This window comes from Coptis chinensis, chromosome 7 (genome assembly GCF_015680905.1).
Source record: "Coptis chinensis isolate HL-2020 chromosome 7, ASM1568090v1, whole genome shotgun sequence".
NCBI classification, from domain to species: domain Eukaryota; kingdom Viridiplantae; phylum Streptophyta; class Magnoliopsida; order Ranunculales; family Ranunculaceae; genus Coptis; species Coptis chinensis.
Window position 1 is genome coordinate 7,547,873 of NC_141462.1, and position 60,719 is coordinate 7,608,591.

Consider the following 60,719-nt stretch of genomic DNA (forward strand, 5'->3'; position numbering starts at 1 on the left):
GAGTTTTAATTTGAGCTCGAGCTCGGCTCATATAGTTAAACAAGTGAGCTCGAGCCGAGCTTAAACGAGCCAAGCCCAAGCCGAGCTCTGAGCCCTCGGCTCAAATTCCACCCTTACTTAAAAGTATCAACAATAATTTGGAGAATTGGAGTCCTGGTTTATTAGGTCCTCTCAAATTGTTTTAGTAATTCGAAGTTCAATCACAATGTCTTCCCATTAACAGATTAGAGGTAATATAGGCCAAGACCATGACCATCGTGTTCGCAATCATGGTGTATGGACTAGATCCGAGATCATCTGGACCAAGGTCAAACGTTCATAAATAGCACATTTTTTTTTGGTAATGTCATGCAAAAATGTGCTTCATGCTTGAGCATCTGGCTCAATTCATCGTGTAGCAAAGGCTTATGCAGCTATTCTTGAGTCAGAAAATCATAATGTAAGAATTTACTGCTTGGATATCAAATTTACCCTTAGAAAAGCATCGCCAGCAAACATTTCTTTGTTTTCTTGTTCTTTTCATTTCTCAAAAATATTTTAAAGCCACTATTTGTTTGCTAATGGTGTCGACCAAAAATATTTGAATTGTAAATGCTATATGTTAGAGTGTGTGGACCGAAAAAAGAAATAGTCCCACATTGAACAAGAAAGGAGTTCATCATGGGTTGATAAAGTGGGAAGCTCACTAACTAGTACCGAGGCCTTTTAAGATAAAACCCCACACCCATGGCCAAGATGTGGCCCAAGCCCAATGGGTGGTTAAGTGGGGGACAATATCGGTACTAGTTATCCCACGGGCGGAGGCTCGAGCTGGCGCGGTGTGCCTTGTGTCCTAACAATGGTATCGAGCCGATGGTTGGCGGGGATAGAGCACGATCATGCGAATCGAGACAAAAATCATTCAAGCCGGGAGCGCCGGAAGGCAACTTCAGTGGAGTTGCTTAACGGCAGTGCGCTTACAATCGAAGATTGGTGCCCCGGATGTTGTAGATTCGGAGAGGTGTAACTTCGAGTTGGATCTAATAACATGGAATGATGTTCGAGGTGGAGTAGGCTTTGGGGTTGAAAAAGCCCCCTCCCCGAGGCCCGCATTACACCGCAGCTTTGGCATTGGATGGGTGCTTGACAATGATGGAGATACTCCGCGGAGTTCGTCCAAGGTGGAGATTGTTAGAAATGCGTGTGTGGGACCGAAAAAGAAATAGTCCCACATTGAACAAGAAAGGAGTTCATCATGGGTTGATAAAGTGGGAAGCTCACTAACTAGTACCGAGACCTTTTAAGATAAAACCCCACACCATGGCCAAGATGTGGCCCAAGCCCAATGGGTGGTTAAGTGGGGGACAATATCGGTACTAGTTATCCCATGGGTGTGGGGTTTTATCTTAAAAGGCCTCGATACTAGTTAGTGAACTTCCCACTTTATCAACCAATGATGAACTCCTTTCTTGTTCAATGTGGGACTATTTCTTTTTTCGGTCCACACACTCTAACAATCTCCACCTTGAACCAACTCCGCGGACTCCATTCGCTCATCGCCGAAAGCACGATCCAATGCCAGAGCTCTGGTGTGTCTGGGCCTCTGAGGGAGGTGGCTTTTTCTCAACCCCAGAGCCTACTCCACCTCGAACATCATTCCATGTTGTTAGATCCAACTCGAGTTACACCCTCTCGAATCTCTACAACATCCAAGCGGGCACCAATCTTCGGTGTAATCGCACACTTCGCTAAGCAACTTCACTGAAGTCATGGGTTCACCGGCGCCTCCCAGCTTGAATGATTTTTGTCTCGATTCTCGCATGATCGCTGCCTTTGTCCCTACCGAACCATCGGCCTCGATACCAGCCATTTAGACCTGGCACACCCAGCCCGGCCTCCGCCCATACGGGATAACTAGTACCGATATTGTCCCCACTTAACCACCCATTGGGCTTTGGGCCACATTTTGCTATGGGTGTGGGGTTTTATCTTAAAAGGCCTCCGGTGCATTCAGTTAGTGAACTTCCCACTTTATCAACCAATGATGAACTCCTTTCTTGTTCAATGTGGGACTATTTCTCTTTCGGTCCCACACACTCTAACACTATGGACATAACACTTATTATTACTAGTATTACTACAATGAATTTCATTAAATAGAATAGAATCACAAACAAACCAATTACCATTTTGTTTTATTGACGTAAACAATACGTAAGAATATATATCCAATTATTCACCTTAGACCAACTTTTGAGCCACTCCAATCATTACTACTAGAATATTGGCATATCATTTAGCTACGGGAAGCCGACAAAGAAGGCTAGAAGCATCTGGAAGAAGGAAGGACATAGAGAAGATGAAATTTGAATGGGAAAGATGAAATTGGAGTTGGTAAAATGAAGATTTTAGCTGAGAAGAGGAAGATTTGAATTTATTTCAGTGGAAAACCAAGTTAGAATTTTTTTCCCCCACCCTAAGAGACCTCCGGACGTTCGGATAAATTATCCAAAATAAAGAAGATTATAATTATTCCACCAAGTGACCAAGACATCATCATCTTCTTTTCATTAAGTTGCTCTGTAAATTCTTTGCCACTTGGCCATAGGCAGAACACGGCCAGGACAATATTTCAAGTTTGAGTTTGGCAAACATTTCCCCTACTAGTCAAAGTATAAGTTTAGAAAAAGTAAATCAAACTTGCATGAAGTGTTAGAATATTTGTTACTATATTTAGTATTTAGAAGTATCTTGTGTATTTAGTAAGAGTATTATCTTCTCCTAGATATGTGGATCTAGGAGATCTATGTATTCATGTATATATACTATTAGAAACATCAATAAATATTATCAGAAACATTAAGTAAAATATCTTTGACATGGTATCAGAGCCAACTCCGATTTCCTTTCCATTACCCCATTACTATATGAATAAGAGTATCTAGTTAGACTTACCCCCCCCATTGCAAGATCCAACGGTTACGAGATGATTTTTTTTTTCAGATGAAGAAATCGGAATCGCTAGATCACTCAAATCAGTAACACTAATTGCAACTAGTAATGAGGGGGGTAAGTCTAACTAACCATTTTTGGTGTTTTGATTTTTTTTCTAGTCATATGATACAATCTGTTACACTATATCAGATTGTATTTATTACCCTCTTTGTTCTTGTCTATTGATCTAGTTCATTGTTTGTGTTCTATATCATAATGACAGACTTACCTATCAATATTGATTCCGTTTCCAATAACGATTCCACTGTCATGTTTTCTAACTCGAAGAGTCACTTAGTCACTGCTGCGGGATTTGTTGCCCAGTCAGGTATATCTAACTCTGCTCTTATTGCTTTTACTGGAAATAATGATTGGATAATTGACATGGGTGTTACTGATCATATGACTTGCGATCGCTATAAATTTAGCCATTTCTCCTCTAGTTGCTCCAAATCAGTCATTACTAATGCTAATGGTGTATCATTTCCAGTTGTTGGTATTGGCACTGTACCTCTGTCCCCTTCTTTATCTATCCACGATGTTTTATTTGTTCCATCAATAAATTGTAATCTTCTCTCTGTTAGCAAATTAACCAAATCTCATAATTGTGTTGTCTTGTTCTTTCCTACTCACTGTATTTTTCAAAACACCCTTACCAAGGAGAGGATTGGCAGTGGTAAACAAAGTAGAGGATTGTACTATCTGGAGGATGGTTTTCAACGGTCCAATCAAGGAGTCCACGCTCATGTTATGAGTGACGCTAAGGTTAATAAAAATAAATGTGAGATTTGGCTTTGGCATAGACGACTAGGACATCCCTCATTTGGTTATCTTAGGAGATTATTTCCATATTTATTTAATGGTTGTAGTCTTTCTGATTTTGCTTGTGAAACCTGTGTAATGGCGAAAAGTCATCGTACTGTTTTCTCTTCGAGTGATAATAGAGCTGATGCTTCTTTTTCTTTAGTTCATTCAGATGTTGGGGGTCCTACCCCACGTCCTACACATAACGGGATAAAATGGTTTATTACTTTTGTAGATGATTGCTCTCGAATGACCTGGGTATATTTTTTAAAACATAAAAGTGATGTCTGTACCGTTTTTCCCCTTTTCCATCAGATGGTGCTCACACAGTTTGGCATCTCTGTAAAGGTTGTTCGCTCTGATAATGGGGGTGATCGAGTATTTCAAAAAGGAATTGACTGGCTTTATGCATTCGGCTGGTATTCTACATCAAACCTCTTGCTCTTATTCCCCTCAGCAAAATAGGGTTGCAAAACGAAAAAACAGACATCTTTTGGAGATCACTCGGTCTTTATTAATTGGTAGTCATGTCCCATCTCACTTATGGGGCAAGGCTTTGACCTCTGCTGTTTACTTAATGAATCATACACCTTCTAGTGTTGTCTAATTTCGGAGACCCTTAAATGTGCTTTCGATCAATCATGCGCTTCCATTGTTCATTTAGCACCCTATATCTTCGGGTGTGTGGTGTATGTTCACTTACATACACAACAATGTACCAAACTTGATCCACGTGCGCTGAAGTGTGTCTTTGTTGGGTATAGATCAACTCAGAAAGGTTATAAGTGTTATCATCCATCGTCTAAAAAAATTATCTCAATGAATGTCATTTTCCATGAACACAACCTTTTTTATCTGAGAGATCATTGATTCTTTACTTTGGGGAGAATAGAAATGAAATGCGAGAATCATGATGATATAATGGTCTTTGATTTATCGGGACCACAATCACCTAGTGATAAAACTTCAATAGAAGAAGTCGATGCAACCTCCACTGAGTGCTCAAATGAAGAATGTGAAGATCAAATCCATGATAGTACATTACCTCATACAACGGATCCACTAATCCAATCTTCTCCATAGCAATCTTCTCCAGAAAACCCATTAGAGGTATCGTCTGACTCTATTATTGTTGATTCTAATATTCATGATGTTAACCTACCTAGCTAGTCTTATTGTTGATTATAATATTCATGATGTTAACCTACCTAGTCTTAATTCTGAACGAGTTCAATATCATCTTCCACCTCGATCTAACCGTGGCCAACCATCAATTAAATATGAACCTGATCCTAAAGCTAAAGTGAAATATCCCATAAACAATCATGTGTCATCCCACAAGTTGTCCAAGTCATATGCATCTTATGTACTCCAGTCATCATCTGTTTCTATTCCTAGTAAAATGCAGGAGGCTTTAGCAGATTCTAGATGGACCAAAGCTATGGCAGAAGAAATGGCAGCACTAAATGAGAATGCCACTTAGGAACTTGTAATCTTACCAAAGGGAAAGAAGACAGTGGGGGTGCAGATGGATATTTACAGTCAAGCTCAAAGCAGATGGGGCTATTGAGAGATACAAAGCTTCTACTGTTCATGAAAAGGGTATACACAATCTTATGGTGTAGATTATCAAGAAACTTTTGCACCGGTTGCTAAACTCAATACTGTGAGAGTACTTTTGTCATTAGCAGCTAACAAAGATTGGCCTTTTTTTCAGTTTGATGTAAAAAATGCTTTCTTACATGGAGATCTTACTGAAGAAATATATATGGATCCTCCCCCAGGTATACCAGAATACTCAGATACAACAATGGTCTGTGAGAAGGCATTGTATGGGTTAAAACAGTTTCCAAGAGCTTGGTCCGGCAGGTTCACCAAGTCTATGAAGAAGTTCGGCTACAAACAAAACAACTCGGATCACACTTCATTTTTAAAACACAGAAGAGGTAAAATTACTGCTTTGATTGTCTATGTTGACGATATGGTGGTGACTGGTGATGATCATGAGGAGATTTCTAGTTTATAATAGTATCTGGCTTCTGAGTTTGAAATGAAATAGCTCGGAGACCTTAAATATTTTCTTGGGATTGGTAGTAGCGATAAAAAAATGGTATTTTCTTATCCCAAATAAAAATATATTCTTGATTTATTATCCGAGACCGAATGCTTTCGGATGTAAGCCGATTGATACTCCCATTGAGCATAACCACAAGCTGTTTCTGTGTTTGAATGCAACTCTTACTGATAAGGGTAGATATCAGAAACTTGTAGGAAAACTGATCTATTTATCACATACCAGGCCAGATATTGCGTATGCGGTTAGTGTCGAGAGTCAATTCATGCATGATCTACGTAAACCTCATATAGATGTTGTAGAGCGCATATTGAGATATTTAAAATCTGCTCCGGGTAAAGGCTTATTGTTCTCGAAACATGATCACCTAAAAGTAGAAGGCTACACTGATGTAGATTGGGCAGGTTCAGCAGACAACAGAAGGTCTACTTCAGGATACTTCACTTTTGTAGGTGGAAACCTTGTGACTTGGAAGAGTAAAAAACAGCCAGTAGTATCGAGATCAAGTGCTGAAGCTAAATATAGAGGTATGGCATATGGGATATTTGAGTTACTGTGGTTGAAAAACTTGTTGACGGACTTGGGTGTTAAACCAAAAATGGAAATGAACTTGTATTGTGACAATACGTCAGCTATAGGGATAACTCATAATCCTGTTCAACATGATTGGACGAAGCATGTGGAGATTGATAGACATTTTATCAAAGAGAAACTTGAAGCTGAAATTATTACTTTTCCATTTGTAAAGTCTGAAGACCAACTAACAGATGTCCTTACTAAAACAGTGATTAGCAAGGTGTTTAATGATTCTCTTATCAAGTTGGGTATGTGCGATATCTACACACCAACTTGAGGGGTGCTGAAATAAGATAGGGCGCAGGGCGCGCCTTTGGCCAGGCAAAGTCGAGAGCGTGGCGCGCTTACTCTCCTGGAGGTTCGTCAAGACAAGAGTGCAGGGCGCGCCCTTGTCCAGGCATATCCAAGCGCGGGGCGCGCTTACTCTTTTTAAGTTGGGCATGTGCATATCCACACACCAGCTTGAGGAGGGGTGTTGGAATATTTGTTACTATATTTAGTATTTAGAAGTATCTTGTGTATTTAGTAAAAGTATTATCTTCTCCTAGATATGTGGATCTAGGGTATCTCTGTATTCATGTATATATACTATTAGAAACATCAATAAACATTATCAGAAACATTAAGTAAAACATCTTTGACATGAAGCAGATGATTAAATTTCTTGAGGTCAGGTGGAATCTTCATCTGCTGCTTCATCGGAATCATAACCTTATATAAAATTGTGTATGAGCTGAAAAGAAGAATATTTTGTGTATGAGCCGCAATAACTCACCATCAAAGCTCATTCAATTCCCCCGTGAGAGAGAACTGGCCTGACGACGCAGGAGAAAAAGGAAAGAGGAAAACTTCAACTATAAAAGAGGAAGAGGAACTATATCTAACTTGATTGAAGTTACACCCAAGAAGTTGATACTTAGGTAGTTCTTGCAAACTTCTTTACTTCTTTACCAAGACATCTGTATGAGTTGAAAAGAAGAATATTTTGTGTCAAAACTAAAATTAAGGTGGATGAAACATAAATAAAGAAAACAAGGTTTAGCACTTCACCTCCAAAAGGGTTTGCAATTTGGCCTGGATTCTTTGGTCGTACCACTCCAGCTTATCGAACCACTCCTGATCCGAAATAGCAAAATTTTCAAGTTTGGGTACACTGTGAGTACCCAGGGGTAGTCTCTTCAAATTCGGGCATTCATTCACTTGTAGAGATTTTGCAGAGGGCCAATCAACAACAAGTGAGTCGCTTCCACTGAAACTTGACAGTTCTGGTAAATGGAAAAGACTGAAATCCTTCATATGAGGGTGACTGGCCTTGTCTTTCTCTACATCTCCGCTCTCTATATCACTGTCGTCTGGAAACAGTATCTCCAAAGTTGAGCACCGCATCACACACATCTTTTCCAACTTGGAAAGACGTTGAAATACTCTCAATGGGAAGAGGTGCTTCAACTTATCGCAATTACTAATAGACAGATCTGTTAAATTATGGAAAATTGAAGGTGGCAAGTAGCAGAGTCGGGTCGAAGGTATAAGAGTGACTAATTTGCCGCACATCTCTACTACTAATTCCCTTAAATTAGGGAATGACACCTCAATTTTATAAAGTTGTAGCACATTTTCAATCCTCTTGCATTTTAAATACAAGAACATTGTTTCCGGTAACAACACTTGGATCAAATGTGAAACTGAAATTGATGAGAGTGTAAGGAACAAACTTCTCTGGAATTCCATCTCTTCCAGGTACCTGAGGCTTAAAATATGGTCTTCTCCCAGCGAAATTCTAAATCTTGTCATCTTTTTCCATGGACTAGCATCGTTTTCTGAAGAGAATTCAAGATTTTCTATATAATTTCCAGAAAAATCTTTTAACCGAGACAACCTTGCTATAACCTTCGGTGAGATGGTTATATAAGGCGGGTATGTTCTTAAAAAGTTCAACGACTTTAGACTAGTTAGGCTACCCATCTCTTCTGGAAATTTTTTAATTCCAGATTCATTAAGACAAAGTATTTCAAGGCTGTTAAGTTTTTCAACTGGTGAGATATTTGTCAGGTTATCACACTTATTCACGTGAAGCGTACGGAGGTTTGTAAGGCTTGAGAGTGATGCTGGAAGTGATCTAATATTGGTGTTACTTAGATCTAGAGTCAAAAGGTTTGTCATTTCTTGAAAAAAATTGGAAGGAATTTCATTTAAATCATTGAAGCTATTCAAAGATAAGGTTAAGAGGTTTGGAGCTTTAATCTGAGAGGGGAGAGGATGATACCTGATTTTTGTATCCATCAATGACAATCGCTTGCATTTTTCCAACTCCATATCTGGCCACTCGTCGAAACTCATTTTAGCTTTAACAATGAATTCATTTCTTTCTTCACATGCAATTGATACTGCCACATCGCGGACGGCATCATGCATCATAATGCGTCCATCGCCCTTTTTCAACAACAAACCTGCAGATGTAAGCTCCTCAACTCTAACCTGCAATCTATTCCTTGCTTCCTCGAAAGTGTCTACATCTCTAATAAGCTTTTCTCCCATCATGTAACCAAACAGCACATCAGTTGGGATCTGAAAGTCTTCTGGAAACATACAACAAAATAAGAAGCACATTTTGGCTGTCTCATCTTGCAGAAAGTCATAGCTCAATCTTATGGAAGCATTGACAGGCTTCATCTTTTCAGAGATTGACTTCTGTAGTCGTGCTAGTGTATCTTCCCAAACAGCAATAACGTCCTTGTTTCTCAAAGCCAAACCCAAGGTAACGATTGCCAAGGGCAAACCTTTACATTCCTTCACAATGTTTCCAGCAACCGTTTTGAAAAGATCGACAACACCATCAGCTTTACTTCGAAATAGATTCCATGAGTCTTCTTCCGATAAGACTTTAACTTCAATCTTTTCGTCCCTTTCCATACTTTCACACACGCCTTGGATCCTTGTTGTGAAAATGACCTTGCAGCGATTTCCCACATTTTTGTAAGGAATGCCTACATCATCTAACTCCATGCACTTCCATACATCATCTAAGCACAAAAGAGTTGTTTTTCTTTCTTGATTAAGTCTCTGCCGCAGTTGTGCTGCTCTTGTAGACCTGAGATTTCCTGTAAATTTCAGGTCCAATTTCTCTGCAATAGCATCTTGGATCTTTTCCAAGTCGGGCTTCTGAGACACGACAACCATCACAACCTCATCAAAGACTTTCTCCTTTTTCAGTTGGGCCATGACTGCTTTCATCAACATGGTCTTGCCAACTCCCGGCATCCCATATATCCCGACTAAGCTGTTTTTATCAGCTCTCAATGCCGCAATGACTTCGGATTTAGTCGCCTCCCTTGATGAAAAAGTTTTAAAATCACCAACAGGCTCGGGTTCATAGCTTTGAACAGGCATAGGGTCGGACACATTATTTTCGCCGAACTTAGACCCCTCTCCCAAGTGTTTCTGGATATCAACATTTTTCTTTGCTGCTTTTTTACCAAGACTGAAACGAGAGCCACTAACCCACCCTTTCCTCCTGCTATTAATATCTCCTGCTTCACTTTTTAGCTGTGTTGCTTCTTTAAATAAACGATCTGCCTGTTCCAGCCATGTGTCCACAGTCTTCCTTATCGAATGGTTATTATTCCGGGCTGCATCGACCAAGGACCGAACATCTCTTCTATTTGCTTCTAGTGCATTAATATTGTCACCAAGGTTTTTGATATTTCTTCTGAAATGGATAATATAACTAAGCTCACGTTCACCATGAGCTAATACAGGCGCGGTTACTCCAGCAATGCCACTGACGGGGTCCATTGTAGTTATATGGTGTGATTAAGAACTACAAAATGATAAAATCAAACACGATAACTGTTGAAGTGATGATGCTTTTGGCTTTTTATTTTTTTGCTGGTTTAATAGTGTTGGAATGATTGGAATTATTATGGTGTATTTAATAGTAATGGACGGTTGTGATTTGGATGGATTTAAGGATCGAAGGCTGTGATGAACTTGATTTTCTTTGTATTATTGAGAGAAAGAGTAGCCACTTGCCCACTTGTATGGAATGAAAATGAGGTGGTGAATTGAAAAGTTCATGGAAATAATGCTAAGGGTGAGTCCAATGGCTCTCTATCCCTTTAAAAGTAGAGCTAAAGTCAACATATTTTACTCTCTATCATTATTTTTCTATGTATATATACAAAGAATTCTACTTTCTATCTTTATTTGACCTTTTATTTTACTCTCTATACTCTCTATATATAGAGTAAAATAAAAATAGAGAGTAGAATCCTTTGTATATATAAAGGAAAAATTAATGATAGAAAAAAAAATCTGGCTGACTTTTGGGCTTTGTTGATTTTAAATTCAACTTTTAAAGGGATAGGGAGCCATTGGACTCAGCCTAAGTCCACCAATTGAAAAGTTCAAGAGAAATAAAATTCTATGTAGATATCTGAAATATTCATGGGAGACTCTATAATTGTGAATTAAGGCTAAGTCCACCAATTGAAAAGTTCAAGAGAAATAAAATTCTATGCAGATATCTGAAATATTCATTGCAGACTCTATAATTGTGAATTAATGCTAAGTCCACCAATTGAAAAGTTCAAGAGAAATAAAATTCTATGTAGATATCTGAAATATTCATGGCAGACTTTATAATTGTGAATTAAAGCTAAGTCCACCAATTGAAAAGTTTAAGAGAAATAAAATTCTATGCAGATATCTGGAATATTCATTGCAGATATCCAAGTCCAATGGTTTGATGTGCCATCGCACCAAACCACAATACAATAGTGTATACGGTTAGTGGGTTAGTGTTTGAAGACCCAATGGTTTTCTCCAATTACATAAGAAAAAAATAATAAAAAAAAAACACAATCACACACCCTAGCCGCCATTGGCAATGGTGTACAAAAAATAATAATAATAATAAATAAATAAATAAATAAAAAATCACACCTCCCTAGCCGCCACCCCCAAAGGTGTATGAAAAATCATTTTTTCTTCCCTTCCCATGAAGATACAAATGTAATTCACCAAAATAAAAATAAATTAAAATAAATTTGGTCAAATAAATTTTCTAGCCGCCGTTCCTACTTGCGTGCAGACAATACGTTATATCGTTAAAACTAGCAGTATATATAGATAAACTTATACCGATAGCGTTGGCGGGTTAGTGTTTTGATGCACCATTGGATCACAATTTCCGTTATATTTGGTGTTTTGCCGCATTGGACTTAGCCTAATAATTGTACTAGGCATAGTACAAAATATCGAAATATATCGTGATATATCACGAGAAATCATATATGGACATATAAATATCACGGTATTCATTTGGATAAATACCAATATAAATATCTGCGATACTTGTGGATATATCGTGATATTTTGACGATATAACAAGTTTTGTTTTAATCCACGATATTTTCAGATATAATTGGTGGTGCTAGTGGCGATTGGGATTGGAAAGAAAGTGGAGAGTTGATTGCAAACTGACGAACGCATTTTGAAGGCTAGAAAAAAAGGTGTTCTCTTACTCTACCGTCTCCCGCACCAGCTGTCACACCCCAAATTTCTAGAAAATTAAAATAGGAAATTATTCACCGTATTCCATCTTCTGAAAACCCAAGATGAAACGAAACCCTAATAACCTATTACTAAACACGATATAGAAAAAAAAACTAAAATCAAATGAAAACAAAAGAAACAACTCTTCATTCCAAAATAAAAACATTACAATCTTTTCAACTTGGAAGACAAGTTAGTTCTGTTTTCTCAAAACGGCATGTAGTTTCTTCTCAAGTAAGATTTCAATCCCAATATAACAGTACTCATCATTCCCATTTTCCAAATTAACTCACAATATAAATACCACTTACCTTCCACTTATTAAATACACATATGATAACTTATTTAAATATGATTTTTATACATTTTACCTTTACATGCCAGCACGTCGTCTTAGAGTAGGATATTTACGTCCCTGCATACAAGATTAACGGATCCTACCCACTTGCAAAAACAGAGTTAGACATCACAATAAAAGATTTATCTCAACCAAATAATTTTCATTCATAATCAAAACCTCATTTAAGATATTATATTTAAGTCTAATTGATACCACATGGTTCGGCATGTATATTAGAAAATACCACTTATCATTACACTAACAGGTTATTCATGACACATTCAATGAATACCTTGGGTTATTCCCGCCACATTCAAGGAATACCCGTCATAACACCAACATGTCATTCATGACACATTCAATGAATACCTTGGGTTATTCCCGCCACATTCAAGGAATACCCGTTGTAACACCAACATGGCATTCATGGCACATTTAATGGATACTTTAGGTCATTCCCGCCACATTCAAGGAATACCCGTCATAACACCAATATGTCATTCATAGCACATTCAATGAATACCTTGAGTCATTTCCGCTACATTCAAGGAATACCTGTCATAACACCAACATGTCATTCATGGCACATTCAATGAATACCTTTGGTCATTCTCGCCACATTCAAGGAATACCCGTCATAACACCAACAGGTCATTCATGACACATTCAATAAATACCTTGAGTCATTCCCGCCACATTCAAGGAATACTCGTCATAACACCAATAGGTTATTCATGACACATTTAATGAATACCTTCGGTCATTCCCGCCACAGTTAAGAAATACCTGTCATAACACCAACAGGTCATTCATGGTACATTCAATGAAAACCATTTTAAACAACCACTATTGGGTTATTGGGGGTATGATATGGTAAATATGGATGAATGATAAATAAAGAAATTAACAGTAAAAGAGGGTAAAGAAAATGAACATTATCTCGGTGTAGTAGTAATACAGTATATACAGTGTAAATGTTAAATACACCTACTAGACTTTCCCGTAGAAGGTCTTAAATTATTGAAAGTACACAATGAGCATGCTCTAAAAACAACAATCTAATCGCCGGCCATTGAAAAATATGAATAACACAAACAAGATAGGGCCCCACACAACTACAGTTAAGTCTCTCAACTTGAATATGGTGAATATAGATGAATGATAAATAAAGAAATTAACAGTAAAAGAGGGTAAAGAAAATGAACATTATCTCGGTGTAGTAGTAATACAGTATACACAACGTAAATGTTAAATACACCTAGTAGACTTTCCCGTAGAAGGTCTTAAATTATTGAAAGTACACAATGAGCATGCTCTAAAAACAACATATCTAATCGCCGGCCAGTGAAAAATATGAATAACACAAACAAGATAGGGGCCCACACAGCTACAGTTAAGTCTCTCAACTTGAATATGCCATTACTCCCTCTTAAAATAATATAAAATGAAACTCAAGATAAACTCCATATTCTTAGCAGGCCCGTAAACAACGGTAACCAACTTAGAGTTGGTTTCCCACACAACATTACAAACATCGACACTGAATACAAACAATTCTTTAAAAAAAAAAAAAAAAATAGTTAGGCATGGAATGGTGAATTAATTACAAAACTTGCAAAGATACAAGTGAACATTGGACTCTCGCAGCCAACAAAAGGCAAGAACCTAAGTCTCTATCTAGCAATGAAAAAGTTGGGCTATTTATTCACCAAATATTAGAATCACGAAGCAAATACTAATTTTTCCCCATAGTTCAACCTGATTGTGTCCTAGACTGCAGAGTGTGTTACCAGAAAAGTATTATTACCACAAGTAAAACTTTGAGTGTGAAGGTTGTTGCACACACCTAAAAGTTTGTTAATGTTAATTAACAACCCCCCTCATTGGACCATGTACTACACTCAGCCATGTTAGGTTGAACCACAAGAAAAAGTTCGGTAATTCCCGTCACATTCAAGGACCCTTAATCAACTTAACACCAACGCCAGGGTTAAATATGATTTAATTGTAATTGCCACACAATTATCAGTCAAATACAAACACAAGGGACCCCCAAAAGGACCCAAAGTCAACTTACGGACTTGGAACAGGGTTAGGCTTGGCTCAACTATAACTACCACGCAAATGCTAGTTATCACTCAATCGGAGTTCCCCAAAAATGAACCTAACCCAATCAAACACACACAAGGAGACCTAGGTGATAGCTACGCCATCTAATCAGTCGTCGGAACCAAACAATCACGACCTTCTTCAACATCGACGATCTACCATAGTTCAACAGTCGTCAAGATCGCTACTATGCAAAAGACGGTCATCATACAACAAATCAAAAAGCAATAAAAATAATCACATTCATGCAACGTTCAAAGACAATATCAAAGCAGAATAAGTAAGTAATTTAAATATTTTACTTCTTACAAAAATTTGGTTAGATACTAGAGGCCCCCAGATTATCTTGAGAAAACGACCTCAGTACCGCCATCATAAAAAATATCAGTTATCAGATCAAACAAGAGAAATATTTAAACACTGTTCAAAGAAGCTTCAACCAAACCTCAAAACAATGAAGAACAAGATCAATTGACATAAAGGAGATTCTCCACATTCAAGGGATCCAGTTGGCAGCCCTCTTCACCAACAGAGATACTGGTCGGATCACCACTTGCATCAAATACTTCAGGAGCAACATCTTCATTGGGGTCGAAGCGGCCGAAAGACGACCCCAGTCGGTTTTGTAGATCAGGTTGTCTACTAGCATCTACAACAACACTATCCACAGCTACTGTTGCAGCCCTACTTTCGACCGACCTCTTGAGGGTTCTGTATTTACGTTCTAGTTCCATGAAGTCATCCACTAGAACATAAACATCCCACTCTCTACCAAATCGACCAGGTTGTTGTATTCTTTTTTAGCTCTTTCAGCAACGTTCTGCGCTCGCTTGGTCTCATTAACCCAATGCTGAACCTCCACCCTAGAAGCATCAAGTGTTGGTTGCAGCAAGACCACCTTCCCAGCCGGCGCCAGATCCCCGACCTGCGACCTCAACCCTATCACTTAAGCCCTCTCCACCTCTTGCACAGCCACCAACTTGTCATAAGCCTCCTTGACCGCATCCAGCTTGATAAGTGTCCAAATATGCCTATTTTTATATATTAATTTGGGGCCTTATAAATACTCTTTTATACATAAATTCTCAATTTCACATAAAATCATGCAATTTTATTATTACATTGTGAAGTGTGCGTTTTTACGAGTCCAACGATGTATTTGCATGTTTTATATGCACTCTAGAAGTGTGCCAATGCAAAATGATATTGATTTACTTTTATTTGGTTACTTTGCTCGATTGCAGGAAATTGAGCCATGTTTTCCAGCTCCAAAAATCTAAAGTATTCCGATCCTTATTGGCAGAATCAAGAATTTAGTTAAGCCCAAATTATTTAAGTGGCTAAGGTGCACTAAAGGATGGGTCGGGTCGGGTCGGTCATTCATACTAGCTTGGTGCTGATTAGCTTAGATGTGGGTCGGTTATTTCAAGTTGGAATTTGGGCAGCACGTGAACAACAAGGAGTAGTTCATAATGATTTTTGATCTTTGAGGTTTGCACCCACATGCAATCTTGCCCTTTATATCTCACCTCATCTTTCCTTTTTAACATTGCCACCCATATCATATCTTGCTACCACTTAGTTAATATATACTCTTGTTAGCAAACAGCACACCTTACCATCTTTGCACCCAACGTCCAACCCACTTTCCATATATATTATCACCATACCATATATTTTCCAGCAAAGTCAAACCATGATATCTCCTCATGCATGCCCAGTTGCCCACTCACTCTCTTTAGCCAACCTAACACATATATTTCTTTCTATATTTTCTCACCAAATATTGCCCACTCTATATAAATACAAACACTACATTGGAAAGAAGATGCATGGAAGGAAATGATACTATTAGAAAATCAAGGACAGGCCAAAATTGGAAAGTGAATACAAGAATTTGTGCAAGAAAATATTTTGCTACCATTTCTTATTATTTTGAGAGGGAAAGTTTTTTATTGTAATCACATTGTAAGCCTATAAATAAAGGCCTTTGGAGAGGATTCAAGACATTCACCATTCTCCATTCTCTCCACTTTTCATTCACTCCTTAGTTCAATTCATTTTTAGATTTATTAGTAGAGATAGAAGTTTGAGAAGAATTCATTGTAGAAGCCGAAGTTTATGCAAGTTATTTCATTATGAATAAAATTTATGTAACCTTCTTATTTTACATGTCTCTAGCTTAATTTATTTTATAGGATTTCAAGATATAGTTAATATAATGGAGGATTGCTAGCGTCCTGACCCATTATGGGGGTAGGACCATCCTAGCTCTATACAGACAAAAGAAGTGACCAGTTCACCTATTCTAAATGTTCCAATTTATTAGTAACATAGATTAGAAAAGCAAAATTCAATGAGTCAACTCATTTCCTTATGGGCTCTGAACAAAGGTGTCATTCTCCTCCAAAACAGCTACCGGCATACCCACCAACCACCGTCGAACGGAATCCGACCATCTTTTTTTATTTACTTTTTTAGTTTATTGACTGAAAAAAAATAATCCCCATTTCCATTCCACTAAGGCCAAGTCCAATGGTACAGCAAAACACTAAATATCACGTAAATTGTGATCCAATGGTACGTGAAATCGCTAACCCGCTAACGCTATCGGTATAAGTTTCGCTATGTATACAGTCAATTTTAACGATATATAGCGTATGCTCTGCACGCCAAAACAAGTGGCGCCAACGAACAAAGAGCCACACGCCCGATTAATGGATGGCGGTTACAAAAGTTTGTTTTTTCTCTCTCCAAGCCACACGCCATTGTGAATGGTGGTTAAAAAAAAAAATTCTCTCCAAGCCCCACGCCATTGTGAATGGCGGTTACAAAAAAAAAAAATCTCTCTCCAGAAAAAAAAATTCTCTACACGCCAGTGTAAATGGCAGTTACAAAAATTGTCTTTTCTCTCTCCAAGCCACACGCCAGTGTGAACGGCGGTTACAATTTTTTTTTTTCTCTCTCTCCAGCAGTTACAAAAAAAAAAATTCTCTCCTACACGCCAGTGTGAGTGGCGGCTACAAAAGAAAACCCATTGGGTGGAACAACGCTATCCCACTAACCGCATATACTGTGCTATTGTGGTTTAGTGTTTTAGAGGTTCAAACCATTGGACTCAGCCTAAACAACTAACAAGTTCGAGTTTATAACAGCATAGCAACAAAAAAATTAGAAACTATAACCATTTCAACTGATATAGATGTAAATCAAGAACACATATTTGACCCCAAAAACAAAATGAAAGAGTTAAATCTCTCCAATTTCACTACTATTATGGGTATTTTTGGGAGAGTTTTCAATCCCATTATCCCAACAATAAACCATGGCAAGTTCATAAATAAATCATAAGTCCATAACTAACAAATTAAAACTGACAAAGCGACTCCAACGGTGCCCAAGAATCAATTATGTGATGAGTAGTTGTGATGTGGAGAAGAAGGGGAAGAAATTGAGTGAAGAAAAACTAAAAGAAAATGAAAGGAGGAGAGGAAAAAAGAGAGAAGTGGGAGTAGCGACGACATTGCTTAACGGTGACAGGTGGTGGTGGAGAGGATGGAAGATGGGGGTGAATGGTGATGAACTTGCCAATGACTCGGAGTCATTTGGGTTAAGCAGCAGGAGGGATGATATTGGTAGTTTGCAAGTAAGTGGGTCACTTTTTTTTGTCTCTATAGAGGTAGGATGGTCCTACCCCCATAAAGGGTCAGAACGCTAGCATTTCTCAATATAATGATTGTACAATTTTTCTTAACTTTATTCATTATTGTTTTGCATGTCTAATAATTTTAGTTCCAAGTACGAGAGTACACCTTTAGTTTTAAATGTTTAATTAATATCTTTAATTATGTGTACTTAATTTGACACATTATATTTAGGTTGAGTCCTTTGATAGTGTGTACTTATTTGCCATGCAATAGTTAGATTTAATTTATTGAAGGTTCAAAATGTGAGGAATTAAAATTTATATATATTACGTTAATACTGATGTCTAAAGATAGATTCTCTGAATTAAATGTATCTAGCACTACTAAAAAATAGACATATTATGATGTTTGTTTTTTATCTATCTTGACGACTTTGTTAAAAACCATCAAGATAGGTATCTTGGTTATATTTTTATGACAGCTATTGCAAAATCATGTCGTGTATGACACAGGCGTCAAGAAAATATTATGAATTTATGACGGTTATTGCAACATTATGTCGTATATGAGACACGCCTCAAGAAAATATTATGATTTAATGACGGATTTACAAAAGCAGTCAAGTTAGCAATGTAATAAACCATCAACACCTTCCACAATTTTTTGGGTTATCAATTGAACTGTCGAGAACTAAAAACAAAAAAACAAAATCAGTAAACTGTCAATATAAGACGCTGGTTTTGTATATCAGTATATGGTTTGTGTAGAGTTAACCGTCAAGACTCCAAAGAGTTTTAGCAAATAAATATAATCACGAAAACAATAATTCTAGATCAACTAAACTTCCAACGCACTGAAAACTGCAAACAAACCCCTAGGCCCCTCCAGCCCGACTCCATCTCCCGCATTTCTCAAACCATTTTGTCGTTCCAACACACAGCAGAAAACCCTCGGCATGTATATTCTTGAAACCATGAACTCTTCCATCGTCAACTCTCAAACCTTATCTGTTAGAGGAGTCCGATTTTTGCTAAAAAGGATTCCGATTTTCACTCAACGATTTGCGCAAGTAATATTCTTTTCCATATCTCGTTCTTCCCAATCGTGTTTGATGTTTTTAATAAATAAAAGTTGATAATTCTCCTTTAGCCATATGTATGATATGGTCATTTTTTTCTAATGGGGTCATACAAACAATATTTGAAAACTTCAAGGGTATAAGTGGAGCTACTTTTCTAATCGGTTTCACTCGGAGGCACTTATTTAGAACTTTGACATCTGTTGTATACGGATTGGATTTCTACACAAGCTTCTATTTTGTGCACAATATGTCTGATAAAATGCTCAGATGGGGTTTTTTATAAGCATTTTGTTTCATTCAGTCATAGCGCAGTCTAGCTAGCTAATTATTCTATATTCCACACTACTATGAAAGGAAATTGATTATTGATCAGTTCAATCAAATTGATAAAATATTTGTGTATTTACTTCTTTTGGTTCGTATGCACTTTTTACCGGGTAAAAAAATAAAAAAAATATATATCAAAACTATAACTCCTACAAGTTTTTATTGCTTTTAGATACTTACTTCTACAAATCTTTGCTCAACATGATAACAAGGTATATTCTCAACTCTTGCAGGGATGAACGAAACGCCAGAATTTGCCGATGAGCTTCTAGGAGCATTGAAAAGAAAAAGAGAACAACATTGTGAAATCACAAAAACAGAACTTCACGACTACTGGTGTCGTATCACGGATACCAACTTCCATTCAATAACACAAATATTCTTTGACTTGTAAGTTTTTACCTTTTTCCCTGTTACAAGAAGTCCTGGTAAGTGCCAACTCTTGAATTGGAGGATATTCTTTATCCAGTAAAACTTTTTTCCCCTATAACATAGCCAGTCAAATTAGTGCAGGAAAGATATCGCTGAAATAGTTTGGCACTTTCATTTATTTATTCAACTAATTGTTTTTTTTTTTATTTTTTTATTTCAGGTGTGATAGACATATGGCTGGGAAAATTACTGAGAAGGAAATCAAGCAGGTTTCTTCTTCTGTTTATTTTATTTATTTTGTTTTCTTTTGCTTCTACTGAAGACCTGAAGTTAACGTACGCCAAGTTGGAAGATTAGTTTTGATATATCACCATTCACCAGTTGTGGTAAACTGGTAATTAGATACTTGTTTCATGCTATATTCTGATTCTTTGCAGGTTATACTATTGAGCGCATCAACGAATAAGTTGTGCATAACACTGGAGCCTGGAGGAAGCACAAGAACATGCAGCCTTAATCATGGAAGAGCTAGATGATGAAAACCGTGGCTATATTGAAGTAATTAATTCAAGTCTCAAAAACTAACTTGAACAAGTAAATGTGACCTAGTATTTGACCTGCCTCTAGAGTCTAGACACGCTGGCTAGTAGACGTTAATTCTTGGCTGAAACCAAATTTTCAAGGACGACCTGACCCTTCAAAATATAATTGTCCCTGGCCTGGTAGAACCAAATTAGGACATGGATCAAGGGAAGTGAATTAAGTACACCATTGATACCATAGCAAAATGGTATTGCATCAAGTGTAGGACACTTTATATCTATTAAGGGGCAATTAGCCCTTTTCCATTTTTTGTTTTTTTGTTTGTTTTTTTCAATTAGCCCTTTTTAAGGATCTTGGAATCTGTCCTTTAATATGTTACTACTCAAAAATATGGCTTACAGAATAAATTTGGGGACAAGCAACTGTTTGCTGTCGACAAGACTTCAGTTTCTTATTGGTGGAGCTACTGCCCAAAAAAACTGTTAACCAATAGAATTTTACTGTTTGTGGACAAGTCTGTCCACAAATTTGGACTCTATGGCTTAACATCAACTGCACTTTTGTCTTATATTCAAGCTGTTAATGACTACACTAACGTACTTCTCTCCAACTTGCAGCTATCTCAATTGGAGACCCTTTTCAAGGAAAGCTCAACAAGCTCTTTTTCAATAGAAAGAATTCCATTAACATCCAAGGAAAACTCAGATGACTCCCTTAGTTGGGAAACAATGCCATTAACAGAGTTCTTATTCCGAACTTATTGGAGACGTGCATGGATAATCATATGTTGGTTATTTGTGTGTTTTTCACTTTTTGCATGGAAATTCACACAAGATGCAAATGAAAAAGCATTTGAGGTCATGGGATACCGCAGCGGTGCCGCAGAGACCACGGTTCAACATGGCACTGATTCTGCTCCCTGTTTGCCAGAACACTATTACGTGGCTTAGGAAGAACCGTTCATTAAACTCGAACATCCCATTTAACGACAACATGAACTTCCACAAGGTATGTTCAATTGTGTTCCTACTAGACCTGCCATACGATGTAATAGTTCGATAACTTATGTGGGTTTTCTAGAATAAATTTGATGTATCTTTCCAAGATTGGAGCCTCAGGGCTCATGGAGATGGACAAAACACATTTATTTTGAGTAAATAGAAAAAGAGAAAATCATGTTGCCAATTACAATATGTCCTAGATCAATGACTATGTTCTGAATGTTTTGAAATTTGTTCTAACTTCTGAGAGTGTTTCACATTATTTTTAGTGTAGCTAATTGCAGCGTGCATAGTGATTGGTGTAATTCTCCATGGTGGCACGCATCTTGCCTGTGATTTTCCAAGAATTGCTGGTTGTAGTCATTCAATCTTTCGCACTACAATAGGTGCTGATTTTCAAAACCACCAGCCATCATACATTGAGATATTGGCAACAAGAGAAGATGCAACTGGAATCACAATGGTTCTACTAATGGGTACGTCGCTTGTGTATGTGAGTGTAGTTAATTTGTGATCTCATTAAACCAATTAGTTTTTGTTGTTTGTAATAATATTTCCTGATATAATTTTGGTATGCTTTTTAAATTTTCTAGCAAATCATATCCCTTGAATGGATTTTGTTTTTTAGAAAAACAATATTAGTGTCCTGGCCATTGGTACTTATGATGGATGTTTTCTTCTTCATATATAAGTTGGTACTTAGTTTGTAGTGTGCTTGTCATTAATTGGTTTGTGTTCTCATTTTTATGTAAGTGGTCTATCAATTGGATTTTCCATTTACTTCAAAAATCTTCATTCTCATTTTGTTTCTTGTAGCTTGGGTTGGTGATGGATGACGTTCAGAAAGGAACGATTATGGGGAGATAGATAACGTTCATAAAGCTAGCTTAAGTTGATTGTTTGAGATGGATCGGTACATTGGTTGGATAAGATACATAAATTGGATTATGAGAGTGACTTGATTTTGTTGAATCAAGTTGTATTTGTTGATTATTTTTCTTGGTAATAGAATAAATCATGTAACAAGAAAAAGTTGTTCGAATAATTTATATATGTTGGTAATAAAAGTATGATTTTGGTTAATTTGTTAATCTGTATGGATTTACATTTGTTAGTATGTATGGGCTTACAAGTTATATTGAGATATGCAGGAAAATTTGTGTAACTTGGGGTGCCCAAAAAAAAAAAGATATTTGTGACGGCTTTGAAGGAACTGTCGTTACCCATACAATCTCTTGACAGTTTTAGTGTTCATCTTTTGACACTTTTTATACTAAAAGTTGTCGGCTATAGATAAACCGTCATAAACATGGCTTATTTCTTGACTTTTTTTCTATTAAATTATGATGGATATGTTAAATACGTCATGCAAACAGTCCCAATTATGACATTTTGAAATGCATTTATATCATATAAGTTCGAGTACTTATGTTAGTTTCTTGAGAACCGTCATCAGAATAATGACGGTTTATATAAACTTTTATGACGGGCTCTATAATGACGGTTGTTTTTTTTATTGAAAAAATGTCATTAAACTTGTTTAATGACAGTTTTTAGCTGTCATTACAAGTCATTTTTTTAGTAGCCACGGTTTAATTTGAGTTATATAAAACTAGTAAATGGGCACGTGCTAGGAAAGAAAATAAGAGTGTAGAAAATTAAAGGAATGAATTCATGTAAATTAGAACGTGTACCATAGTGGATGTCCCTAGAATTCAGTGCTCTTCCTTCTTTCCTTGCCATGTGTTCAGAAAGCTAAGGCAGACCTTTCCGCAATCATATAAGTTTGGATTTAATCGAAGGCAACCTGAATAGTAGAATACTTGCTAGAAGCAAATATTGCTTTATTTTAATAAACATGCACAGATGTGAAATTTTAAGAATGTGAAAATCAAAATTCATTCTAAGCATACCTTTTAGAGTGGCCCCTAATCCCAATCAACAGATATATACCCTACCAAAAGAAATAAAGTTTTGGATCAACCCCAAGAAAATAGAATACCATAAAAAAGAAGTCCTCAAGATACTAAGTGAAATAATATCCAAAGAAGTTTTAGAGCAATCTAATCATACTAATGTAGTGGTGTTCAAACGACTACTGAAGTAACATGTGAAAAAAAAATGTGCTCAAGGACAAACATCTCCATTAAGTAGTACGACTTAAGTAGCTGATGCAATGTGAAGTTTAATTAAGGAATTCAAGGGATGTGTTTAAGCCAGCCCAAATGAAGCCTAAAACACAACTTTCCTAACACCACTTTCAATATATATCGAATGCAACTCAATATATATACCATGAAAAACAAATTGTTCAACTCATCAACGAAAGACTCTCAAAATGTGACATTTTATATAACTGTGTACACCATCTCTACCAAGAATTTACCAATAGTAAACTTACCTCTACCAGTAATGGCGAAATAATGCGTTGTTCGACAGCAAGCACAACAACTTCTTTCGTTTTCAAACCAATTACACAAAAGACGCATAAAAATCAAAGTTTGACACAACCCTAAACAATGAAAATAAAGTACGTTACCTTGATTGATTGCGCTCCATCCATTGATCAGTAAAATGTAATAAATTTTTTAACCTTTTTCAATCTTTTGAATGTTAGTAATCTATTAAGGTTAGTAATAATAAATAGGTGGATTAAACAAAATCGAAGTGGAAGAAGATGGGTGTAAAACCCAGAAAGGAGTGGAAGTAGCGGTGGGGGGAAAAAAAAGACGTAGGATTTAATACCTATAAAATTAGATCGAACCCAAAGCAAGATAGATAAGAAATTTTCATGCTAATTGCTTGCTTATTCGTTGTTGAGAAATGAGAATTGAGGGGTGGGGGAGACCGGGAGAGAGAATGAATGGGTCTTCACAATTATGACTCCCAATTAAACTGAGAGGTGGAGGGAGAGAGAACCAAGAGGTTTTCACTATTAAGTTTCAAGCATACCACATTTGCCGCTAACTCATTGGTGGAATGGGTCGCTGAAGGGACCTAGTTGGTTTATCTGAGTGTATCTCTTGATCGCGACTTCGTTTCCAGATTTGAGGGGCCCCTCATATACAACGCCAGACACTTCTTCACCGATAATTCTTTTTTGGTGGAGTCCTCCTGCGGCATCTTTTATCTCAGTAAGTGAGAGTCTTGATGGTAAAGTTCTGACAATTTATCGAGTTCTATTGCGTCCTTCAATGCTCCTATGCCACCTGATATTCACTTATCTTTCATTAGATGATAAATAGAATTTGACAAATAAAATTTTCAAATATTATAAATAGAATTCCAACAGAAACTACCTGAACCAAAATCCTACGACAACAATGGAGACCAAGAGAAATGATGCAGCTCCTCCCCCCAAACCAAGACCAAAGTCTCCTGCCTTACTTGTTTTTCTTTTTTGTTGGACATGAAAACCTGTATGTATGAGATCAATATCTACTAAGCAAGTCAAGCATTCATCGTCTTCTTCTTCCCATCTATCATAGTTAAATGGAGAAGAATGAAACCCGTACGTCTTGAATTGCCAACTTTGTAGAAGATGACATGCATAACCCAATTGTTGATTCGAATTGAAGCAGAGAAACCAATGTGCATAAATTCGATCACTACAGGCTCCGAAAGATCAATATAAACAGAAAAAATTGGATCAGAAGGGTTGAATGGTGAGTAATTAACCCGCACACTCATCATCTTTTTCTTATCTTCATATTCGATCCAAGATATAATGTACTTCCCACTTTTAAGATCAATCCTCACTGAATTCATTGAATTTGCTTAAACAGACATGGTGTATTTGCTTCAGCTTTTATATATATAAATGATGACTATTTCCAATAGTCAGAAAACACTCACACACATATGTCAGACAACAATATCTCAACTCAACCTAGAAATGGAAATGATCAAACCTCAAATAGTCTTGACCCATTTGCATTTTATCTTCTATTAATATTATCGGCAATACTCAAATGCTTAATGCGCCTAACAAAATATTCATCTGTCAGTAAATAGTAAAATTTACATCCACAACAATATCTCTGACAATATTTCTACTCAACTTAGAAATGAAAATCATACAACCACAAATTGTCTTCTAAATTCGACACAACTTAAAGTGTATTTATAACAGACAACACAAAATAATCATTGATATTCCCAATACTCAATGAAAAGAGATTGGTTGCATCAGGTACACAACTGGGTAACCTTTAGGAGTTTTAAAGAAGTAAAAGATAAAGGCATTTTACAAACCTTGTAAGAGACCATATATAGGATAGTTTCTCATTGGGAATAGATACCTATTGCTTCATAACATCTGTTGGCTACAGAACAGCTTAAGACATGGTATCACTTTGTGTGTGCTTACAATGATGGTGTATGTGGTAGATGACAATATGCATAGTACATAAAAGAAACGAATACCTAATTGAGTATTGCAAACAGCTTATTGAGTTGAAAGGGCAACAATGTAGATAGTTCACAGAAGAGGTTTCCATTTGTGCATGCCACTCACCTTAGATTAAGTGAGCAGAGTTCCGAATATTAACAATTAGACATGTCAAGTACTCTCTGATTACGGTGAAATTGTAATGGTTACCTGTGACAAATTAGAGAAGGGGGGGGGGGGAGTCAATACAAAATAGCATAGATAGTTAAGAGCATGTCTTTCAACCGTGTCTTCTTTTTCTCAAAGACTCTACAATGATTTTTTTTTTCCCCGAATCAATGGCAAATGGTAAAAAAAAGCCTATTTTTCAGGCACTGCATAATATCCACAAACATGTGTAAAGCTTTACATTAGTAACAAAGTTTTACATTAAAAAGATTGAAATCCAGATATGGACATACGGTTAATGCAATATGAGAAGAAGTCCCAAAAAAGGTTTGCGGGCGGAAACTACTATGCAGTTAATGGAGAAACAAAGATAGAAAGATTGGAAATTTGCTTAACAAACAAAAATGGTTTAGAAACTACAAATTTCTAATAGCAAAACAAAGACAAATAAGATTAGAAACCGCTAAAAAAAGGTATGGTTCGATGATCGAAAACCGCAGTGATTTTTTGTTGCGAAAAAAAGATTGAAATAGTTGAACATAAAGGAACTGAATAAGTGGAATCTGTCATTGCACCTCCAATGTAGTTGGTCGATAGTTGGCCGGGGCTTAACAATTGATAGCTCAATGCGGTTTATATATATGTTGGACCATCATCAACAACAATACAGATCGACGTTTAACGTCATTCTCAAAATATTTTTAGTAGAGTTGAACTAAGGTCTCATGAAACAGGCCAAAGGACAAAGAGGTGCTCCTGCAGCTATCATTTATGCATGTGTGAAATCATTTTGCACTGCAGTCACTTCCTGCGATTTCGTTTAAAAGATAATGTACACAGTGCAGAGAAGCTTAAGCAGAATATTAGGGCAACTATAAAAATAAGAAACACGTCTAACACGATTGAAAAGGAAATCAGTTTGAAAAGGAAAAATATCATAATAAATGTTAACGTTCTCCAAACCTGAGGTACTTTCACCACCTTGTGAATATCCACCGACACCATTGGCTTCGTTGTTTCCAAAAGTGCTAGCATGCATGTGGACCGCGTGTTGTCTATCATTGTGATTTATCTCCATGTTAAAATCTAGACACGAATAACTGTTTAATGTAGTTATGGTCGTCGTAGATGTACCATCCTTATAAACAACGGTATGAGAATGTACATAAATTGCAAGTGCCGAGTTATTAGAACTTGACAAACTTGTTGTGGTCCTTTTTCCTCAAAAACTGATCGCACACACAATTACTCTGCCTTTTGTTGAGTCTCAGCCCAAGGATATTTTTTCAAAGGAAACTTGACTTCCTGGCCTCCTCCCTTGTAACATAGACCATTGTTGCTTGAAGCAATCTGGATCCAGAACAAATATTGAAACAGAAATATCGAATGATAAGATTGACAATGTTGAACAAAAAAGAATGAACACAAATTCTATGATAAGAAGTCAGAGTATAGACAAAAGCAAATAATTTGTAGTCTGAGTATAGCATGAGAAAATAATTAGAAAATAAATAGAAAAGGCGGGAGGGGGCATTTACTGTTCTTCTGCTAAGAAATCTAACGATGGGAAAAGGCCAATGAGTACACAGTATTTGCAGAGAATGGAACACAAAATGATTTAAAAATACTGATTAGCATTTCACCGAACAGAGAGAATGCGAAACTATAATCTAAGAAAAAATAATAATAAATTAAAATGTAATAGAGTGAGAGGGGAGGATGATATAGACATTTTAATTTATACCGTTCTCTGAGGAAAAGAGTGCGGGAATGTTGAACTGATGGTGAATATAGAATTTTGAAGAGGGAGTGATAAAGGTTAGGAGCGATTGAAAATAGTAGACAAATGACAAAAGGAGGTAAAACTGGAAAGGCACGAATGAAATAACTGCAAAGTGGAAGAAGGGATCGACGTTTCGAGAGACGAACACATTTTACATTTTCTTAACAACGTCGTACTATAGCCAATGTTTCAGTTTTCCCGATTAATATGAATGGAGAAGACGACCGAACGGTTTACTTTTTTTTTTAATTGGGAAACTGAAACGATGTCTCTGTTTTGTGAAGACCCGTTGAGTTTTATAGTCAGGGAAAATGTTTTACATTACCAATTTACCCTTTCAATGAAGAACAAAAATTAAGTGGCTGTCTAACTTTCCGGTACCCTTCCCATTTAAAACTTTAGCATAAAACCGGGAATACGGGAACTAATTGGGAAATTTGGTATCCGCTTTATATATACCTAGGGTGTGTTTGTTAAATTTTAACTTATGGAAAGAAAAGGAAAGGAAATGGATGGTCCACTATGGAATGGAATAGAAAGGAAATAATTTTAAATGGTATGTGTTTGGTAAACCGGGGAAAGGAAAGTAAAAACTGGGAAAAGGAATAATCATGTTTGTTTGCAAAACCTATGGAAATGAATAATTGTATTGTTGGGTCATGGGTGTATTAGTAGTAAGTCCCTATCTATCTATTTCCATCCTTTCCTTTCCACAAAAATTTCAGGGGTTAGCTAAGGACACAAAACCTTTTCCATTTGTTTCCATATGGAAAAACCCATTTCCTTTCCATGGGTAAACAAACGCCTTAAAAACTATGGAAAAAGTGGACCACTCTTATTTTCCTTTCATTTCCTTTCCTTTCCATAGTGTTTCCATCATAACAAACACACCTAGCATTTACCCTTTCAATGAAGAACAAAAATTAAGTGGCTGTCTAACTTTCCGGTACCCTTCCAATTTAAAACTTTAGTATAAAACCGGGAATACGGGAACTAATTAGGAAATCTGGTATCCGCTTTATATATACTAGCATCATGCACCTGCGCTGCACGAAGTTGTATTCCAAGCTTGAGGCTTATACTAACGGAAGGTATTTCTATAGTTCAAATGCAAACCTTGATTTGCCTAAATCTAGTGAGTTTCATCATAATTAAACATTTGAGTCTAAAAAATAGATAGATTGGGATAGTATACATATGATAACATAATCAAGTTATATGCAACAATTTAAAAGCAACAAAGGGAATTGAAATCTAATAGCGATTTCACCCATAGTCCACCAAATGAAGAGATTGGGGTAGTATAATTAAATGAAGAGTATTTTGTCTCTTCATTTACATATGTTTCAAAGCATATCAAATAATTTACATATGTGATATATCACTGTTCATCAAGGATCTGCGAAATTACCATGGAAAATTCGGAAAGCAAGTTACACATACGATAGCCAATTATTTTTTTAAGTTATGCAATCCGGCAGTATCATATGATCGAATGCACGTCCCTTAGGCCAACATTGCACCGCAGATCGTTTAAAGTATACATTGTAGCATAATTGGCTAGTGTTCTTGTAAGTGGGGAATTTGTGATAGACGATATATGAAGTATATTAAGTGATCCAGAATTTCAAATGTCTCCATAGAAATTAACCCACTAATATAATTTAGAATAGTTTTTTTTTTTTTTTTTTTTTTTTTTTGGTAAGCCTGTTTTAAATGAGATCAAGAATCCTTTAATCTTTGCTTTGGCGGGTTCGAGCCCTGCACCTCCTCGTATCATCACCCAAAAGTTTTACCGACTTTGCTAGTCGGCACCTGCTAATTTAGAATAGTTACTGTATTAATTAATGCAATAGTCTAATAACACCATGTAAACTGAAAGTTATAAAATTAAATGTCCAAGATTATTTTCTCCGGCATTACGATGGTGTACATGAAAAAGGGAATGAAGTATTAAAATTAGATCAGTTGCATCTTTTTCAATGAGTGATCCGGTATCGAGATTCGAATGTGTGGGGAACTCAAAATTAAGGTTGCTTCAGTTCATCTACTCTCAATCAACATGCGGGCCTGCAATAGGAAAGTATATGTATATGTTAGACATCAGATTATAGTTAATAAGTAAATTCCTGAAGTGTGTATAATGCTGCTAAAACTTTACAGCTTCAACAGTTTAGCCTAAGTTCAACGTAGTATCGAAAAACCAGTGCAACCTGATTACTAACCCATCAAATGCATGAGAGGTGAACAAATGATTTACAATTCATATCTAGTTAATTCCGAATTTTAATATTTAGTATGCTCAGCTCTGCAATAGCATTGAACTTGTAGTTGATTGGCTAGCCATTTTCTCTAGCATGGACACGTCAGGTAACCCATTTTTTATAAAGCCCAAAGCAAACATTGAGTCCGAAAATGTTATGTCGCAACATCTGATGGCCTAAGACTTCCAAGAATCATTTTCCTACGGATGCTTGGATCATAAGTTTTGGCCTTGACATGAGCTTTTATCAAGATATTAAACAAAAAGGTATGAGTACTCAAAAGGTATACCTGGGATATCTTGCTCCCTACAACTCAATAAAAATAAACATACTTCACATTCTCCATATCACCCCTACCTGCAAACAGTTCAACTACTACGAAAGCAGTTACTAAACATTATGTAAATCTTTTAACAATGGTTGTTGTTGTCAGATCAATCCCAACTGCAGCCTCCAATGTCATCAAGAGCATAAAATTAAATTGAGAATAAATATTAAGAACATATTCATGAAGTAAGAACCCCAAGTAAGCAACCTGCAAATATTTAACTATGGGAAAGGGTCCTCATTTCTCTTAAAACCTATTGATTAAAACAACGATGAGGTCTTGTACAACAATAAGAAAATGGAAAAGAAACTAATAAGAAAACAAAGTGTAAATTATACGGTTTGATTTTGTTAACCATCTAAAAACTGAACAAGTAAAGAAACGTAAACAGTCAACCAACGTAATAAGGTTCCAGTTTGAGTTGAAGCAGCCCAACATCAACCAGTGTCAAAAGTTAGTTTAGGTTCAACTACAAACCATGGTGCATATTTAAAAAACCTACAATCATGTCTCTGCGAGGGATGACTTTGTTCTAACAACTTGGACCATTTCTAACAGACCAAGAACTGCACCGACCATCAAGCAATAGCAATGTACCTCGATTCCACCTAAACCTAACATAAGTAAACTCAACACCGATGGTACAACTTTCAGCAATCCAGATCCAACAGGTATCAAATTTCCTTTCCCAAATACATATTTCATCCTCAAATGTCCACGAAAACTTATGTCCGCATGCCATTAAATATAGGTTGTGACAATCCATCCATTAGCCACATCAGACCATCAATTGCATGACGCAGAAGGCCACTCCATGGACCATGTTGATTTCACCTCTAATAGCTTACCTCTAAGTTAAAGAGAAAATACAAACTCATCCATATTACTGAACTCAAAGGAACGAACTGTTTACAGATCACAACTCTGAGGGTATTGGTAGCATGAGAATCACATGGTTATTTCCACTATTGTGATTGAATACCCCTGCTATTACAACTTTATCTAATTCACAGTTTATATAGATCTAACAAAGAATTTATTTTGCTGTTGCAAACACAATTAGTATATATATATAAAGAATGTGCCAATGATTTGTGATTGAATAGCCTGACTCTTTTCTAATGGATGCATCATGGATTTGTGACCCTAAATGCCAGGAGCTGGCAGGTGCCGACTAGCAAAGTCGGTAAAACCTTTGGGTGATGATACCAGAGGTCTGAGGCTCGAATCCCGCCAGCATCAAAGAGTTACTGATCTCATTTAAAACAGGCTTATCAAAAAAAAAGTAGGTGCCGACTAGCAAAGTCGGTAAAACCTTTGGGTGATGATACCAGAGGTCTGGGGCTCGAATCCCTTGACATCAAAGAGTTCTTGATCTCATTTAAAAACAAAGGGCTTATCAAACAAAAAAAAAAAAAAAAACCGAGTTGAGACAAATTTCACATTGCACATTGATATGATCAATAACATAGCAAAGGCCAAGTGTTATATATCCTCTGATATTGGCAAGGCAAGAAATGGCTTTTAGGTAAATAGTTCTAGTGAGTTTATAACCTCCTTGAGCTCAAACCACCATCATCAATCAAAATTTTCGATTACCAATATTCAAGTACACTGTTATAGCAAACATCATGCTCCAAATATATTTTCCAAGGCAAATCCCCCATAAACTTTTCAAGGTGACTATGACAATGGTATCGTTATTTCAAAGTCACTACAATGTCACCTCAAGACACTGGTTTCTCAAGATTATATATCTGATTTTTTAAATGAGATTCGTGTTCATGTAACCGGTTCAATTCATAACAAACAAATAATTAATCACAAAGCTAGAAGATACATAAGAATAAATGGGCTATAGGAAGTACTTGCCTTAGCAACAACGATTTCTTGAGTTTAAGGCCTAACCATCCTATTGAAAGCAAGGTACCCCACATCGCTGAAAATCTACACAAAAGCAAACACAATTAACACAAAGAGGTTATCAATCAAAAGATTAAAAAAATCCAAAAACCACCGTAGCATATCGAACTCAAATAAGCAAATGACATGAAACAAAATCAATTCAAGACTAACTTGAAAAGGGTATTGAGCAATTTTGAGGGCCCTCCAGAGTTAACTTGCTCTTGGTCCTAATAGTCAAGAAGGGACTAATCATCCTATTTGATGCAAGATACCACCACGGAACATTGATGAAGGCTTACAAACAAACATCGTTAGATAGTTATTTCAGCTAAATTGAGTCCATGTTTGATAAAAGAAGAAGAAAAAGGTTGTTAGGCATCAACAATTAACACACCTGTTGCACAGTTTTGGTTTTGAAGTTGAAGACGATCGAGAGCTCTTTTGGTTGCTAAGGAGTGCAATTTCCGATCAACAGAACCTTCTCATGCTTAATTCTACTAACCCGCGTTCACATGAAGTTAAACCAGCCAACCCAACTACACCTTCATTTTCTTGGATTCCAACCTAGCTTGACAATGATTTTCTCTTTCCATCAATAATAAGTAATAATCGATTTTCTTACTTTTGGACTAAAGCAAGCATGACAGTGATATTAATTGTCATTTGGGGATTCTTAAATCCCCCAAATATGCACTTAATGTACTTGTCCATGACCGAAGATGCGCTTACTGAAACTGGTTGTGCAAAAGTTCTAGTAACTATTAGACATAACCCGAAAACTATCATTGCATATAAAATTTATTAGAGGGGAAAAAATTCATATCGCACATTAAATATTTTCCAATCTTGGTGGCTGGGGGAGCATACAATTTTCAGATCGTATATTTAATATGATATTGAGTTATTCTACTTAGAGACTTCATGTGCACAATTTCAGGCATGCAATTGCAAATTAAAACTAATCAAATAACATGTGAGTAGAAAAGATGACTTACTGCATATAATGCTTCCAATTTGGAGTTGCTGTGAAGAATATCGAGAACTATTATGTAAGATTCCAGTTTTAACTTCAGCTTACTCTGTGGGAAGGTGAATAACTTCCTCTAAAGAAGTAACGGTACTGAAAATACATTACCTTCTGAAAACCCACCCCTCTTTGAGACCGCAAGATCAACAACTGAATAAAATCCAAAACTACTAATAGAGCAATATCTGCACAATGGATGAACTTGTCATAGTTATAACCAAAAAGAAAGAATCTGGTCATGCCTAAGAGAATCAATCTGAGACCTATATAGAGCTCCTTCTATAGATCACCTTTGTTTGAGCAAAATAAAATAAAATAAGAGAACATGATAATTATGATGTAACTAAGAGCACACACCTGAGGAAGTAAATTGGAATTCCACCACGAAATAGCTTTTAGGGACCTGAAATTAGCCTAGACATAGCAACATAGCATTCACTAAAATTTTCAAAAGTAAAGACAAATTAGAAAACTACAAGAGCAATTAGACGTACTAACCAGTGACAACCAAGGTGAATAACAATATGAAACTTCCCAAAAGTTTGTTGACTGCTAAACTGGCCTCTGGCCTTGACCTAGATACAATGTAATGTTCGTCCCATTTATCTAATTTCTGCAAGTAAAAAAAAAAGACTAATGAAGATCTTATTAGAACAAATCTACAATCTACATAATGCTACAATCATAGAAGGGTCTAAAGTAAAAAGCTAACTGTCAAACAACCATGATCAGATATTCGCATCCTCCAATCAATGTTAACTGAACATGGAAATTGACTAAAAAAAAATACAATAACTACAAAGCAAATCTTCCTCAACGAAAAAAAATAGAATATACAATCTCTCGCATTAAAAGAATTCGAAATAGGTAAAATGTCACTTAAAAAAAATACCTGCTACAGACAGTGCTGGAATTGAGAGCAAGAAGAGTGTCCTGATTTGAATTGTCAACAACTTTAGAGCTTTGATAGAACTTTGAATAATGGTATTGCAAGCAACTTGAATGAACCAAAATCCCTGTTAATAACTCCGAAGATAGATTCAAGTCCTCAAATTTCTTCGCAGATGAATGCCACGTATTTCCCGAGGTAATTTGTACACTATTCATTAAGAAACTAAAAACTTGATCATTGGAATTAACTAATTAAACTTAACACTGGAAACAATAAAAGGAAAAAAAAAGAAAAGTGGAAGGGAATTACTGCTTCAACATTCATAAATTCTGGGTTGTTTTTTCTATCTTGAATTGGATTGTTAAGGAATAAAAATTTAGCATATTAGTTACTGATGAGACCGACTCTTTTGATTCACGTTTGTCTCCTTCATCACCATTAATGATTCTACATTCACTACTATCAGCATAGAATAAACGTTAAAACAAAATATCTTACCTTTTGAAATAGAGAGATTTTTGTTTCTTTACTTCTAATAACAATCGGTAGTAGAGAGAATTAGGGATCTCTTATTCTTTTTCTTTTTTTTCTTTTTTCTGGCTTGTACTTTTGGGAGAGACAAATGAGGGGAGAGTTAAGAGAGAGAAAGGATATTGGGAGTCAGGTAACAGCCACATCCAAGAAATGATAATTTCTCCTCAAGCTCGGGAGATGAAGTGCTCCACCCCCATTGAGCTATACGTAGACAAAACCCTAAGAATCGTAGACCATCCTTCCTTTGTATGTGGACACAACCAAAACACACAATCAAAACTATTGTCTGTGACCCCCATTTTTCGAATGTTTTTCTCTTCCTTTATTTCTCCAGTTAAAAGCTTTCAATGATTTGTTACAGGTAATTCCGACAAATCCCAACACTTAGATGGCATAAAAAACGAAGAGTAAACTTGACGAGGAAAAAATAGACAAACCTGAGCAATGTGCATCTGAACCTATCATGGCAGTAGGTTCAACTTCCTCAAGCAGTTTTCATATCCTTCAATTCGTTAATACATTCTTCACCAATACTCACCATATTTTGCTAGATATGAACCTTTGGCTTAACCTTCTTTAGTATTGGGACCTGTTTTTTAAGAAGACATTGAGGTTAAAATAGACATACATAACGGGCAGTGGTATATCCAATTAATCCCCTTATCCTAATTCAAATATCCTATCTTGCAGCAAGAACTATGAAGACACTATTGACGTACAAAGAGAAGGCCACATAGACAATCCAAAAAGTAAAAACAAAAAAATGTTTCAAGTAGTAATATACAGATGCAGTTCACAACCTGAAAGTAAGTGCCCAAAGTGTATCCACCAATCTACCATACCAAACCTATCACCAAACTTTGCCAAGTTAGTGAAATTTGAAGGCTCCATATCAGCGACAACTTTGCAAGTCACTCACCAAACAAATTGAAGACAAACAAATGTTATATTATATTAGAGTATACATATCTTACTCTGGTGGGTGTAAGTTGTCAATTTTTCGATTGTGTGTTCATCAGTTCAACTTCAACCGAATTGTTTATTAGCTGAAGAAATAACCAACTATCAGTTTGCACCACGATTTTCTGAATGAGTCTCAATGCATTATATTTTTTTAAACCAACACACTTGATTCTATAAAAGTTATGTTTCATTCTGACTCAATTGTATTCATAAACTTGAAAAAATAGTAATTTGGGCGCGTGTAATTTAGAGCTTAGTGCTTTATACCAATCACAAGGACATACTATTCACTGTGCTCATTATATTAGAACAACTTATTGACCCGGAAAAATAGACCAAAACAAAGGCATAAGCTAGAAGCACTGGGATTGCAGGGGACCATTTCTCTTGTTTAAGGAATGGATTGTATATCACATGCTCAATCAATGGTTTAAATCCCAAAGGCCGAAATCAGCAGGTAATATATAGAGACGCAGTTTATTGAAACATTATAAGCAAATATGATAATGCAAAAACAGTGAAGTATTCAGAGCTTTGGGGAAGAAGAAACTCACTTCATGAGCATGTCATATTACTCAAGATCCATAGAAGAGATCAACCCATCAACATCATTAATCTCATTATCGCCAGTTGCACCAGTATGACAATCTATTTCAGAACAAAACACAAACCTCAATTTTGTTTACGACACCCCTCAAATTTATTTTAGGTATTAACCATGTCCTTAAGCCAATTTTATACCTTAAAACACAAATCAACGTTATAATAAGACTTAGGTGTATTTTCTAGACTTGGATCATACAAATACAATTTTATACCTGATTAATCAGTTGTTTATTCATACCTTTAAGCCAATTTTATTTCAAATATATAGAGTACTGTGGGTTTTTTTTGTCTGATTTCCCACATCCGATATCTCATTTCCTCTCCTTAAAATAGTTATAACTAATCCAATAGAAGTAGAAACAGTCAAAACTAATTAAACAAACCATAGTATCAAAACTCAATACAACCTAATTAAAAATTCACAAGCAAAACCACACCCGACAAAAAAAAAAATCAAAACCCACACACTATATAAAAACTCAATACAAACTCTATTTTACCTGGGTTGAGAACTTTTTGATCCCCAGTAGAAGAAAATGAGAGCGTGGTGAGTAAATTCATTAAACACATCATCCAATAGAAAAAGCGTTCAAAGCTCACAAAGTTTTCTCTTCAATTTGTGAAGAGGAACTTTCACAGTCCAACAAAAGTAATGCCATAAATACTGAAAATCTTAGCGAGATTTCTCTCCACCTAAATGAAAAACCACGAGGTACTAACTGCTAAGTAGCTACACCCAAAATTACAAAACCAATCACTACTCCCTCATGCGTGGGTTTTCTATAAGCTGGTGTATAATATCACCGAATATCAGCACTATTTTCGATATACGCCCAAAAACCAAACTTTGCATGGCCGTTAATATTGTTGATATATAGCCAAACAATACACAATGTAAATTGGCATAATTGTCAGAATCATGGTCGCAGGCATGTCATCAATTATTTCATGGGCACGTCGATATATCATGTGATGAACTAATAAGTTATATCGATCATAGAAGAAAAACTTGTTTCGTAAAAAGCATAGACATGGCTAAATACATACCTTTTCAAGGGACAGGTAACAGCCACATTCAAGAAACTGGTTTTGAGTAGTGGGGGATGTAAGAAGTATATTCCCAAAAAAGATTACCCATTTAAAGTTTCAAACCCATTATGTGCGCAGCATGATGTACGTATAAGCCATGTGACCAAACTTCAAAGACCAAAAATAAGAATACAATACATGAATATTAATGCTAGACGTACATGTAGCATACAACAGGTCAGAGCACACCGACATGTTCCAATTTCTTCGCACAAGCGAAATGGAGGGGTATAGGCATTTGGTGTATATTTATTGTGGAGACTGCCAATGGGCACAGACTATTTCCATTACTGAATATGACAGGAAGCAAAGTCTGTTTACACACCTGTCTGACCATATGCAAAGCATGTTGCTTTCGTTCACTGAAAAATGGCAGGAATAATTGGCTCTACATAAAGACAATGTTTTGGGGGGGGGGGGAGTGGCGAATGTATAATCAAGACGATAATTTTGTAGTCAGTAGATACAATCATACAAGTTCGAAACAACACTGTGGTTGAAAAACAACTAATGGGTTATTTTATCTCGAAAAAAAAATACAGAGAAAAACTAAACAACATTCTGCATAATGAACCTCAGAAAACTCTGAAAAATGAAACATGGTACCTCATCATTGGAAACTTGTTCATCCAAAACAGCATCAAAACAAAACTCATGCTTCTCCACATATGCAGTCAAGTCCACCTTTCACATAAGAACATAATTTAGTTACTCAATCTGACAAAATCAACTTATAGGACTTTGATTGTCATCTAGCATATATCCCAATTCACATCCTGGATTAATTGAAGAAATATGAATAATCACTTTTTTGTAGCAGCAGGGAGAATACAAAATTAAGGTAGCCATTTATGTTCGAAATAATAATCGGCAGTAGGGAGGGGTTCTATGTTTTTTTTTTAGCTTTTAGCTTTTTTAAGAGAGAGGGAATGAGGGGAGATTTCTTTTTGGTAACTGAATCAGGGGAGATTTGAGAGAGATAAAACTTATAAAAGAGAAAAGAGAAAGACATCTAGGATATATGTTTTTGTTTTTGTTTTTTTTGGCTTTTAGATTTTAAGAGAGAGAGATTGAGAGAAATGGGCGCATAAGAAGAAGAAGAGAAGATGAATAGAGTGAGACGGCTGGTTTCCTTCATTTAAATTCGGTATAAATCGTAATAATTTGACAATTAATGTGAATGCTAAGTCGCGCACAATTGAACAGTGGCGTATACTTGATTTCCGACTTAAATTTACACCTATGTCCTTAAAATACTATGTAAATTTAAGGGTATAAATGGTAGTAAATTTTGAAATGACAAAGTAGTCCTTCTTAAAGGCATTGAATAATTTGTTTAAATATTTTATCAAGGGTATTTAGTGGTAGAAAAAAGGCTGGTCCAATTTAAATGTCCATGTTAATTATAGTGTACTCCACTAATTGATAGTGTACTCTACTAATTGAGATAAGACTAGCCAATTAGTTCGCCTGCGGCCGGACCTGCTACATTGATAGTTCACGATTAACTATTTTTACTTTTATCAAACTATTAACAACTACAATACAACATTACCTACCGTTACCTGCCATTAGTTGCATTACCTACCATTGACAGAGTATTGACTGACCTTCCTCCTCGTAAGCCAATGTAAATGAATCCTTAGCTTTTCAATAGATTAGCTGATAAATTAAATATCGGAGAGTGAGAGCGATTAAGGTTTTAATGGAGACAACAAAGGGTTTACAAATGCTAGTATAAACCATGACCACCGACCAATAGTAAAAAACGATCATTTCACATGATTTTCGACGTCAGTGTGTATAATTAGTTTCAAATAATGAAAAATAGCATTTGAGATCATTCGGGTCATAGATAAATGCATTTTAAGATTTTAATTCAATGCAACGAAATACAGATATATAAACCGTGAGAGTCAAATATAGAGTGGGGTGAGTGTTGTTCACTCCTTTGCACGTGAAAGCATGTGGAAATCTTAGTGAATAGTTGATGTATAGCTGTACAATAGTTGATGTATAGTTGTACAATAGTTGATGTATATTACAGGTTCGTCTATGTTCATTATATATTAAACAGTAAAGCTAAAAAAAAATTCATGTACAAAGCTATTGAGACAGAGTGCAGAGACAGAAGGCACAAAAGAACGCCTAAGAAAAGACTAATATCATTTACATATACAGAGTAAGTAAAGTTTATGCCACTGAAGTTCTTTCTGTCTGGCAAGTTCTTTGTTGTAGATAGTGACAAAATGTCACAGTTGTCAGAGCAAGAGCAAGAAGAGATTTGTATGAATGATTACATTAAAGATAATTGAAGAAGTTCCTTGTACCAGACATTATAAAATCTAAAGTTTGTCTGGGGTTTAACTTGTAACCTTATGGTTCGACAAAGACCATGCTGCGCAACTTCATATGTGTATTGTAGAAGTTGAGTCATTACTTGATTTAGAAGTGTTTTGTAAGTAGCGGTAACACAGACTGGGCGATGGCTTGTGGCATATGCTCATTAATGTAATAATTATGTGATATTGGTTGAGACTTGAGAGTCTAGCTTAATTCCCATAATTAAATGCAGATTCTGTTTTTTTTTGCTTGGGTTTTGAGCAGCCAACATGACACCTTTGTCTCTTTATTCAGTCTTTTGTCACACTTCATGTACTAAATCATGTTGCTTTGAATTTTGAGGCACTTATACCAGACGTAACTTGTTGCAGACATCTAGGCCAGAATACAATCAGATCCTTGTGAAAAAGCCTGGTGGTGATGCCTTCTGGCCTTAACAGAGCATCCGGAACCATATTTTGAGGATCAAGGGATTGGATTCTGACGCTACATTAATCGTGGATGATCTTATGATTAAGTACATTGCATAATACATGCCATCATTATTTTTTATTTTTTTATTATTTTTTTAATTTTTAATTTTTAATTTTTTAATTTATTTTTTCGGTAATCTATATGGTATCACTTTAAGCCTTCAAAAACAACAAAAGGACCAAGTTTCAAAAGTTGCTCCTAATATAATTCTATCGGTTAATGCGACATCTTTGCCTCATTCGCTTTTACTACCAAACCTGTCAAATCTAGCATCAATATTTACTTTAGCCCATGGTGAGATAAGAGGTGACCAAGTATCTAAAAGAATGCATAGCTGGCTAGGTTTATAAATCTGAGCTTCCATTTTCTGATCCTTACTAAAAACATTAGAACATTTAGCTCTATTAAAATCAGTGATCTGCAAAATGGCTTTTGGAGATATATCTTTGTTCTCCATTCTAGTTTGTTCCTGTAGTCCCAGAGCTCACAGAGAAGAAAAATGGAAAAATAGCCTTTTCTTTTCAGATCCTCATCTTTCGGCAACTTTGTTCAACTCGATATTGAGGCTTAGACTGAATCCCCATGCATATACATGTGAGGAGATGGGCAGAAATTCAGAAGAACGGCCTTTGATCATTTACTTGAGAGTGAAAAAAATGGACTAAAGTCTATGGCTTGTATGGTACTATATATGGTTGAGAAACTTTGTCACAACCATCAGGTCGCCGTGAAGGCGTGAACTCAAGTCCAACTTGATTTTTATTCTAATACACACCCCCAATCCCAGCATATTAGGAGCAGTCTCTGCCCCTAATTAACATGTTCATATACTTCTACGCAAGTTTATGAAGAAAAGTATAACTTGCTTAAATTGGGGAGATTTCATTATTAAATTATTTTGTATGCTTAGTTAGGTACTATTCATCGACTACTAATTCTTTTTAGGGACTACAGTAGATGCACTTATATTGTGTTCTCTCCTATAGGTGCTTCCGATATTGGAGTATGCTACGAAATGTTTGACGACAACGAAATGGATCCTAAACACTTGCCTTCGCCTACTGAAGTTGTGTCCTTGTACCAATCTAATCACATTGGACGAATGAGACTATACGAACCACTCTTCCATGTTTGAAGCTCTTCGTAGGTCAAGAATCCAAATATTATTAGGAGTCAATGATGCAAATATAGAACAACTTGCACAATCTTACACCGCAGCAAATGATTGGGTTGAAAAGAACATTCGTAGCTACTGGCATGATGTCCATTTTCGTTATATTGATGTGGGAAATGAAGCAATTCCTAGTAGTTATGCTTCATTTGTTCTACAAGCAATAGAAAACCTTCATAGTGCTCTAAGTTATGGGGAGCTTTGGCAAAGAATTAAGGTCACTGCAATAATTTCTCCATCAGTCTTTGATGAGTGTTTCCCACCATCTGCTGAATTTTTTTAAAATCGTTAACTTCAGAAAAGACAAAGCAAATTTTAATAATCTAAACAGCATAAGGAATTGTTTATTATCATGAAATCATCAGTGAAATTGAGTACCAACTAAATAGCATAAAAAGCAAAAAAAAGAAGCGATGTACAATGTCCCTGCTTCAATTCGAGCGCGAAATTGATTTCCGATCAGTCCCAAATGAATTCCTAGGTCTGTGAGAATTTCACATGACGAAAAGCAATCATATAGAACTCTACACCTTTTACATGCAAGGAATCCAGAGTTGCTCATGCAAGGAAAATAAAAGAAATACTAAATAAACTTGAATGAACGAATAATCGAGTCTTTTCTTCTCTGCTATAAAGACAACAAAATTAATTTGATCTTGAGAATTGTAACTGGTAATGTACACGTAACATCTAAAACCATCTGTATACTAACAAACCATTATGGCAATGTCCTATTATGCATCAAATACGCAAAATACTAAAGTGCTTACTAAAGACTATCATAGCAACGTAAATAAAAACATTGCCCAACATAACACACTGAAATGAACCTTATGACAATAGCAATCCTTACGGACGTTTTGAATTTAAAAGAAAGTTAAGATACAATTACGCATACAGTAATGCTACTGTAATATCATGCCACGTGAATCAAGTACCTAGTAATTTTGCATTTAGATAATCTAATCAATGAGTAATTGTACAATATAGTAATAGCAATCCATCAAAGCAACATGCCTAAATCAACGAAAGTTATTTGCAACTACAAAATTACCTGCGTTATAGCAAAGCCCTATCCCAATACCCCGTTCCCGGCCCTCCACTTGAATGCAACCTTCGAAGAGGAGAAATGATCATAGCAGGAAATAACAACCACCAAGGAAACAATGAGATGTAGCTAAAGCCCCAACTTTATATACCCTTTGCTTGCATCCTAAATAAAACTTCGTTACTACTGCCTATGTATGAAGTATAGAATTCTTAGTAACCATGACAGATGGAGCTGAAACAATTAAATGGGTTCTCAGATGTCGGAGAGATGGTATAAATGTATAATCCACCTCAAACGGCCAAATACTCTAAATTGTAATCAAATTCAACCAGCAGCACTCTAACATAAGATTGGAAGACCCAAAGGATTGAATTAATACTGTAAGTAGCATCGTACCTGGTAGTTCCCGTCATATTTATGCTTCCTCGAGAGTAGTTGTTTCGGCCCAAAATGAATCATCTATCACTCTTGTACCTCATACAACTTATATAGGTGCTACATGTCTTTTTGTGTTGAGCTAATTGAGGTTGTAATCCTACATGGGCATTGAGTGTTTCCCTGTAATTAACACATGAGAAAGCTCTGTATCTAGTGAGCGAATTCTATTGCATATCTTCTATGAAAAGGATTTGGTATTCTAATGTAACTCTTTAAAAAAAAGCAATTTAAGCCTCGCTATGTATCATCCCCATAAGAGCATATTTGTTTTTGAAGTTCTAACTTTCTATAATAACAGCTTTAATATATATAAAGAATCATAAAGGGTAAACATTTTTCAATCAGTACCATGCATATACCTATTCGGGTAACAATAACTAAACGCCCTAGAATCTAATCTCATTTACCATTATCTACAACAAATCAGTTATTAGTCTATGAAGATTCCGTTATTACCTCTTTTCAGAAAAGTGTTTAATTCAGATTGAAATGGAAGAAACTGAAACCAAGAAATTTGTTGTAGTCTACCCTAAAAAAACAGAACAAACACATAATCAATACTAAAATCAGCCTCCAATGCAGATAATGGCAACTTATAGCAAGAAATAAAATTCAGGCTTGTGCATCTCAGTGACATGCTACACAAACTCCATCATTGTTTAAACATGTCTAAATTACTCCAACAAATGATTAGAAGAATCTTATCCTTTTTTTTGCTATAAATCATTGAGTTCAGTAATGGAGATTGTGTATACAGTCTAATCATTGAGCTAGAGAGTGTGTGTTCAAGGTTTTCATGTGACGATCAAATCATTCATATCAAGCCAACAATCAAAATAAAAGACTTAAGCACAACTAATCCAAAACAATAAAATAAAAAAGCAAACCTTGATGATTGCTATATGAGTACCAAATGTCAAAACCAAACCAAACCAAACCTATTGTTTATGAGAGTGGGCTAGTGTTGAGAGGCGAGGAGAAGATCGATTGAGTGATTGAGTGACTGGAAAGATAAATTTTAGATTTTGGTTTTGGGATCAGTTTTGATGAAGAGTTTTTCTTTTTCTTCTTTTCTTTTGGTTATAACTTATAAGGTTTCCAACGAAAGTAGGTTTCTTATTTGGACTTTGGGCTTTTCTTAAATCTAATTGAAGTTTAAGAAATCAACTGGCCTGGAAAATGAAATTAGAGAAATTACCATTTTGCGATTGGAAAGAAGCTACTTAGAGGAAGTAGATTCCAAGGTACGTGTCGAATGTAAATTGGTAAACGAAATGCCAAAACCGATACCACAACATTAAAGAACTAAAAGGCAAGTTAATTGGAAGAACTAAAAAACAATAAAGATACGACAAAAAAAGCAAAATATAAACACATAAAGAAAAAGTACAAATAATGACATTAGAAATTACCACCCAAATAATTTTCTAAACAAAGCTCGACTGCTAATCATCAGTTTTAGAGCTCAATAAACGTGGGTGACATAGAACAAAAAGTTTGACAACAACAAAAGAAATCACGTGGTACATTATATGAGAATACCAATGAAGCTTTGTAAGGTTGGGAAGGGGGATCAATTAGATTGTCATATAGAACAATTCTATTAAATTGTTACATTAATAGTTTTTAATATTGTGGCTCATGTTATCCAATGCTTGAAAAGAAAGAATGAAAATTTAAGAGAAATATGAAAAAAGGAATCACAACTTTTACAAACACATGAACCCAAAATTCATACACCTCCAAAACTTGTGGTCAAGGCCTTAACACAACTTTTACAACCACACGGAACACAAAATTAAAACACTTTCAATGTTCAATACTACCCACTCTAATCAAAGTTTAATATAGATTAAAAAGGTAGTGATTCGTTTCCATCCAAAAGTACTTATGCAGCCACATTAATTGTCTAACCACTTGGAGACGCAATCAAAAATTAAGTTAAAGAGATGTATTTGAGAATTCAATAATGACATTATTGTAAGCAAATTGCTAAATTCAATAATGACATGGTAAGAAATAATCATGGTAAAGTAATCAGGTTTTAACGTGAATAAAGAAATTACCGTTTTCCATTTGTTCATCCACTTAAGTAAGCAATCGGTTATACCTCCATCTTTCTTCCATCTTGGATATCCGTTGGTTTCATTGGAAAAGAAAGATAAAAACACAACATCTATTGGGCACAAAAATTGATTCAAATTGGCAAAAAAATCATCTTTCAGTAAAGAAAAGCTAATAAGAAAATTGCCAAATTTCAAATGAATCAAAAATAAAGGTGGCAAAGAGCATACCTTGAGGCCTGCTAAAATCGTTTGAACCCCATTGATGACATATTAGCAATTTTGAGACCACCCTTCTTCATTTTTAAGTGTTGTATGATGATGCTTTCACTTATCACTGGAATCACAAAGAATTCTATAAGAAAAAAACAAGTAGCATATGAGATGCCAACAATATGAAATTTTTACAGTGACTGAGGTATCATATGGGTCGTCAAAAAGTTCCATGGTCAGAAATTCAAGCACACAACACACACAGGAAAATTGAACAAAGCAATGTATGAATACCATGTAAACTCCTAAACCAATCAAGAGGACCCATTGTATCTCTCGAGATTCAGCCTCCTATAAACGGACTAATGACTACACTCATAATTTTTCAGCTTGATCTTTAATTTCAAGAATACCAAATCTACAATGTGCACCTATTTAACCAAATAAAATAAAATAACAAATCAGTTTTCTGGAGAAGTACCTGCAAGGTCAGGATGAGTGCGCATTAGCTTTAACCAGTCCATTTGGCTATACCCTTTCTCAAACGGCACCTTAGCTCGAACTTTATCAGGTGGTGGTACTGCTTGTTTAGACAATGAAGTTTTCTCTAACGATTTACCCTTCCACAACAAAGTGTCAGCCTGATTTGTATAATTATTATCTGTTATACTTATACCACTGATGTTCATCCTATAGAAAGGTTGCCAGTGATTTTAACTTGGGTTCTGACATATATACAAATTGCACATAATACTCCATCACAATACACTTTCACAAAAAACACGTTCAATAGGTCATATGCGTATAACCTGTACACAAAATGCTTATTTTCGTTGATGAATAATACTTTATTGCTAAATCAGTTACAACTTACAACTACAACTATCTAAAGTAGAATTATTAGAGCAATATACCCTATGCATACCCAAAGACTTGAGGAAAGGCCCAGCCAATGTACACCAACAGTTGTCAGCGCATTAATTCAATACCTCAATAAGTTGCTTGAACACCAGACCTTTTTACATAAGATAAATGAACACCATAGCTTGATTTAGTATCAAAAGCCAACATGTTCAGGAAGCCAAAAAGAGAAAGAGGGAAGAAAGCATACATGTGCGAAGAGAACCATCTCTATTGGTCTCTGTTCCTTGATAATTGTCTTAGTCACTTTCTCATGAAGGATTATAGCTTCGGAATCAACCCATGGAGGACCTTTATTATCATCTTGAGATGGTTCCCCATGAACAAATGCAGCATCTTCAATAATTGAAACAGCCCCATTGTTGAGATGGGTTAGAAAGTTGAAGTATTTGACACGGGGTGTAAACAAAATAAGAATAAGGCTCAGAATTAGAATCAGGTGTATTATTCATGAATGGTATTGGGTCGAGAGGCGTCTAATGATCTTAAGATTGTGATTTGTTTGGAGATTTGGTTTGGAAAAAGAAAAGAATAAGATAAAAGGTTTGAAGAGATGAATTTTTTTTTGAAGAGTCGAGAGTGTTTTGTAGAATTGAAAAGAGAGTATGAAAACAGGTTTTTATGTATTTTGGGTTACGAACAATTGAAATCTGCAAAAAAGGGTGTAGATTTACTTTTTTTTAAGAAAAATTTGATGTGTCAGTCTCAGAGAAAAAAAGGGGGCTGACGTGGGTCACTGGGAGCATTTCCCACTACTCAGTATTAATGGTCTTAGACGAATGAAATTGAGAAAGTTGTGCATGAATTATATAGATGAAACCTTGAAATCCTAGTCTTTAATCATAATCGTTTAAGTACCAATTATTTTTCTCGTTTTATTTTCATTAGTTAGAAATTTCACTTAAAAAGAAATATTAAATTATTGTTTTAGTTGGCAAGTCATTTTAAATAGAATAGAAATTAAATTAGTCTTTGTGGATACGACCCTACTTAGCGTTATATTATTCATTGAATATTAAGTAGGAAATTAATTTGTTGATTTCAAGTGCGATTTACAACGATATTGGGATTGACCAATCATTTGCACTCGATCACAACTCCTTCTTGTACAGGTCGGAGATAGTGGTCATCTCCCTCAGCTTCTTGTACATGGCCAGAACCTGACAAAACCAACAAAATAAGTCAGATCGGAAAGATACTAATAGAGCACAAACAGAGATCGGATGGACACTTACGAAGCACAAGGAGCGATCCATATCTCTCAGGTTCGCCCCCAGATCCTTCCCAGTCTCCAGTTGGAGCCTGTCCCCATCCAGGGCAACACTTTCCAGCAGTCCTCCAGCAACTGATGAAGACTTGAAACTACAATCCAAGTTCTTCACCAGCTTGGTCAACCCACTCAACGAGTTGTAGTAGCTGACCACCCAATCCAGGACGGCATCAACACTCTTGTCACTTGGGGCCGCACTCCCCGACCCCTTGCATTTTTGGGTAGCAGGCTCAGTCTCACTAGCTTTCTTTTAGCCCCGGGCATCAGCTACCCCCACATCAACCGCCAGCTCCTTCAAGTTCATATTCTTTAAAGGAGCTCGACCTGAAGAGGTACGACCTTCCCCAGCACTAGGTTGTTCCTCCGACTTAGTTCGGGACCTCTTCGCCCCCTCAGGCTCAGCCACCTCAGAGCGCCTATTCAGCTGAGGCCTTCAGAAAGGAGCAGTATCATCACCAACTCCCCTAGCACTTCCACCAGCAGCATGACCAGATCATATCGGTCACCATCACCCCCCTCATCATGTCTTGGAGCAGAACAGCTATCAGTAGCTCCTCCAGCCGTTCTCACTCTAGAAACAGGTGCCCTCCTTTGGCTCTTCCTCTCTATCTCAGTGCCCGAGCTAGAATCAGAGATGTCAAAAACGAGCTTATGAGCCCTCTTCAATTCTTTTGCTCCACCTTCTTCCGGTTGATCATCTCCCCTCCACGCTTCTTAAAGTAGTGGGCAACCTCCCCCAAGATAGCTTGTTTCTCCTCCCAACTCAAACAAGCAAACTTTTTTTATAACGTCAAGCTGAGGACGACCCCGAATGGAAACCTCTGCACAAAAGGAAACAAAAACATCATAATGTACAACATATCAAACACAATACTTACATACGACCTATAAAATAACTACCTACCAGCCTACTTTACAGAGCGGGTATTCAACTCACACCCATAGGGGGTGTAATTATCCCCAACCAACAACGGCATACGCTCCCATTCCTTCTTACTCACCCCCACAATCACAGCAGACTTCCCCCTTACGACCTGCAAACTACAGTTCATTGCAGACAATATCTTCACAGTGAAATGCTCTAACATATCTCCTAAGCGGATATTATCACCCCTCTCATTCAACAAATACAACACATGGAGCACCCTCCAACTATTCTTTACGAACTGACAAGGGGCTTTTCAATAAAAATTCAAAACATCAACAGTAAGACGGGAAAACTGCAACCTCATCCCAGCCTTCAACTGCCCATAACAAACCACCACTCCCCCATCCGGAGGAACATAGTCACTGTTATATAACCTCCTCTCTCCACTCAGGTCGTACATGGCCAGGTTGGCATCTACCCAACCAAACTTCTCCTTCAGATCAGCATAAAGCGACCTAGGCCCCAACTCCTCAACCATCGTCTCCACTGAAGAAGACGATGAAACCCCAACTCTACTACGAACTCTAATCTCATCATCCTCATCACTTACCGTTCTCTCTCTCCACTGATCTACCTCCACTTCCCCACTCAAACTATCACTGGTCATAGATATTATGAAATCAAAAAGAAACAAAGATCAAGTTTTTCAAAGAAACGCACCTGGAAAACAAAAGGACGAGAAAGGTTGGTTTGTTTGTTTGTTTTTTTTTTTTTTTTTTTTTCTCTCTCTGCTTTTTCTTCGCGTGAATTGGTAGAATGAAGAGATGAAAGGCCTTTCCCACACGAAAACCCTTTGGCTGCACAAACCTCGAAAAACCAAACAAACAAACCATTTCATATTCCCACAAATACAATGATAACTCGCCCACAAACTGCTGTGATTTTGAGCCCACGAATCCAGCCCAATAGTTCCCGCACATTTTTCAAACACTAATTAAACCAACCAGTTGTCCGACACGTGTTGTAAAGCTTTATTTTACCTTTCCTTTTTTCACGCCACAGCTGTCCAAAGAACGGATAAAATTAAGGGGGTTGTGTAAGTACCCTCCGTTCTGCACTACAGTACACGTGTCCACACACCAGGTCGTATCTCCATCAGTTCGTACCACAGTGCCAATATGTCATAACGACCCAGACTCAGGTCGTCCTAAATCTCAGCTACAACCATATATGGAAGCAAATCATCTAGTGCAATCCTGGAGATTAGTCAACGCAACAATCAAGGAGATATTAACTTTGTAACATCAGAAGTAATGACAAATCATCAAGATAGCACACAATGTGGATCTATACCTGATAATGGCTTTAAGCAAATAAGGAAAATCAGCTCAAACATCTATAAATAGAGAGAGAGATGAACTACGTAAGGCTTGATTCAAGTTTACCCCTAGAAACTTGATATGTAGGCAACTCTTGTCCCAAGGAGAGTGCAACCATTCCCAACCATCCACAACATCAGGTCGTAGACCCAAAACACTAAACCTCTACAGGGAGTGTTATGAAAAGTGTGGGCCTCATGTGGATGCTCACCAATGAGCCCATATGAGGCACCTCCTCATATGTTTTTATTCTTGTAACTTTTGTATCTTGGAGAGGAGATTATCTAGTTATATATAAAGAGAACCTCCTCTCATTCATTACTCACTTCTATCAATATCAATAAGATTTCTTTCTCTTTCTCTCATTGTTCTTCTACTTTGTTAGTGTAGTATTTTATTATCTTTAAAGCTAGTTAAGTATAACATGGAGAAATTTTTAGAGGTGAAGACCTGAGGCTTAAAGATACAGAAAGTGACTCAGAACTTTTTGAGAGTTTACAAACGTATTAATCTTTTAGATAGAGGTTTCTTAAATTGGTGGGATGTTTTCGAGCTAAGAACACTACTCAATCAGAAGCAAACATGTTATGTGACATCTTTTTCTTTTAATAACCTGCAAGAAGCTTAATAAGAACTACGTTCCTTGGTGCTTATCGGAAAAAAAAAGAAAAAAAAAACTACGTTCCCTGGTATGATATTATGACAATATGACGGGAGAATAGCACTCTATGCATGTTGCAAGGGCTAGCTTGTTTTAGTATTACTGTATTGCTGACCAAACTTTCCTTGCAAGTGCTCATCACTTGGGTCTCCTCCATCCTGGTTAGCACTTGTGACCTGACGCAGCAAGGCTTCTGCATTGAATAGCCAACAACAACATAAGCAGTGGTCCAAACTGTTGGAATCTCTTGAGTATTTATAAATACTAGTGTGTGTGTGTGTGTGTGCAAAGTGGAGGAGATGAACAAAGTGTGTTCTCTCCACTTTAGTGCATAGAAGATAGTCCCACATTGGTTATCCACCACTAGCAAGTGAAGTATAAGAGACATTCCTCTACCATAAGGGCGTGCCCTTAGGGTACAAATGCTTTTGTGTTAGGAGGGAGGACTCACCCAAAGCCACACGCACGAGCGCACCCGCCCGCACCGAGTCGCGTCGGGTTTTGCTTCAGCAGCAAGTTTCGGTGTTCATGTACGAGCACTTCAATAGAACCAAAACCAGAACTCACGACTTGCCCTATTCTTCTTCTCTTCTTCCTGTAGCCGCCAGAGAGAGTTATATTATTGTTCTAGAGAGTAGTTTGTTCTAGTGCAAAGTCAAGTTACTATACACCATTGAATCATGTAAGGAAGACGCCACTGCTGCCTTTCTGCACCACTGGAAGGGGCGAAATCTTTCCTTAAGGACAATCTAATACGCGCCTTGGTGGTTCCCTGTTACTGATGTTCTTGTCTCTTTATTGTTTTCTTTATTCACATCTAACACAAACTGTTGTTGCAAAACATCTTTACAAATACCAAAATTGACAGTACACAAAATAAATTAAATAATGAAAATCCTTATCACCATTGGGACTTGCGTGCTTATGAAATCTTGATGTCAAAAGGCAAGGGAGGTTACATCACTTGCATCTAAACTATCCTTCCAAATTACATAACAAAATCAAAATGTGACCCCAAAATTTTGAGCCACCAAAAGATTTTTTTTTTTTTTTTTTTTTAATATCACCGGATTCACCGCACTTCGAAAAAGAATTTTTTTCTTAATGTCATTGCACAAAATTTCTTAATACAAGAAGCAATAATTTTATAACAAGGAAGGTTAAAGTTCATCGTTTTTTCACATCTCCATTTTTTTCACTATTTTTCTCATACTACTAAGACTTTATAGGGAGGTAAAATCCTTTGATACATGATTTTTAATAAAAACATCAAAACTTGGAGCCTCATTGCTGCTGCTCATATATCTGCATGTAAGCCTCAGAAAGTGCGACCATCTGAGGAAGAGTTTCTGCCACATGAAGATCCTGCACCTCATACCTACAACAATTGACCAAACATGAGTTAAGAAATTGTGGAGCATCCATTAGGGTGTTAGTTATAGAGCTCAAATTTCAAGAATGACTCTTACCATAGTTTTGTTGAATTTTATATTAGTGGTGATGCTAGGAGAGTTGTGACATTGATATATTAGAGAAACTAAGAACAAGAACTGAGAAGACTAGAGATTGATTAGGTATAACACCCCGTGTTTTATTTATACGTATTTTTCTATTTAACTAATTAATTTAATTGTTTATTTTAAAAATTCGTCAGATTGGACTCGGGATACGTGGGCTTGGTTTTGGGCCCGAGTCGGTGTTGGGCTTGGGTTTCGGACCCAAGTATATAAACACATTGTTCTAGAGAATAGGGTTTTGAAGATAATAAAATATAAAAAATGGAGGCAGAGAAAGAAGCTGGTTTGCTGGAGAGGTGGAGCACGACGATTCGGGCTAGGAAAATTCGTCGAGCTGTTAGTTAAGGTGAGTAGCTATTTTTGCTATTTCACCGGATTTATATTTTTCGGGTATCTGTGTATACTGCCTAAGAGTTCTGCTGATTGATACTGTTTATTATCCTGTTTTATTCGACGTCCTGCGTGTCGTATTTAATAAACTTTGTTAAATATCGAAATTTTTATTGAACTGTTAAAGCTTTGGAAGCTTGAAGCTTCGACAGACGTTAATGGCGTCGCGAGCCAAAATAATGGAATCGTCCTGTTCTTGGTTGGTTGAACTCGTTTTTTTTTTGTTGTGGGTTTGTGGTTTTGAAACTCTGAAGTTAAACTGTCGACGCCTTGACGCCGGTTGTTACTGGCGTCAATCCTCAGAACCCCAGGACGTCCTATTATTTGTTTTGTTTGGCTGATTGTTTTGCTATAAATTATGGTTGTACTGTTAGTTGGTATTTGACCTTTGGTGTCGGGATGGGTCATTTGAAGCTTGGTAAAAGCTTGACCGCTATTAATGGCGCCAAGAAATCGCCAAGAATCAAGTTATGGTTGGTTTTATGTTTTTTTTTTATTGTGGATGAATGGGTTGATGTTTGCTTGTGAGGGGTGTGTTTGAGGTTTGTGTGAGGGCCAGCTGAGCTGGTTGTGGAAGCTTGGGGCCCGACCATTAATGGCGGCAAGAAATTCCAGATCTAGTTTGGTGAGGTTTGGATTGTATGAGTTGGGGTTTTTGCCTTAACTAATGTTGTTTGGTTTCAGATTTGGAGTCCAACCGCTGGGTTTAAATGGGCGGACGGTCAGAGATGGTGGTGGCTGGAACTTGGTGGTGCGCTGGTGGAGAAGGTGACCGAGGTCACGATCCAGTGCACCCAATTCTTTTTTAGTTTCTAACTTAGAATGCTTTGGGCCTTGGGCCAAAACCTTTTGGTTTTGTTTGGGCCCGGATTCTATTTTAAGTTGTTGGGCCGAAATGTTTAAGTGTTTTGTCTTGGGCCGATTTCTTTTAGTGGCTAGGCCGAAATTTCAATGGTGGTTGGGCGAGAATTTCGCTTTTAGTTTTAGTGGTCGGTTTTCGTTCAATTTTTGGACCGAACCACTTAACCTGTTTTTGGGCGGTTTCTAATATTGATTGGGGCCACCCATTGGACTTAAAATAGATCTACATGGGTCTTTCAACTTTTAGACTTTCGGGTTCTAAGGTTTGGGTTTGGCCAGTTGGGTCCGAATCATTACTTTAGTCATGAGCCTATGAGCCATGCACATTGACCTTAGCCATGAACCATGGCTATGACCTCGAACCTGTTGAACATGGAAACGATAGTTTGACTTCGACCATGATGGTTGACTTTGACTTTGACCAGAGGTGACTTTGACCAGGGTTGACTTTAACCAGTTGACCCAATTTGACCTTTTAACTCGGATTATGATTTGGGTTATTAAGATAGGTCTAGGGCTATTAGCATACTTGACTTTAGGCTAAGACCTCTATATATAATGTGTGTATGTGTATTAACTACTATGTGATTTTGTTTGATTTTATGATATGCAACGCTATGACACTAAGGCATCCCCTGAAATTAATAACGCCAGAATAAAAAATACAGAAACAAGATACTCATTCGTTATCTTAAATGATATATAAAATAAAGTTCAATAATGCGTAAAAATAAATTTACCGCACTCTTTTTAGAACTCCACGACTCAAGTTTTGGATCGAGTTTTATGACCGCTTGATGTCATATGTTAGGTGGGCATTTATTGAATGTGCCATAAATGGCCCGTTAAGCGTTATATAGGGTATTCATTGAATGTGCCATGAATGACCCGTATTCATTGAATGTGCCATGAATGACCGGATCGTTTGATCCACCTAGAGAGGAACTAAGGTATTCGCCCTTGGGGTTAGTGGTATTAATTTGATTATGTGAGTGTTTGGGTTTTCTTTTGAATACCTAATATAATATCTACATATGATATATAGAAGTTCTAACTTTCTTTCGCGGGGAGGGTAGGACTTAATAACATTTTGTGCAGGGACGCGGTCCTACCCTTATACAGCAGTGGATATCGGTAAGTTTTAATTCAATGGTTTAGATATTAAAATGAGGTATTATAATGAGTTATATAATGGAAGTCTTGCTTGGGAAGAAATTATGTCGGTTAAAAATGACGGAACTAATTGCCTTCCAAGTCGTGGAATGATTGAGTTATGGGATAAAATAAAATGATTGTTTGAATAATTAAAGTATGATAATGGTTATATGTGGTTAGTTCACTCATACCAAAGAAATTCCATTTTGTCGACCCATGTTTGCTTTGTTTTGGCAACGTGGGTGTGTTCTTGGGAACATAGGTGGAAGGCGGAACCAACCATGGCGTGATTAGGATCCTCGCTTTGAGCGATCTGGGAGTTTAGTTTATTAGGTCTGATCTTTTGGAAGGATGTAATAACGTAGGTTACATTTTCATATGACATGAAATACAATGTTGAAGACCTGTTATTCTTAAAGTTTGTTTATGTTTGTATTGGGATGGAAGAAAGTTCTGAATAAAGTGATAGTTGAGGAATTTGGAGATTTTTGTTGTTAAGTTGATCCTGTTGTGATGTGGGTTTTAGGTTTTGACATGTTTTGTATCACCCCGTCATAGCCTGGGTTTTTAAACAATTGAACATAATGATGTTTGAGATATTTATATTTCAAATATTCATTATTTTTAATTGTTTAGAAAATCGGGCTGTGACATTAGGGTTAGAGAGTTTTTGTATTTGAGATAATGTTCTCTACCCAGAGTTACATACTTATACGAAACTAAAACATGATAATAGAAACTACTAGATATGGATGTCCACACTTATAGAAATATGGGACTTTCCATATTGGACATATTCTATTACTGACATATTCTAACACTCCCCCTCAAGCTGTAATTACGCAAACTATGCAAATTACAGCTTGGATTACAAAAAAACAAAAGATAAGAATACTGCTCCCCCTTTCGCATAGAACTGTCTTTAGTTGAAGAACTTGAATAACTGTTAAGACATTCTGGAGGTGAAACTATCGGTGTAGGCAATGACCTAACCCGAATACTGAAGGTGTACCACAGTTACAAACTGAAATCATAATACCGGTTTAGTGGCGCGCTGCTTAGCTACTACTCACTCCATTCCCTATTATGGCTATCATAATATAAATTGAAAACAATAACACTGACTTGATGTGCGCTTCTTGGTTGCTACTATCAATATTACTGTTAATGTTAACAAAATACTATTATGGGTACTCTTGAAAACTGAATACTGAATACTGATGCAGTTATAACTTGACTGCTACTTGAAACATTCACTCGCAGTTTAGGCTTGACTGCTACCTGAAATATACTTGCAGTTTTGGCTTAATCGCTATCTAAACATAATGTCGCGGTTTTGGCGTGATCTACTACAAAACATACTTGGTAGTTTTAGGCGTGGATCGCTACCTAAAACATATCTTGGCGGTTTAGGTTTGATCAAGCTACCAAACATACTTGCAGTTTTGGCTTGACTGCTATCGGAATACTGAAGACTAAATAGTGGAGATGTCATATTGAAGACTGAATAATGGATATGCCTTGTCCTGAAGAGTACGTCAAGGCATGCTGGAATATGGAGACATGAATACTCGATCTTTCTCATACGTCTCCGTATTCTCCTTCCCTCATATACTACTGAATGTCTTCATATTTCCCTATTCCCCCTCACAAGTTGGAATATACAAGGCTGAGTAGGAACATACAAAGACTTGTCTATTCCGACTTGAACTTGAAACAGAGAAAACCAAATACCAACTTATACAACCAACCAATGCCCACTTCAAAAAAACAATACTGCATACTCTAATACACAAAAAAATTCTAACAGAACATGCATCAAACAATACTCACTATAGAGGGTGGAGGGTGGGTCGCGCCTTTTTATGACTACGAACTTCTTGAACAATGGAAGATAGAAAGAATAATTCCTCGTGAGATAGAGGGTAAGTCGGATGTACTCCTATTATACTTCAAACAAACAACTTGATCATGTTCTAGAAACTGAGACAGAAGACGACATCAATACCAACTGTGCGGAAGCTAGAAACCCAAACATCCATAGCGGCATACAAACAATACTACCCCTCCAATCCAGAATGAGAGTGCAAACTACCTTCCAAAGGCTTGATATTTCAAAAATCTCGAAAACTGATGTGTGGAGGCATGGGTGCGGGCGCGCCTTGGGCAAGGCATATTGGAGGGCGTGTGCACCCTCTACTGTTCCAACTTCCAATTATTCGGGCGATGTGCCCCTCGCAGAGTGTACTTGGTAGCGTGCCCTTCTCTGAATACAAAACGAACAATACTGAAAACAACTTTTGGCGTGCAGACTGAGCACGTGTGCGTCTCGTCCAATACTAACTTCAAAGACTCCGGGGATCTGTAGAGGTTGTGCCTCTTTATCAAGATTTAAGACGCAGAGATTGCGGCGCCGAAACAATACTAAGAAACCAATACTGAGAAACTTCGGATCTCTCTCTTAGCATTCTTCAAACAAACTTTAAACACTAGCGGAATCTTGAAAACTTACTTTAACATGACGATGAACAGTACCGAAAACAGTGTCGGTGAACAGTACTGGTGAATAGTGCCAATGAATAGTAAATCCTTCTAGAGAAAGATTAAAACTTGAATTGAGATATAAGAACTTCTTCTTCTGAGAAATCCTTCTTCTTCTTGTGAGAAATCCTTCTTCTTCTTGAAACTTGACTTGAATACTATACTGAAAAACTTAAATAAACTTGATTTTTTTTCTTGGTGAGGGATTATTCTCCTAGCATACCACTGAACCTCGCTCTGATACCATGTTGAACTCTATATTAGTGGTGATGCTAGGAGAGTTGTGACATTGATATATTAGAGAAACCAAGAATAAGAACTGAGAAAACTAGAGATTGATTAGGGTTAGAGAGTTTTTGTATTTGAGATAGTGTTCTCTACCCAGAGTTACATACTTATACTAAACTAAAATATGATAATAGAAACTACTAGATATAGATGTCCACACTTATAGAAATATGGGACTTTCCATATTGGACATATTCTAATACTGACATATTCTAACACTCCCGTCATGAACAAAGTTAGCAATCAGATCATACTTTGACCGCAGTTTCTCATTATCCTTAACGGTTGGAAGTGGGATATAATCCTTCAGCTTAAGGTTTTTCACAGGAAAATTAACTGCACGACAGACTATATGGTCAGGATATGGATCTCTATTGTAAAACAAGGAATATATAATGATGCTACTCCTCACAAGCTCCTGGGCCAGATAATTTAAGTGAAGGACCAGTTGGTAAGCCTAACATATAAAATTCATAACATCCACAGCACTGTATATCTTACCAAGTGTAGGGTTTTTTTTTTCACAAAGAAATTGTTTTTCGTGAACCGACGCATGTGAAGAATCAGGTATTGCGGCAATCTGGTAACACGATACCTCATCCTTGCAATGGAAGGCCTCACAACTTCTGTAACAGACTCTCCATCAAATTTCTTCAGAATATTAAAAAAGGGAACCTACATAACCAGGGTTATTGAAGAGGAAATCAGGTATTTCACCTCAATTTGTAAAAACCAAAATTTACAAAGAGCATATAAACGATCAACTACAGTGCAGTGAAAAAACATTGTGTCTTCAAACCCCAAAAAGAAAATGTAACATACGTAAATACGTAATTACAGAGGTATAAATACAAACATCACCGGATAATTGAGTTTTCCATGTTAGAGATTTTCTATCAAACAACTGACACCATGAGGCCAAATGGTCAATATAAAATACAACATCACTGCTTCTGAATGTTTAAGGCATAGGAGAGGCATCCATTAGCTAAGTCTCTTGTAATGATTATCTCATGTAATAAAATAAAGTTTTTTTTTTTGTTGTTGTTGTGGCGTAATTGTGTGTTTTTTAGTTGTATGTGCTTTTCAATTGATATAATTTTGATCAAATTGTATGTGCGTTTGAAAAATGAGTGTTTTAAATATTGATACTTCAAGCAGCCCAGTCAAGTCGTAGGTTTAGCTTCCATTCAACTCCACCAAGTCGTTCACAAGAAACTAGAGTGACACCACCAAATCCTTCACTCAATCGACCCAAAGTCGTCAAAATAGGTGATGCTCCAAAAAATATTCCGTGTAAGGAACTAGAGCGACACCTATTTTGACGACTTTGGGTCGATTGAGTGAAGGATTTGGGGCCAAAAAGGCTGTGCAATTTGATCAAAATAAGTCTACACGCCATAGCCAATGGCGGTTAGAAATTTGATTTAATTCAAATAATAACCTACACGCCATTCCCAATGGCGGTTAGAATTCAATTATTATTTTCCACCCGCCACTCCCAATAGCGGTTAGAATTGATTCCTATTTTTTTGTTTTTTTAATAACTTAATTTATGCAATTACCATTTTATCCTACTCTCTATTTTTTTGTGTTTTGGGTGTTTTTTTTTCCTGAAAGGGTAAAATGGGGAGATAATTAGCTACACTTTGTGAGAGGGCGCATAAAAAAAAATTTTTTTTTTTTTTTCTCTTGGCCAGCCACTGATGATGGCGGGTAACAAAAAAAGTCGATATTATATTAAATATTTTGGGGTTGCGCTGATAATCGGGCGGTGAAAAAATAAACCATTGGGTTTGATTTCGCTATCCCACTAACAGTATCCACTGTACTATTGTGGTTTGGTGTTTTGTTACACCAAACCATTGGACTTAGCCTAAGTGGCATTTGTAACTGAAGTAGGTTCTTAGTTCTTACTACAGCAGTTCATGTTAATGACACTGCTATAAAAAACACAGCAAGTATTATTATACTAATCAACCAAACTGCTCATCATAAATATCAATCTTCAAGTTCTGTCAGTCATGAGACAAATTCTATTAAATTCAGATTTCCTCGCAAAAAAATTGACAAGATTGTAACGGCGTCAAAATAAAATGCGATCACCAAAGCTGCATAAGGTTAGTGAACATTCGAGTTGTAGTTCGGGCGTTTTCTTCAAGTTGGAACTCATAATTAGTGTCCATCTAAGGTTCGGAGTGACTCCTCAAGCAATTTTGTGCCAATATTCTCTTCTCCTGAGAAACAACCTAGAAAATGTTTCAGCACAACCGTGACTACTGACCCTACTGAATTTATTACTTTTTGAGTGACCATTCTCACTCAAAAAATAATAAATAAATAAATTAAAAAAAAAATCAGCCACACTACGATGCAAAAAAATTTACTTAGAAACAGTCATTTTTTGCCATATAAAATTTGCTTAAAATAACAATTACTTAATGAATCAAATTAATCATTCACAGTTATGGCAGGAGGTAGTGGTGGTGGCAGTATGTCGATCTGCCCGATGGAGGCTGATGCAGGAGGATCCGAGTCAGATGATGGCTGAGTTGCCAGATTGCACATTGATGGCACTAAAGTATCATGAGTTGGCAGATCTGCGCAAATATGACAAGTAATTGTAATATTTTTCTAATTGGGATAAGTTGGATTGTGTTTTGGTATTTTGGTCATAGCTTTTGCTACAGTTTGTCGAATCACACGCAGACCCTAAATCGAAAGATCTCTCGGCGCGCGACGTACCGCGCTGTGGTAGTCAAGCCGAAAGATCAAAATCCACCGTTTTCCCTTCTAAATTCATCATTTTATATTTTCTTTCCTTTTTACCATTTTGGAAATAAATATGAGTCCGATTTGGGCTAGAATTTTGGTAGATTACTTATGTTATTATCTAGTTAATTTTAGTAGGATTAATATTCGGATTTAGAATGTTTTAAAGCTATAAAGTCCGGCTTGTAGGCTAATATTGGATTATTCTTGATTTTATTAAACTTTACAGACATTAGAGACATTTTTCTCTGTATTTAGGGCAAATCTCTTGTGTTTTTCTCTATTTATTATCTGTTATTGCTAGTCTGCAGGATAATCGCTATTCTATTTGGCTTCAGAGGCGTAGATGCTTTTGGCAACTTCGTAAATGTCCACCTCCAAGAGTTGAGACCTTGATCATTTTCACCAAGTCTTCTTGCTGCTGAACAGGTCTCCAACCTCACCAACAGGACAATGAAGAAAACTGCGAACATGAAGAGAGCCTTGGACCTCTATGCCTTTGTCCATCTTGCTGTATGCGAACAAAGAATACAATAAAGAGACAAGAACAGCAGTAACAGGGAACAACTAAGGCGCGGATTAGGCTGTCCTTAAGGAAAGATTTCGCCCCTTCCATTGGTGCAGAAAGACAACAGTGACGTCTTCCTCACAGGATACAATGGTTTAGTAGGCTGACTTGCACTTGAACAGGCTGCTATCTAGAATGGCAATATAACTCTCTCTAGTGGCTAACAGAAAGAAGAGAAGAAGAATAAGGTTTATGATGTGCGAGTTCTGTTTCTCTGGATGTGGAAGTACTCTATAGACGCACAGTCCTAATTATATAGAGGTAAGGTTGGTCACATCTAGTCAATTTCCAAAACAGATAGGCAATTGGCCAAGCCACTACCCACTAGCTAGACACACACACAGAAAGCCCAAGCCCGACTCGACGAGGTGCGGGCATGCGCGCATGTGTGGCTTTGTGTGAGTCCTCTCTCCTAGCACAAAA

The 60,719-nt window shown here is 36.6% G+C and overlaps 2 protein-coding genes and 3 long non-coding RNA genes across 27 annotated transcripts; 2 read left to right on the plus strand and 3 right to left on the minus strand.

The window, feature by feature from the left end:
• Positions 1 to 6,941: 6,941 nt before the first annotated feature.
• Positions 6,942 to 10,459, minus strand: LOC147485682 (putative disease resistance protein At5g47250). 4 transcript variants are annotated; one of them, XR_015202073.1, is made up of 3 exons: positions 8,694 to 10,458; positions 7,478 to 7,779; positions 6,942 to 7,386 (listed from the first exon to the last, which is right to left on the minus strand). XR_015202073.1 is itself a non-coding variant. In XM_086572587.1 (3 exons), the coding sequence occupies exons 1-3, from the start codon at positions 10,220 to 10,222 to the stop codon at positions 7,344 to 7,346; spliced, it is 1,638 nt and encodes a 545-aa protein (XP_086428713.1). In that variant the 5' UTR covers positions 10,223 to 10,457; the 3' UTR covers positions 6,942 to 7,343. The 4 variants fall into 4 exon arrangements, 3 of the variants coding, with proteins under 3 accessions (XP_086428713.1, XP_086428712.1, XP_086428714.1); XM_086572587.1 differs by having other exon boundaries at positions 7,478 to 7,543; positions 8,694 to 10,457; XM_086572586.1 differs by having other exon boundaries at positions 7,478 to 10,366.
• A 4,242-nt stretch (positions 10,460 to 14,701) lies between these two features.
• Positions 14,702 to 43,913, minus strand: LOC147485683 (uncharacterized). Its single transcript, XR_015201498.1, has 2 exons — positions 43,717 to 43,913; positions 14,702 to 15,463 (listed from the first exon to the last, which is right to left on the minus strand). It is a non-coding gene; the product is annotated as an uncharacterized LOC147485683 (long non-coding RNA).
• Positions 18,829 to 21,228, plus strand: LOC147485684 (respiratory burst oxidase homolog protein B-like). Its single transcript, XM_086572514.1, has 5 exons — positions 18,829 to 19,148; positions 19,721 to 19,877; positions 20,080 to 20,128; positions 20,297 to 20,417; positions 21,020 to 21,228. Exons 2-4 carry the CDS (start codon positions 19,723 to 19,725, stop codon positions 20,393 to 20,395), a joined length of 303 nt encoding a protein of 100 aa, XP_086428640.1. The 5' UTR covers positions 18,829 to 19,148; positions 19,721 to 19,722; the 3' UTR covers positions 20,396 to 20,417; positions 21,020 to 21,228.
• LOC147485685 (uncharacterized) lies at positions 21,296 to 22,486 on the plus strand. Of its 3 annotated transcripts, none has more exons than XR_015202207.1 (3): positions 21,296 to 21,410; positions 21,673 to 21,879; positions 22,220 to 22,486. It is a non-coding gene; the product is annotated as an uncharacterized LOC147485685 (long non-coding RNA). The 3 variants fall into 3 exon arrangements; XR_015202208.1 differs by having other exon boundaries at positions 21,678 to 21,879; XR_015202206.1 differs by having other exon boundaries at positions 21,302 to 21,879.
• LOC147485686 (uncharacterized) lies at positions 29,606 to 38,476 on the minus strand. Of its 18 annotated transcripts, none has more exons than XR_015201774.1 (12): positions 37,678 to 37,756; positions 36,212 to 36,305; positions 35,669 to 35,740; positions 35,495 to 35,541; positions 35,132 to 35,283; positions 34,161 to 34,367; positions 33,767 to 33,881; positions 33,626 to 33,682; positions 32,636 to 33,453; positions 32,413 to 32,535; positions 32,209 to 32,283; positions 29,606 to 29,814 (listed from the first exon to the last, which is right to left on the minus strand). It is a non-coding gene; the product is annotated as an uncharacterized LOC147485686 (long non-coding RNA). The 18 variants fall into 18 exon arrangements; XR_015201780.1 differs by lacking the exon at positions 29,606 to 29,814 and having other exon boundaries at positions 31,736 to 32,283; positions 32,636 to 32,805; positions 33,377 to 33,453; XR_015201779.1 differs by lacking the exon at positions 29,606 to 29,814 and having other exon boundaries at positions 31,736 to 32,283; positions 32,636 to 33,264; positions 33,377 to 33,453.
• Positions 43,914 to 60,719: the final 16,806 nt, after the last annotated feature.

What these genes read in the sequence shown, in the direction of transcription:
- LOC147485682 (XM_086572586.1), bottom strand. Translation starts at nt 10,222, where the DNA reads ATGGACCCCGTCAGTGGCATTGCTGGAGTAACCGCGCCTGTATTAGCT.
- LOC147485684 (XM_086572514.1), top strand. Translation starts at nt 19,723, where the DNA reads ATGAACGAAACGCCAGAATTTGCCGATGAGCTTCTAGGAGCATTGAAA. An exon ending in ACACAAATATTCTTTGACTT is followed by an intron (nt 19,878 to 20,079) that starts GTAAGTTTTTAC and finishes TTTTTATTTCAG; the next exon opens with GTGTGATAGACATATGGCTG. An exon ending in CTGAGAAGGAAATCAAGCAG is followed by an intron (nt 20,129 to 20,296) that starts GTTTCTTCTTCT and finishes GATTCTTTGCAG; the next exon opens with GTTATACTATTGAGCGCATC.